Source organism: Nicotiana tabacum, chromosome 1, assembly GCF_000715075.1.
Source record: "Nicotiana tabacum cultivar K326 chromosome 1, ASM71507v2, whole genome shotgun sequence".
Taxonomy (NCBI): Eukaryota; Viridiplantae; Streptophyta; class Magnoliopsida; order Solanales; family Solanaceae; genus Nicotiana; species Nicotiana tabacum.
The window spans coordinates 80,734,144-80,806,232 of record NC_134080.1 but is presented as its reverse complement, the minus strand read 5'-3'; the positions used below and the strand labels follow the sequence as shown (position 1 = coordinate 80,806,232).

Sequence of the window (72,089 nt, the reverse complement as noted above, 5' to 3'; positions counted from 1 at the left end):
CCTTCCAAAGAATTTTAATTATTTTCAAAGGTGTGCATATTGCTCTAATGCCCTGGGACACAACATAAAAAGTGTTGGAATTTAAAAAGAGCAGTCTAGAAGCTAATTGATGCAGGTGACATTATCATGCAAAATCCAAATGTAGTGGATACCAACCAAAGTTCATTGTCTGTTCATAGTGAGACGCATATGGTGGGCATGATTGGTGTTGAAAAGGAATATAAGAACTCTTCTGAGTTTCTTGGCGGGCCACTCGCCACGAAGTTTACAGCGCTATCAATCTCATTTCCAAAATTTGATCTTAAGAACAAATTGGCAAAAGGGACCCAAAAGCAATTTGTTAAGGTTAATGTGATGGAGACTTGTGAAGGTCCTAGTAATTCCGATGAGCGACTTAGTGGCTAAGATGTTGAGCGTGTTAATTGGAAAGACATACCTTTATTGGCTAGCCAGGGAGGCGTCTTGGTGGTTTATTTTGCTGTCATTTCTATATTTCGCGTTAATTTAGGGGTGTAATCCGGATTTTGTCTTGTGACACAGACACTTTTTCCTTTTATTTTGCCTAGTTCGTTTAGTTTTATTAACTCATCTAGTTTTATCTAGGATTGCTCAATGGTTGTAACCCAAGTTTTATTTTGTTTGTTTTATTGTTCAAACCCTTTCACCATATGTCTAATGCAATCTCTTATTTTCTGTTATTTCTAGTCAGTTTTTGTTTAGTTCTCTTTTCTTTTTATAGTTCTTTTCATGATGACTCTGGTGACATGACATGCATGCAAAATTTTCAGTATAGTCTTAAACTTAGTCTAATCATAAAACAATAAAACAAGTTTTGAAGATGACAGAGACAATTGAGGGAAATAAGTAAGGATTTGGACATTTTGGGATCATTTAAAGTCCCAATTATGTGAAACAAGGGCAGATAGTTTAGTAAGTTAAGAGGATGAAAAGAATTTGTCACAAGAGAGTGCGTTCCATACAATTTGAAGCGAGCAACTTTGTATTCAAGTGCATCTAAAGTTACAAGATACAGCCAAGGGAGTTTGCTCCAAACTAGCGGGGGACATCCATTGCGAAGAAGAAATTACCCAACAAGAGTTCTGTACTTAACAAGGCACTAAAAAAAAGTAGAAGTCATATCTCTGATATCAATGTCCATGCTGTAAAAGAAGTGTTGTGCATGATTGTCACACCTCATTTTTCCTACACCCCCGAAAGGTGAGTATAAGGGAGTTTCTCCAATTAAAGTGACAATCGAAACGGGATTATTTATTAAGATTCAGAGTCGCCACTTGGGATAATTTATGGTGTCCCAAGTCACCGGTCAAATCCCGAATCAAGGAAAATACTGACTCTGTATTACAGTTTGCGAACCAAAAATTCGGGTGAGGAATTCTGTTAACCCGGGAGAAGGTGTTAAGCATTTCCGGGATCCGTGGTTCTAGCACGATCGCTCAACTGTCATAAGTGGCCTAATTATCTGATTTTAATACATGTTTTAGCTTATGGTTCAATTTTAACTAATTAACCTCTTTTAATCATTTTTAAGGAAGATTGCAACGTCATTTAAAATACGTCTTGAACCACGTCACATAAATGCACCTGCGGTCCACGACACATTTTATCTAACATTGTTGAGATTTTGGATTTGGGTCACATAAATGTGCACCCGAGTTTAGGAAGGTAAATTATTAAAATAACGCGCCTAGAGAAACTACGCGTTAGCAACTTTGCGAGGGCCATAAAAATTAGCTAAATGGCACGCCTTGTATTCTAAGGACTTTAAAAGAAACAATTAAGCGAGGGCCACGCGTTTCAAGAGTTTTGTTTGGCGTGTCACACCTCAAATCCAATTTTAAAAGGGAATTCAAATTACATTTGGAGGGCCATAAATTAAATCTGGCATTCATCGGTCACCAGTTGGCACATAAACTCTAATATCACAATAATTTCGGTAATGCATTTGTATCACATGCAGATTGTATCCCATGTAATAATTTGTATCACATGGATCAAATGGGTAAAATGGGGATTATTTGAGCGGCGAATTTTGCACATAAAAATGTAGAATATCACATCTGAATTTTCTATTCCATGATTCCCTTTTGATATTATTTTAATTAATGTCAGTAGTACAAATAGGGCAAAGACTTAAAAGCAAGGAAAGCACATTTACATTATTTTTTAAAGCTCGGAGATGAAATCAACGAACACAAGATTACATCCTTTCATTTAACACTCTTGTGGCCTATTCCTGACTAAAGAAACGAAGCAGTAAACATTTTATAGCCCAATTCCTTTCATTTTTTTTTTTCTTAACACTTATGTCCCAATCAAAAATTTCCCGTTTTATAAAAGTCAAAAGCTCATGACCCATCAATACTTAATAATTTGTTTACCAAGTTATACCCATACAATTATAGTCCAAAAAATCACAAAATGGAATAAACCAATGTACTGAACTTTCCACCAAAAAAACACACAGCAAAATCAATTAAAAAAAACTAACTCAACAATTAAAAGGTCAAAGCAGCAAGAAAAATATAAAAAAAAAACTGACAATAAAATGTATTAAGAGCAAATAAACAGTAAAGAAGAATGAACCTCAACAATCTGAACAAACAGAACAGAATAAAACCCAACAATTGTTTCTAAAACGTGATCGCACAATAGAGGTTTAGATACATACCTAATAAATAGGAGCCAATCTAACAAGGTCAAAAGCTAAACAAAAATCACGATAATGCTAATGGAGTTCAGCAGCAGTGGCGAACGAAGCAGCAGCAGAAACAGGGCAGTCCAAAATATCAGCTCAACCGAAAATCCTTTTTATCTATGTCGAAGCTTTTATTTCCAATTTCCGAAGCAAAAACCAATTCCGCAGCCTCGAGCGGAAACCTACTGAATTGGTCGACTCGATTGAAAAGCGGTGGAGTTCGATTATTTTCAGTGTTGGAGGAATACGTGATCTGCAATGTTTTTTTTTTACGTCATGAAACTGTGGGAGTATTTTTTGGGACGGGTTTTAGGATGGAATTAATGGTATTCTTGCGAGAAAGGGATCTATTCCCTTAATGGTGCTCTTGGGCGGTGTTAATGGAGCCAAAAAATGAAAAAAAAAATCAGGGAGGTCCTCCCTTTTTGCTTGCTGCGGTGCTGAATTTTTGATGGGAGTCTATTGTTTTCTTAGAGTCTCCCATTATTTAGGTGTTAGCTATTATTATATATGGGTAGGGATTAGGTTAGGGGCATGGGCCTAGGAATTATGGGCTAGGAAATTGGGACAAACACTAAAAAAATGGACTACGAGATTTATAAAGACGGGATAAACCAACCTAAAACTAATTCCTCCTTCTAAAATTATGTACAATTATAATATAAAAATATAAAACTAATTTTAATTAATTGAACTAAACTATAAAACATGAAACTATTTTTTGTGTTTTCAAGATTATACAAAAATAAAGATAAGGTACTATTTTTGTATATTTTCATTTAAATTTACGAAAGATACGTAAACTAAAATATTTTTTTGTAATTTTCATTTTTTGTGACGAAATAAAGTAAAAGAGTCAAAAATAGCTGACATAGCGATATTAGGCCTAAACTAAATATTTACATGCTAAAATATCAAAAATCTTGGGGAGGGTAAAAAATCACATGTCTACAGCTGCCCCTCTTTGACTGGAAATGCGAAGAGTTTTCAGACAAAGAATGACAAGACAGGTTTTTTGACCCGACCCTTATTTAAGGAGACCAAAAAAAAGGAGAATGTGACCGAGCCCTGGTATTTGAGCTGCCTACATATCCTTGGCTATAAAGAAATCAGGCCACGTGTAGTTCAGAAGTGAGTGAGATGATGGAGTGTGCCAAGGTGTAGAGCCGAGCGACGTGCCGTTCCACTGAGGTTCGGTCTGCGGTCTCGTTATTACATCAAAATAAAAAATAAGGAAGACTAACTAAGTCTATCACCTACGAGTTACAAGATTCCTATCTATGAGTCTTCTGAAGCTTGATCTTGAGTCTTGGTTGGTTCTTCATGCGGACCCTGATCTGAATCTTGATGCTTGTTAGCCGCAGGTGCTGGTTCTTTCCTTTTCAACTTTTCGGATCAAAACCGGACACACCATTCTTGTAACCTCAGTCATGTCTTGAGCATCTCACATCTTTCATCAACTTCTGCATTTTGAGTTCACTTTTTGCCTTTCTTTTTGTTTTTTTTCTTTTATTCTGGATTATGACTAACTTTTGTTGATCATCTCGGACCGCTAACTCGTACTCTTGACACGAGCTTCTTTTGTTGCTAACTTGAATTGCATTCTGAAGTGAATTCCCTTGTTCTCCGGGTGGGCGCCTGATTGCTGAACTTGAACCGCCTTCTCTTGTTACTTGAAACTGTTTTCCCTTACACCTTGAACAATTTTCCCTTAGAAACTTGAACCATCTCCCTTTGAAACTATTTTCCTTTGAAACTTGAGTTGTCTTCCTTCAAAACTGCTTTCCCTTGAAACTTGAGTTGTCTTCCCATGTTCTCCAGGTGGGCGCCTGATTACAACAAAACAGACAAAACAAAAGAAATTTTTTTTTGCCCCAGTTTGCACTAGGAAGATTTGTGAGTTGTTAGCAATATTGTAAACCACTTATACTATTGATGCAATGATGAATAAACTAATGACTAGACTAGGATGTACATCTCCTAAAAAGTGATTGAGCTTGCGAAAAACTATAAACTAAGCTTGAGTAAAGTAAAAACTGACCCTATTCTCCAGGCGGGGCCCCCTGATTTCAAGAAAACTAAACATTGATAATCTTAAGAAAACTAAAAAAATGACTCCCTTCTTCTTATTTTTTCAAATTCAGACTTCCCCTTTTTTTAAAAAATTATTAATCCTATGAGAAAATTTAACGGACTAAGTTTCCTATCTTAGGAGAAAGATTTATCAGACTAAGATTCTAATCCTAGGAGAAAGTTCATCAGACTAGGTCTTCCATCTTAGGAGAAAAATTCATCAGACTAAGATTTTTTGTATCTTAGGAGAAAGATTCATCAGACTAAGATGTTTATCCTATGAGAAAGTTCATCAGACTAGGTCTTCCATCTTAGGAGAAAAATTCATCAGACTAAGATTTTTTGTATCTTAGGAGAAAGATTCATCAGACTAGGATGTTTATCCTAGGAGAAAGTTCATCAGACTAGGTCTTCTATCTTAGGAGAAAAATTCATCAGACTAAGATTTTTTGTATCTTAGGAGAAAGATTCATCAGACTAGGATGTTTATCCTAGAAGAAAGTTCATCAGACTAGGTCTTCTACCTTAGGAGAAAAATTCATCAGATTAAGATTTTTTGTATCTTAGGAGAAAGATTCATCAGACTAAGATGTTTATCCTAGGAGAAAGTTCATCAGACTAGGTCTTCTATCTTAGGAGAAAAATTCATCAGACTAAGATTTATATTGGGAGGAAAATCCACCAGACTAGGACTTTTATCCTATGAGGAAAAATATGAAGATCAATGGAAAGATTTTATGTATAATAGCAAGACAAATAAAGACAAAGATTTGAGAAACTTCCCTTTGTCGGCTCCTCTCGTCTTCCCTTTTTCTTCTCTTTTTTTTTTCTTTTTCATTTTTTTTCTTTTTGAATAACTTTTCTTGCACCGCTTTGTTCCTGTTTCATACAAAGAAAAATTTGTCAGTTTTGAAAATGGTGGTCAGTTTGTGGGCTTGAGTCTTGGGCAACTTGACTTATGCTCAATCAGCTTGAGTCGGGCTCAAGAGACTTTTGTTCTGCACCAATTATGATTGTTTCCCCACCTAGTACCATTTGTATTTGCAACTCAAACAACCTTATCCCAACTGGAGATCTTTGCTTAGGTGACCTTTTCTGATATCTTGAATGACTTCCTGCTTTTGAGTAATTTGTTTGTCAGAGAGAATCACCAGTTATCTTTGCTTGCGGCAAGCAGGCTGACAAGAGTCTTTTGGGGGGAAGCCTTTGCACGAATCCTCAAATCATGTTGAAAGTAACGACTGAGTGCGCTGGCCAAATTTACTTTGTGCAACTGAAAAGCTGGTAACAGATTTTGAAATCTTTTCTTGCTTGTTTTGACAAGGACTGACTCAGAGTGAAGGACACAATGATGCAAAGAAACAAGTATTAATAAGAAATGCCCCTTTCAGAAGGATAGAAGGAGGAGTTTTTTTTTCTTTTCTTCTTTTTTTTCTTTTTTGTTTTTCAATAACTAGCCTTAATGGTCATGACATGCATTTTGGACTCAACGGCCTGATCTATCAAACTAATCCAATTTTCCCTTTTGTCATTCTTATGATCTTTGAAGTCGGGCTTTTTCATGCCAATTCTTTGCATCAGCTTCATGACTCACTTTCGACTAGTGGTGCCCCGGGGGGTTTTCACCAACAAGCCTTTCTCATTTATTTATCTCTACTTACCATCTCCTTATTGTGCCCATGAGGGTTTTCACTAGTAAAACTCTCTCATTTCTTTTATTTTTTTTTTTCTTTATTTTCTTATATGAGCAACTTGACAGTGTTCTATGTAGCGTGGCAACCATTGCTCATTGCATGCATCTCTTGGCATTCTTGAAGATCGATCGGGAGGTCTTTATTTGGAAGGCTTTTGGATATGGGTAGGAAGAAAGGCCGGCATGAGGCTCAAGATAGACTCAAAATGAGGGGTTATGGACTTATAACTCTTGGAATCGACTCTTTCAAAAGTGAAACAAAATCTTTGCCCCAGCTTCAGGTACTGGGGATTTTTGGATTTTTCTATTTTTCTCTTTTCTTCTAAATTCTTATTTGGTTGGACCGAACCGTAAGGCTGCCTACGTATCCTTATTTTAAAGGAATCAGGTCAAACGTAGTTCAAACATCTGACCTAACTATTTTTCATCTTTCTTTCTATTTCTCTGTTTTTTCTTTTTCTATTTTTTTCCTTTTCTTTTTTTTCTTTTTTTTATTTGCCCCAGCTTCTATTTTTGAGGGCATGGACCTTTGATAATTCTTTTCTTCTTCATTTTTTCACTTGAACTTTCTAAGAATTGCCCCAGTTTGTACTCTTGGGACATGAACTTTTTTTTTATTTTTTTTGACTCTTGATTCTAAACTTAATTCCAAAAGAGGGTGGTCAAAGAAAATAACGTAGGCTCAAAGGGGTGACAAAGGGTATAAAGTGTTTGGGTAGCAGAAAAAGGGCCTCCCAACCTCGAGAACACCAAACATAGTATCTTTTCGCGATCACAGCATTGACGAACATGTCTGTCTTCTTGGTGTGTCCTGGTCACAAGACATTTTTCATCTCTTAATGTCAAACTTTCCAACAAATTTCAATTGATTAAACATCCTCAAGCCCGATCTTCACAATGATTTGAAGGTGAATTTTACTCGACCTTAGTTCCAAAGTATTCCAACTCTTTATTTATCCTCAAAAGTATTTTTTTTAGTTATCGAATTCCAGATTAAATCAGTTCCTAAGATCTGGCCAAAATTTCCGCATGCATGTCATGTCATTAGAACTAGCGATAAAAGAACTAGGAACAGAATGACACAAAAGGACAAACTGTATTTTATTGAGTAAAGGATGAAAGGGTTTTACAACTAAACAAGCAACCTAAAATACGAGTTACAACCCTAAAATAACCCGAATAATGAAAATAGCAATAGAATAGACAAACAAGACTCACACAAACAGAATGGAGGGATAGAAGAGTTTGACTCAATAAAACAAATAAAATCTGGATCACAACCCTGAAATAACCCAGATAATAGAAAAAACATCAAAACAAACTACCAAGATTCCTTCCTAGTGATGAGGGAATGACTTTTCAATTGCTAGGCTTGGCATTTAGCCACAAATTTGCTCATCAGAATCAGCAGAGCCTTCTCCAATTTCAACATCATTAACTTCAGTTAGCAAGTTCCCGAGAGGATTCTCATACTCCATGTCATTAGGTATCATCCCCACAAAGTGTGCATCATGATGTGCAGGTAAAGGATTCTGCGCGATATTCTGGATGTCACTGTCTTGGATCACAATCAGGTTTTCCTGGATCATCCTTTCTATTTCTCTTTTTGAATCCGGACAACTTTTAACATTGTGCCCCTGGGCATTGGAATGGTATTCACACCTTTTAGATGGGTCAAAGCTCCTTGCACGTGGGTCCACACGATTTGGAGGAATGGGTGCAATCATGTCATGATTATTTAACTTCTCAAATAAGCTTGCATAGGACTCTCCTATTGGTGTAAAATTATCTTTCAATGTTTGTCCTCTTCTATACCCCTGGCAGGGATGTGGGTTATAGGGCACTTGAAAATTTTGTGGAGGCTGGTAGAGATTTTGTGATGCTCGTGCTCGCCTTCTGGGTATTTTGGTGGCTGGGCAACATACTGAGATGGAACAACAGAGTGTTGTGGGTTCTGAGGGGGATAGTAATGCTTAGGGGAGTTATCGGAAAATAGACGAGGTTGGTCATACCTTCGAGGCACTCTCCTAGGACCTCTTCTCGACCCTAATGTCATCATAATTTCTTCAACCTTCTTATTCGTGTCACTAAAATTATCAGATTTGATCTGGACAGCCTGAGTTGCGGCTTTGAGAACTGCTTGACTTCTAATTTTGCATGTCTTAAAACCATTCTCAACCATTTCCCCCATTTTGATTGCTTCCGAGAAGGATTTACCCACTGCGGACATCATATTTTGAAAATAATCTGGCTCTTGAACTTGAAGAAAGACAGTGATTAGCTCGTGGTCATCCATGGGTGGCTTAACTCTGGCTGCTTGTTCTCTCCATTTGATGGCATATTCCCTGAAACGTTCAGTTGGTTTCTTCTTCAGAATTGAAAGGGAAATGCGGTTTGGGGCGATGTCGATGTTGTATTGGAACTGTTTGACAAAGGCATGTGCCATGTCATCCCAGACATACCAGCGAGACGTGTCTTGATCCATAAACCATTCGGAGGCTACTCCCGTAAGGCTTTCCCCAAAATAAGCCATCAACAATTCTTCATTTCTTCTCACACCTCGTAGTTGATTGCAATACCTTTTCAGGTGGGCTATGGGATCTCCATGTCCACCATACTTTTCAAATTTGGGAGTCTTGAAACCAGGCGGCAAGTGGACATCGGGGAACATACATAGATCTTTGAAGGCAACACTTTTTTGACCTGCCAACCCTTGTATGTTTTTCAACCGTTGTTCTAAGCTTTTCACTTTTTGGGTCATTTCTTCCTGTACCATTTTCCGGGCAGGCTTCTTAATGTTTGTAGGAAGATCAAACGAGTACGAGTGGTACTCAGGAGAGTGGTACTGCTCTTGCTGTGTAGCAAATTGAGACTCATGACGAGACTGTCCTTGACCACTGGCCCATGCTTGACATATTTCGGTCATTTGCTATTTCAGTATTCTATTTTTCTCAAACACGGTAGACTCTTATTGAAACCTCTGACCCTGAGTCTCTTGAGCACTTGTAACAGCTTCGATGTCAGTTATCATTTTTCCTTGGATCTTGTGTTTCTAGCTTACCACAAACCGACCACCTCAACTTTCTTCACAATTCAAAACAAAATATATTAGAATGGACTCAGTCGGTCCTTATTATTATCAATATTTTTCATTTTGTTTTTCATTTTTTTCCTTTTTTTTCATTTTTCTTTTCAATGGTTGATCGAACCTGATGTGGGTTGCCTACGTATCATATGGGAACATGAATCAGATCTTGCGTAGTTCGGGAAGATCATGAATAAAGTAAATAAACTAACTTTTCTTGAATTTTTTATTTTATTTTTTCAAAAGAAAGACTTATAAAGAAGAAAGGGAATATTTTTAGATTTTGATTTTTCTTCAGCATTTTTGCAAAGAAAGACTTTTAAAGAAGAAAGATTTTTTTTTCTTCTGGAATTTCAAAAGAAAAACTTCTAAAGAAGAAAGAAAATATTTTTTGGAATTTTATTTTGAATTTATGAAAGAAATGCTTCTAAAAAAAGAAATTTTTGAATTTTGAATTTTCTTTTCAATTTTGAAAGAAGAATTAAAATATGTTTGGATTTTTGGAAGAAATTAAAAGAAAATATTTTTTTATTTTTTTTAAAAAACAATTAGGGTCTAAAAGAAAGGCTTTTTAAAGAAGCAAGTAATGAAAAATATTTTTGGATTTTTTAAAAATTGGGGGTCTAAAAAAAGACTTTTCTAGAGAGGAAGTAAAGGAAATTATTTTTGGATTTTTTTTGAAAATTATGGGCCGGAACCGATGAGGTTTGCCTACGTATCTCACATCCGGTGAGAATCAGACCCGCGTAGTTCGCCCAGTTTTGACGAAACAAAAGAAAATATGACTTATTTTGACACGACTTTTCTTTTTTTATTTCAAAATTTCAACAGAATTTTAGGGTAATTCAAATACCTACCTCTCACTCTCTTTTCTTTTTTCTTCTTTCTCCTTTTTTTTTATTTTTTCTCTTTTTTCATTTTATTTCCTTATTCTAGAAGCCAGTCAACATGCAAGCCGAAATAGACAGATACGCAAGTAGCACGTAAGATGCATCAAGATGGTCTTTTAATTTGGGTACACCTGTCCTAGACGGACCCAACCCCTGTGTTGAGTCCCCAAAGTCAAATGCACATGATACAAACAAACGTTCCTACTAGGGATCTGGCATGAGGCTGAGTTATTCTAAGCTAAAAACCTGGGTATATTGTTCTAGACTTGTGTACCCGAGCGGACAACTTGAGCCGAGGAGGGGGCTACGTACCGGGAACCAAAAGGTCATCCGGCTTAGTAACTTGTCCGAGCCTCTTTCTTATTTCAAGGTATGACACTAACAGAATAGGGAGTCACGACCAGCGAGCACATTCCCAAGATGAGAAGAGAAGGGTTTCGTAGCAGTTTATATACAGTTCAGATAATATCAAAGCGGTAAAAAGCGGCATTTAGCACATTAGGCTCAAACATGCAATAAAATCAGATAACAGATAAAGACAAATGCAACAATTCATCTAAGCTCGAATTCTGAACCCTGAACCAGAGATTCTGGGTTCTTTTCCCCAGCAGAGTCGCCAGAGCTGTCACACCTCCTTTTTCCTACACCCCCGAAAGGTGAGTATAAGGGAGTTTCTCCAATTAAAGTGACAATTGAAACAGGATTATTTATTAAGATTCAGAGTCGCCACTTGGGATAATTTATGGTGTTCCAAGTCACCGGTCAAATCCCGAATCGAGGAAAATACTGACTCTGTATTACAGTCCGCGAACCAGAAATCCAGGTAAGGAATTCTGTTAACCCGGGAGAAGGTGTTAAGCATTTTCGGGATCCGTGGTTCTAGCATGGTCGCTCAACTGTCATAAGTGGCCTAATTATCTGATTTTAATACATGTTTTAGCCTATGGTTCAATTTTAACTAATTAACCTCTTTTAATCATTTTTAAGGAAGATTGCAACGTCATTTAAAATACGTCTTGAACCACGTCACATAAATGCACCCGCGGTCCACGACACATTTTATCTAACATTGTTGAGATTTTGGATTTGGGTCACATAAATGCGCACCTAAGTTTAGGAAAGTAAATTATTAAAATAACGCGCCTAGAGCAACTACGCGTTAGCAACTTTGCGAGGGCCATAAAAATTAGCTAAATGACACGCCTTGAATTCTAAGGACTTTAAAAGAAATAATTAAGCGAGGGACACACGTTTCAAGAGTTTTGTTTGGCGTGGCACACCTCAAATTCAATTTTAAAAGGGAATTCAAATTACATTTGGAGGGCCATAAATTAAATCTGGCATTCATCGGTCGCCAGTTGGCACATAAACTCTAATATCACAATAATTTCGGTAATAAATTTGTATCTAAAGCTGTTAAACGGGTGGGCCGGAGTGGGCCGGGCCGGGATGGGTCCATTTTTTTTTACCAGTCCAGGTTTCGGGTCGGGCCGGTTCCGGGTTGGTACAGTAACGGGTTTAGCGGGCTGGGTTAATTCGGGTAAAAATTGAACCATAAGGGTTACGGGTTGAGGGGGCCGGGCCGCGTCGGGTTTATTGTATTTTTAATTTTTTTTTGGAATTTTGTATAACTATTGTAAGTTATATTAATACTTTGTATTAATTAAAAGAATACAAGTAAGATGGGAAAAAATTGCACTTATTGCAAGTGCTACTTTATTTCTTAATTTCAAGTTTCAACTTTTAAACTTACAAAATGAAATGTTTACATTTTTTTCAACAAGTAAACTAGTAAAGTAGTAATTTCAAATGTTTTGCATCGCCCTAGCAAGTTCATCATAATCAATATGAACCGATTGACCTTCTTCTGGCATGTTAAATTCGGATGGGTTTCCATGTGTTAATATATCTCCAAGTTCCTCGTCTTCTAGGCTATCAACATCTTCCTTTCCTTGATTTCTTCGTTCCGATCTAATCAAATCTCTGAAACATACTAAAAATTCCAAAGCATTGCTTCCCAATGAGTGGCGGGTGTCTCCAGGTTGTTGTCTTGCTTGGCTAAATGCACTCTCCGATATAACAGTAGAAATTGGCACATTCAGCACGTCCTGAGCCATAGCGAAAAGAACAGGAAATTGCTTTCCATTTTCATGCCACCATCCCAACGGTGAAAATTCCTTTGTGCGAGGCTCCTTTTGCTTCTGCAAGTAGAATTGAAGTTCATCAATATTCCTGTTACTGGTTTGAGTGTTAGAAAATGTAGAAAAAATACTAAAACTATCAAGGCCTTCTTCATCATCCACAGTAGCAGAAGTGCTACATTGCATAGCGGGATTAACATTGCCAGAAGCACGAGCAGCATTATCACATTCATTTGCATAATAATTATATAGTTGTTGTAAATATTCATTTAGCTTGTTCATAGAAACATATAAATTTGGGGTTTCAGTTTCTTCAATCTCCATGTAAGTATATAAAGCATTCATTAGTTGGTGACAATCAGACATTTTAATAGAAGGATTTAAAACTGCACCAATTAAGTAAATCGGAGGAATTAGAAAGAAATATTTTTTGAATTTTGCTTGCATTTTTTCAACAACATCCTTATATTTTTCTTTCTTCTTAAATTCAGATAGTAGAAAAGAAATTTCAGCTATATGTACTAAATCCATAGTAATAGTGGGGTAATATGCTCCAGAAAACAAAAAACAGTAGTTGTATAAAATTTATGTAAAAATTTAACAACATCATTAAAGACCTCCCAAGTATCACTTGTTAACATACGCCTTGGATCAGTACAATGTGCATTAGCAACTTCAGTTATTGGGAATCTATATTTGTAGAAACATTTTAAAAATATATATGTATAATTCCATCTAGTAACAATTTCGTTTGGCATGAATCTAGGTTTAAGGTTATACTGGATACACTTAGTCTTAAATTCTTTTATTCTAGATTGTCTATTATTTCCTTTAATAACACCAACTGCTCTTCTAACATGAGTAATCTCAACGGAAAATAAATCAAGGCCACTTTTAACAATTAAATTATAAACATGACATGCACAACTAACATGAAAAATATCATCAAGAGGTGGTTGCAAATGCGTTTTTAAAATTGAAATTGCGGCATTATTGTTAGAAGCATTATCAAAAGACATACACAATACTTTTTTGTTTACATTATAAAATTCAACAACTTCAACAATAGTACTACTTATAAACGCAGCAGTATGACTCTGATCTTCATCATATTTAAAAGCGATAATACGTTTTTGCATACAAGTACTATCATCTATCCAATGGCATGTAATTGTCAAATAATCATTTCCATTAACAGCATGGCCAATATCAGAAGTTAGACATACTCTAGAAGGAAGGTGGCTAAACAAATAACGTATGTATGTTTGATATTGTCCATGAAGTCTAAAGATATCTGCTCTACAAGTACTTCTAGGGATACCTTTAAATAAAGGATTGTAAATCCTTTGAATATACATAATAAGATACGATGAAGAAGCAAAAGAAAAAGGTAGACAGCCCAAAGCAATCATTTTTGCTAATTCCTCACGATCCCTCATTTTATCATATTTTACTAGACCTCCAGTAGTAGGGTTAATAGTTGTTTGATTTCCATCCCCATCAATGCCCCATTCTATGGGATGGTCAACTCTCATATGTCTACTAAGCGTCCCAGTCCCACCTAAATTTCCTCCAGTCAAATGTTTAAAAGTATCGTTACAAATTGTGCACCTAACTATATCAGTACCTTCTACTATTTCAAAAAAATTCCAAACCTTACTTCTTTTTCTACGAGTAGAAGTCGGAGCCACAGGTGGTCTACTAGGAGTGGTGCCATGACCACCACCCCTTGTAGCACTAGCAACTCCAACTTCAATACTACCAACTCCACCACTAGTAGGTGTAGGTGGTATCTCATCTTCTATTTCAATTTCATTATCTTCTATTCCAAAATCTTCTTGTAATTGTTCATAATCTATATCTACATTATCATTAGGCGATGATTCAGAAACATGTGTTAATGAGTCATTACTATTACTATCAGAAGCTCCAGGACTACCTCTTTTTTTATTTCCACCCCTACCAGTAACTTTTCTACACGCTCTTTTAGCAGCACTAAACATATTGTAAAAATTAAAGTATAAGCTAAAATTAAATATGCAATTAAAATATTAAATAAGAGAAAGAGTTGGAGGGAGTGCACCGAATTCGACAATAAATTGAGCACATGATTACGCAATTCTGGTGTTACCACGAACAAACGTCAAGCAAGTATATCAATTTTGAACTTAAAACTTCAAATTTCCGAATGACAACTTCCGATAAATTAAATTCAAGAAAAGAGAGCCAAATAAAAATTAAAAAATTAGAAGATGAAATCTTGCAAATTGAAGGGAAGAGAAAAATTGAGAATTTGAGAATTGAGATTGAGATAAGAATTTTGAGTGAAAAAATAAAGTAGAGGGGGGTGGGGGTATTTATAGATTTTTAAAAGGGTTAATTTTGTAAAGTATTAAATACAAAAAATTAAAAAAATGGCCATTTATGCAACAAATCCGTTGGCCAACGGATATGTGATGAAAAATCTGATTTTCCAATGGATACTGGGCCCCACGCTGCAGGAAAGTACAAAAAAAAAATCTGACAGTTAATCGGTTCGGGCACTGTTCATGCCAACCGGGTTACCCGGGCCCGGTTAACCGCTTGCCCAAACGAACCCCTCCGTCCCCGGCCTAACCCCCCTAACCAGCCCACCCGGCCCCCTCTGAACCGGGCCGGTCCGGTTCCGGTTTAAACCGGTCTGGGCCGGTCCGGTTCCGGTCCAACCCGGCCCGTTAGCCACCTTTATTTGTATCACATGCAGATTGTATCCCATGTAATAATTTGTATCACATGGATCAAATGGGTAAAATGGGGATTATTTGAGCGGCGAATTTTGCACATAAAAATGTAGAATATCACATCTAAATTTTCTATTCCATGATTCCCTTTTGATATTAATTTAATTAATGTCAGTAGTACAAATGGGGCAAAGACTTAAAAGCAAGGAAAGCACATTTCCATTATTTTTTAAAGCTCGGAGATGAAATCAACGAACACAAGATTACATTATTTCATTTAACACTCTTGTGGCCTATTCCTGACTAAAGAAACGAAGCAGTAAACATTTTATAGCCCAATTCCTTTCATTTTTTTTTTCTTAACACTTATGTCCCAATCAAAACTTTCCCGTTTTATAAAAGTCAAAAGCTCATGACCCATCAATACTTAATAATTTGTGTACCAAGTCATACCCATACAATTATAGTCCAAAAAATCACAAAATGAAATAAACCAATGTACTGAACTTTCCACCAAAAAAAAACACACAGCAAAATCAATTAAAAAAAAACTAACTCAACAATTAAAAGGTCAAAGCAGCAAGAAAAATATAAAAAAAAAACTGACAATAAAATGTATTAAGAGCAAATAAACAGTAAAGAAGAATGAACCTCAATAATCTGAACAAACAGAACAGAATAAAACCCAACAATTGTTTCTAAAACGGGATCGCACAATAGAGGTTTAGATACATACCTAATAAATAGGAGCCAATCTAACAAGGTCAAAAGCTAAACAAAAATCACGATAATGCTAATGGAGTTCAGCAGCAGTGGCGAACGAAGCAGCAGCAAAAACAGGGCAGTCCAAAATATCAGCTCAACCGAAAATCCTTTTTATCTATGTCGAAGCTTTTATTTCCAATTTCCGAAGCAAAAACCAATTCCGCAGCCTCGAGCGGAAACCTACTGAATTGGTCGACTCGATTGAAAAGCGGTGGAGTTCGATTATTTTCAGTGTTGGAGGAATACGTGATCTGCAATGTTTTTTTTTACGTCATGAAACTATGGGAGTATTTTTTGGGACGGGTTTTAGGATGGAATTAATGGTATTCTTGCGAGAAAGGGATCTATTCCCTTAATGGTGCTCTTGGGCGGTGTTAATGGAGCCAAAAAACGAAAAAAAAAAAATCAGGGAGGTCCTCCCTTTTTGCTTGCTGCGGCGCTGAATTTTTGATGGGAGTCTATTGTTTTCTTAGAGTCTCCCATTATTTAGGTGTTAGCTATTATTATATATGGGTAGGGATTAAGTTAGTGACATTGTCCTAGGAATTATGGGCTAGGGAATTGGGCCAAACACTAAAAAAAATGGACTACGAGATTTATAAAGACGGGATAAACCAACCTAAAACTAATTCCTCCTTCTAAAATTATGTACAATTATAATATAAAAATATAAAACTAATTTTAATTAATTGAACTAAACTATAAAACATGAAACTATTTTTTGTGTTTTCAAGATTATACAAAAATAAAGATAAGGTACTATTTTTGTATATTTTCATTTAAATTTACGAAAGATACGTAAACTAAAATATTTTTTTGTAATTTTCATTTTTTGTGACGAAATAAAGTAAAAGAGTCAAAAATAGCTGAAATAGCGATATTAGGCCTAAACTAAATATTTACATGCTAAAATATAAAAAATCTTGGGGATGGTCAAAAATCACATGTCTACAATGATCTTCATTTTTCATCCTCAAGTTGTATGTGTTGTACCTGGCATTTTTAGAGATCGGGAGGCCCTCTTTCAGCTACCCAGACACTTTATACCATTCGATACCCCTTTTGAGCCTATGCTAATTTCTTTGACCTCTCCTCTTTTGGAATCAAACTAGAGTAAAAAAAGTCAAAAGTTTTATGTCCATATAAGGTAAAATTTGTGCAATTTTTTTTAGAAAGTTCATTTCAAAAGAAAAGAAAAGAGAGAATAAAAAAGGAAAAAGAAAAAGAAAAAAAAAAAGAGGAGAAGAAAAGAAAGAAATAAAAAGGAAAAAACAACAAAATAAAACAACTTTAGTTTTGAACTATGTTCGACCTGATTCTTGTGTCAACAAGATACGTAGGCAACCTTATTTTAGGGTTCGGTCACACAAATCAAAAATCTAAAATTCCTCACTTCAAAAGAAATTGGGCAAAAGTTTTGTTTTCTGTAAAAGATGATTCCTAAAGTTGTAAAGTCATACCCCATTTTTTCTTAGTTTGAATTTGAGCCTTTATGCCTTTTTTCTAATCCTATCCTAAAGCCACATTACAGTCCACCTTTCAGATAATCTCCGAGAGTGCCGAGTTAGACATGCCAGGAGCATATGATATTTTTACCATGGTTAATGCTCTGACATCTGCAAAATCAAAGGAAATAAGAAGAAAAGAACAATATGAGAGAGTCTTATTGGTGAAAACTCTCACGAGCACCATAAGGCGATGGTGAGTTGAGAGAAAGAACAAGAATAGGAGAGGCTTGATGGTGAAAACCATTGGGGAACCACAAGATGAATAATGATTGTGAATCTAATAGAACAATTGGATCATTGTAGCCCAGTTCCAAAGGTTAAAGGCATGACAAGATTGAAAACTACACTTACTGGACAGATTAGGCCACTTAATCCAAGATGCATATCATGGTCATTGGAGTTGGTATCCATATCAGATAAGTTTCTACTTTGTAATTTTCTTGTTAGATGTCATCTTTTTCAATATTCCCCTTACTATGCTCATCTTGCTCTGTTTAAGTCCTCTTTTTGAGTCTGTTTTGTCAAAACAAGTGAGAAATGACTTCAAAATTTGCTACTAACTTTCCAATTGCACAAAGCGGGGTCTAGCTAGCACATCAAAGTGGCATAAGACAGGAAAGAGTAGTATGCGTACTGAGTTGTTAACAATTCACGTGCTTTGGGATTCATGTGAAATGCAAAGGTTCGGTAAATGTCAATTCATAAGCACAATGCAAAAAATAGAGGGTATTGGGCTTGAACGGACCATAGGTGTTTTCTGTGATAAGGGTTGACAGAAAAAGTGGTTAGCTAATAACAAGAAAGGTCCTCCAAGTTGAAATCAAAGTTATCATGGTAAGTGTAGGAGAAATTTCCCTCAAGTTCAAGGCCACAAACCAACTACCATGTTTTAAACTCACAAGTTTTCTTTGTTTGAAACAGGGATGAAGACTACGTCCAAATCAAAGCTTGGAAGCTTGAATTTTTCAGGTGTTGTGCCCAAATTTTATCAGCACAAAGGTTGTTTGAGAAGATTTTTACCTCCTAGACATTCCTCTAGTTGAGAAGATCATTACCTCCTAAAATTTTCTCTATTTGAGAAGACCATTACCTCATAGGCGTTTCTCCTAGTTGAGAAGAACCGTACCTCCTAGGCATTCTCCTTAGTCGGAAGAGTCTTTAGCTTTCCTTAAGTTCAGGGTCCCGCATGGAAAATAGGGCCACTTCTTAGTTTCTCCTAAGTTGTCAGTTTTTGTCTCCTTAAGTTATTAACCTTTAACTTTCTTTAAGTTCAAGGCTCCGCCTGAAAAATAGGGTCACTTCTTAGTTTCTCCTAATTTGTATGTTTTTAGTTTACTTTAGTTGTTAATATTTATCTTTCCTGGAGTTTAGGGATCCCGCCTAGAGAGTAGGGTCAGCTTTTAATTTTCTTAAGTTGTTAATCTTTTGCATTCATTTAGTTCAGGGGTCCCGCCTAGAGAATAGGGTCAATTTTAGTTTTCTTAAGTTGTTAATCTTTAGCTTTCCTTAAGTTTAGGGGTCCCGCCTAGAGAATAGGGTTAGTTTTTAGTTTTCTTAAGTAGTTAGTCTTAAATTTTTCTTTAATTTAGGAGTCCCGCCTGGAGAATAGGGTCAGTTTTTTTATTTTAGTCAAGCTCAATTTATAGTTTTCCTCAAGCTCAATCTCACATGTAGGAGACGCTTTTCCTAGTTTAAGTCTTTCAGGTTACATTTTTAGGAGAATCCCATCCTAATGTGAGTCATTGAAGTTTCACCCCTAAGAGACGTGCTTCCAAGTCTGGGTCTCTCAGGTTATACTTTAGAGGAGACGCACTTCCTAAATTGAGATTACACCCCTAGGAGACGCACTTCCTAGTTTGGGTCATTTAAGTTCATCCCTAGGAGAAGCACTTCCCATTTAAGTCATTCTAGTTTCACCCTTAGGAGACGCACTTCCTAGTCTGGGTCTTTCAGGTTATACTTTTTAGGAGTCGCACTTCCTAAATTGAGATTTCACCCCTAGGAGACGCACTTTCTAGTTTGGGTGATTTAATTTCATCCCAAGGAGAAGCACTTCCTAGTTTGAATCATACCCCTAGGAGACGCACTTCCTAGTCTGGGTCTTTCAGGTTATACTTTTAGGAGACACACTTTCTAAATTGAGATTTCTCCCTTTGGAGACGCACTTCCTAGTTTGGGTCATTTAAGTTCATCCCTAGGAGACGCACTTTCTAGTTTGAGTCAAGTTTCACCCAAAGGAGATGCACCTCCTAGTCTGTCTCTTTCAGGTTATACTTTTAGGAGATGCACTTCCTAAATTGAGATTTCATCCCTAGGAGACGCACTTCCTAGTTTGATCATTCAAATTTCACCTCTAGTAAACGTACTTCCTAGTTTGAGTCATTAAGGTTATACTTTTTAGGAGACGCACTTCCTAGTCCAAGTATGACAGTTTTGCTCTTAGGAGATGCACTTCCTAGTCTAAGTTTCTTGATTTTACTCACAGGAGACGCACATCCTACTCGAGTCTTTAATTTTACTCTCATCAGTGCATCCTTTATCAATAGCATATGTGATTTATAGTTTTGCTATCAACTCACAAATCTTCCTAGTGCAAACTTGGGCAGTAAATTTTGTTCGCTTTGCTTGTTTTGATTGTAGGCACCACCTGGAGAATGAGGGTCAATATTTCAGAAATTGGTTTTAAGTTAAAATCAGAAAAGCACCCGGAGCCCGCCTGAAGAACAAGGTCAACTTTTAGTTTCTTTCAAGTTCAAGCACCAGGATCCCGCCTGAAAAATAGGGTCAACTATCAATTTCTAATTCAATTCAGAAGTACCGGGAGCTTACCTGATGTTGGGCCCCCTTTTTTTTCTCGCAAAATAGGGTTTATGACATTGACAACTCTTTTAACGGGTATTAAAAGAGAAGAGTCTCCACCTAATGATTAAAGTGCATTAGGACACTAAGAAGAGTTTTATTTAGGAAAACCAGAGATCGAGTAAGGGCTTGAATTATCCCGAAGGGAAGGTATTAGGCACCCCTCAGGATCCACTAGTATGGTTTTCGACCATACTATAATTGTGACTTTAAGTAAGCAAATAAGAGTTTCAAATATGAGGGGGTTTTCACATAAGGGTTGCAAATAGATAAAATTAAAAGAAGTGAAAGGCAATTAAGAAAGAAAACTGGTGCATGCTATTACCTGCCCCAATTCTAAAGCGCAGAATAGACTCGTTTACTTATTGCATGCTATTACCCGCCCCAATTCTATCAGCCCCGTAGGTGCTTGGAAGTACTAATCCTATAATGGTGGAAAAGTTGGCTTATTTGTGGTTTAAAAAATGTAAAAATACTAAGGCGACAAACAAAACATGTATAGCAAGTATTGGGAAAACACATAAATAGGTATGGCTCAAATAAACCTCCTCAAATCAAAGAAAAACATCTAGTTTAGCATGTCTTGCATGTACTGATTAGGGTCTAATTAAAACTTAAAAGGGGAAAGCAGGCTGATTTATCACATATTTTCAGATAAGAATTTCGAATTAGACCTACCCACTGGTCATAATTAACAAAGAAAATCGGTGCAGTCATAACTTTTATCCTAAGGCTTGCCTAAGTGTTAGACGAAACCTATAGGCATGATATCTACTGGTTTCAGAAAAGATGAAGTGTACTAATTTTAGAAAAGGTCGTCAGTTATTCAGGGAAGACGAGTTTTGACAAAAGATTTTGTAGATGTTGGACAATGATATTGCCGATTTTAGACTTATAGGTGAACGAAAACGTTTCATACTAGGTTGTTAATTCCTATCGGCATGCTTTCTAGGCGTTGTTGACTTTAAAAACATTGTTATTGACATGCAGAACTCTTATAGGCATGTCATCTATATGCAGTTAGTTATTTAACTCCTATAAACAGGTTTTCCTAATGACAGATGCACATGCAAATTGCAGGAAGTCCTATAGGCATATTATCTATATGATATGCAGAATTTCAGAAATGACTTATGGACATGATCTCTATATAATACAGAAGTGCAGAAACCTGTAGACATGATATCTATATAATGCAGAAGTGCAGAAACCTATAGACATAGTATCTATATGAAATGCAAAAGTGCAGAAGTATAATAATCCCCTATGAACATAATATCTACCCCTTTGCAGGCATGATTCCCTCCATTTTCACTAGCCATCCCCAATAGTTATTACAAGTTATTACAGCCCGAAATGAAATAAGAAAAGCAAAATTTAAAGTACAACCAAGGGGAGCCTAATTCAGACTCCATGTCTGAAATATGAGATGAACCAACACTAAAGATCATGATCCAAAGCCTTTCTCTCATCTTTGGATGTGTCAGAGTTCCCTAAGAGCCTCATATGGACTCCGGACAGTGCTCACACCCAAATGTTACCAGATTAAGAACATAGTGTAGTGTGGAAGGGCCAGCCCTCAAGTGTCCAAGTTCAGAGGGAACTCAAGGTCCCAAGGCAAGGCTCACACGAGGGGGGTAGAACCTAGAAGCTAGGAGAGAGTGCAAGTGCAGGAGTGAAATTCCGAAAAGGGAAAAGGAGGAAAAGGGAACAACTTAAAAATCAGTGCATATAGGGGTATAGAGGAGTAGGGAATTTGCAAGAACACAAGAGAAGTAGGCTGATGGGCATACTCAGCAATGGGATATGCTGGCACACCCTCCAGCCTGTTAGAGGTTAGGACCTCACTGGTTCAGAACTCAAGTCATGGGCAACAACTCATGTTGCCATGCCCTAAGTCACCACTTACAAACACATAGGGGTAATGGGGTAGGGAACAAAGATTCACAGTAGAAACAGGCAGTAGAACATAGGCATATTAAGTTAAATATTGAACTCTACATAAGCAGTAAGGTAGCATGGATATAAAAACTTTAAGTAAATACATTGGGGTGATGCTGAAACTAAAATTAGGACATACCAGTTTCAGATAAAACAAACAAAGAGAAAGCAGTAGTCTTGTAAGGCCAAAGTACAAACGAGCAATCAAAATGCTATGAGTTTAGAAGAGAATTGTGAAGTGTGAATGATCACCTCTTGGTGATTCCACTCAAACTTCACTGCTTGATGTAGGGATGATGCTACAGCCCCAGCGGCATGAATCTAAGGCCATCCCAAAAGCAAGTTGTAAGATGTCGGCACGTTTATTACTTGAAATTCAGCATCAAACCAAGTAGGCCCCATCTGCAAACACAAGATAATTTCCCCAATAGTGAACCTTTGGGGAACCGTCGAAATCTTTGACATTGATGACCCCGTCCTTGATCTCATGCAGCCCCATTCCCAATGTCCTGAGTGTTACCAATGGACAAATGTTGAGGCTGGACCTTCCGTCAATCAGGATTCTGGTGATGAAATAATCCTCGCATTGCACAGTGATGTGCAGCGCCTTATTGTGACTCAACCCTCCCGGTGGCAACTCATCTTCATGTAAAGTGATCTTGTGACTCTCCAATACCTGCCCTACCATGTTTGCCATTTCTCCTCCAGTGATGTTGCTTGGTACATATGCCTCACTCAGCACCTTCAACAAGGCATTCTTATGTGCATCGAAGCTTTGCAGTAAGGCTAGGATAGAGAACTGTGCCGATGTTTTGTTCAACTGATCAATGACTGAGTACTCCTTTGCTTGTATTTTTCTCCAGATATCATCGAGGCCAACTTTAGTGATGGTCGGCCGTCCAGAGGCCTGCTTGCTTGATTCAGCCAAAGGTTCCAGGGTGTATACTCTGCCGGTTCTTATCATACCCTGTGCCACGACTACTTCTCCGGATTTGGCTTTTCCTTTCCTTCTTGCCTCGGCTGTGTAGTCCCAAGGGATGGCCTTTGTATGGAATGGTGTTATAGCCTACATTGCTACTGGAATGGGCGCCTTTACCCCAAATGGAGTATGTATTTTGGATGTTAAAACCGTAACTTCAAATGGCGCGGGTGTGTTTGCTGGAGACCCAAACTCAACCTCAATTGGTGTTGGCATCTTTGTGGGGGAAGGCGCTTCAAACTCAAGTGGTATGGACATATTCACCTCGGTGTCCCCAGAAGGCTGGATCTGGACTACAGTTGGATTAAGGGTGACTGTCGGTTTCTTTGGATTGTCACATTCCGTGATCAAACCGATCAATCCCTTGGGGTCCCAATCATCTTCCATCTCAATCATGTGAACGCCTCCACCCTTGTGGTCGGGAAGAGGGTTGTTGTGGACATTCGAAGCAGGCTCCTTTGCTACAATAATCTTGTTATCAATCAGTGCCTGGATCTTATCTTTCAGAGAATGGCATTCATCAATGGCATGTCCTTTCATGCCGGAATGGTATGCACAGGATTTATTTGTATTGACCCATTGGGAAGGGTTTGTAGGGGTTATAGCAGAGATAGGGGTGACATAACCAGCAGTTTTGAGCCTTTCATATAGCTGGTCAATTGGTTCAACAATGGCGGTATATTGTTTGGGAGGTCTGTGGTCGAAATTCGGTCGGGGTCTAAGAAAGTTTTGGCAAGTGGGAGGTGATTGATAGTGAGAGGGTTGACCATTGTAGGCTTAGTAAACATGTACGGGTTGGGAATATCTGGGTGAAGTAGGCTGATATGTGGGAGGTGGAGGTGATTGGTAAGTAGGTGGTGGAGTTTGGTAAGAGGGCGAGGGTGCTTGGTAATTTGGAGTAGGTTGATTTGTGAGTAGAGGCATCGGGTAGGTTTGGTATTTGATAGGGGATTTGGTTCTCTATGCAACCATTATGACACTCACGTCCTTTTTCTTGGACGTGCCACCAGACTGTAAAGCCTTGTTGGTAGCCTGTAAGGTTTCAAAGTTTGTGACCATACCACTTTTGATGCCTTCCTCGATCCTCTCACCTAGCTTGATGATGTCGGAAAATTTCTAGCTTTCAATCAGCATCAACCTTTCATAGTACTGTGGGTCTTGGGGTCGGACAAAAAAACTGTTCATTTGTTCTTCTTCTAAAGCCGGTCTAACCTTAGCAGCTTCTGATCTCCAGCAAGTAGCATACTCGCAGAATGTCTCCGCGGGTTTCTTCTTTAGGTTCTGGATGTAGAACACAACTGGCGCATTTTCTGTGTTGAACCTGAACTTGTCCATGAAATCGGACACCATACTTACCCAGTTCGACCACTTCTTCGGATCTTGGTTAATGTACTAAGACAGAGCATCTTCCTTCAAACTCCTCATGAAAAGTTTCATGCGGATCCTTTCGTCCTTTCCTACTCCAACCAGCTTGTCGCAGTATGTTCTCAAATGAACTCTCGGATCTCCTGTACCATCGAACATCTCAAACTTCAGAGGTTTGTACCCCTCGGGCAGTTCAACATCGGGTTGTATGTAGAGATCTTCATAGTTTAGCCCCTCAATTCCTTTGCTTCCTTCGACGCCCTGAATTCGGCTAGTCAACTTCTTAAGCTCTTTAGCCAGACTCCTAATGAGTGAGTCTTTATCATCAAACTCGGGTGTGCTTGAAATGGGTTGGGTGGAGTGTGGCATGGTTTCCACATAGATGAGGGTGTTATGAGTGTGGAAATGGTCATTTGTGGAGTTCACCAGTTCTGGGATGAGCAGTGGAATATTGTTGGAAGTATGACAGGTGTTGTAGTGGTGGTGAGGAGCGGGATGGTTTTGTGGTTTTGGGATATTTTGTGGAGGTGTGGGGTTCTGAGCGTTAGGAAAATTTACATCTGGGGTGATGAGGGAAAATGATAAGATCGCCAAGTTCCGGACCTGATCAAGTTCCTCCTGAAATTTCGACAGTTTTTGCTCGAGTTGGGACGCATTTTCTTTGGAGACCTGAGTACCATGAGTGACCTCTACCCGTTCAGTTGAGTTATTCAGATCCTCCATCTTTTCTTTGTTCTTGTTTTTGAAAGAACTTGGAGGAGGAGTGGGTGGAGGGCCCTTTGATCTTGTGGAATATAATGACGATGTCAGAGTGCACGAACTAACCTTGGGGGAGGGGAATAAATAAACAAAAATAAAAACAAAAGGGTAACAAGTCAGTGAGGATTATAAGAAAATTGCGATATTTAAACACATAGTCCAAGAATGTAAATCGTGTCCTAATTTGGGGAACCTCTTTGTTCCCGAGGTAGGCCTAGCAACAAGTCGATTTGGAGATCTTATAATGCTAAATGCCTCATTTTATTGATAAAAAGTAGACGAATCCCAAAACAATGTTAAATAATAGGAAATAAAATGTCACTAATGGCCATGGGCCTTATTACATTCATAAAACGAAAAGTAAAGACTCCTATCTACTTGGTCCCAGAAGGACCTTCCCCAGACTCGGCATTTTTTGCTCCATCGAACAGCTTCACCAGCTCGCGAAGTCCCAGCAGCAAGTAGGCTCTAGCCAGGTGTTCACCTTCATTTCCCTCAGCATTCTAGCAGTCCTCGATCCTCTTGATGAATTTCCTTTCCAGCTCCACTAGACCCTGTTCCAAGTATCCTAGTCGCTTGTTGGCGCTGACAGCCATGTCTATCCATTCTTCAATCAGCTTTTGGTAGGCTTTTTGAATCTCGCGGTGTTCTCTTTCACATTCCCAAATCCTCTTGTGCAGTTGGTTGTATTTGACCTGTGTTCAGCCCTTTCATCGATGATTCTGTGACCTCGAACAAACCCAGGTTGGCCCAGACCATTGTGATTGTCCTCCAACCATCCTGAATAGTATGGGGTGCATCCAGTATGGTATATGTATGGCTCGATAGTATCTCTCCCCATGATGATCTTGCAATGCTACATATGCTGAGCTTGGCACTTATAAGGACTGTCATCAGCTTGGAAGTCGGCCCAGAAGTGACTCAACTTGTCGACCCTTGGTATAACCTATTTCCTACCAGCCTGTCTCATAACCCGGAGAGGGACATAAGGGTAGGTTCCTCTCAAACTGATCAGTATCAGAAATGGTGCATCCCTGGATCAGGCGATGAACTCTTCAGTAGGGAACCACTCGAACATCCATTGTATTTGATCCTCAGTCAAATTTTCAAATAGCTCCACCCATCCCTTGGCATCTTCTAGCTGAGCAAAGATGTTGGGCATGTAGTTCATTCGCCTTGGTTGATGGAAGGCTATATGATCGTCCCAGTCTCTATGCTGAATCTCTTGCTGATATTCACCCCTTTGGAGATGCTCCATGAGCCAGAGTTGGAGTAGCAAGTTGCAGCCTTCGAAGTGTGGGGCTCCTTGTTGACACTTTTCCAGGGCTCGGTATAACTCTGCGATTATCATGGGCACTATGCTAAATGGTTGTCCCCCAATTTCCTCCATCAAAGTTTTGGTGACCATGGCTAGCCTGGTGTGGATCCTTGCTTTTTTATTGGAAACACTATCATCCCCAAGAAACAGAACATGAAAACAAAGACCCTTCGATGAATATGCCCCAACGATGTAAGGGCAAACTCAACCGAATAAGTACGGTAGGATTTGCTGTGACCGTACCTTTCGAACAAATAATCAAAGGGAATGTAAGACTTCTTCAAACATGTCAAGTCTGGATTCTTCTTTAGGCCCATCATTTTGAGGAAACCTCTACCCTTGCGATTTTCCGGCATTAACAAACCCGGAGTCTCCCATGGTATACCAGTCCATCCTCCTATTTCCTCTAGGAGGGGTGTCATCTCAATCTCCCCGAAGCGAAACACAAACCTATCACAGTCCCAGAATAGAGTAGCATCTTCTATGATTTTGTTGTTGGGTTGGACCTCCAAGAGAAGGTTGATTTCCTAGGTATTTTCGGACAAGAGTCTGATCACTGCAATGAAGATCCTCCCACCAGCTTAGCAACCTTGGATGGATGTTTGTGACCATACCGAATCTGGGGACTTCGTGCCTCATGTTTCTGCAAGACAAAAGGGTCAGACCCTTACCCCCACCAGAATCGACTATTAAATACCAATAACTGGCATAAAAGCATTTAATTCTCCAAATAAATGCACAGAATGTGGTAGTGTCCGTTTGGGTTTTTTGAAAAACCCAATGGACTTTGGACGAGGCTGTCTTAAAGAGTCATTATGCGGACAACATAACTGACTCAGCTAAGTTTGACCATGATGTATGCACAATTAAACAGAGTAAGGTTTCTATGGGGTATTAGATTGGTACCCTTGAGCGGATAACTCAATAAGGAAAGGCACGGAACCATCGACTACACCGTTGATTGACTGGTTTTACCGCAAATACGCCTTTGCCAGATTTAAAGGGTGAAAATATCGGAAGAGCGCAACCACTCATTATAAGCGTTGCTATGGTATTTGTTTGGCACGAGTGGAATATGATGTTGAAAACATGTTTATGCAATGATTAAACAAGTTGTCACATATTTACACGTTCATAAAGTAATAATTACAATAATTTAAAATAGTCATAAAGGAGTGCAGTAGAGGAAAGAAGTAAAGGAGACAAGGGAAAGAAACAAGAGACGAGTCAGTTTCACAATCGAAAAGAAAATTGAATGCTTAAAAGAAATAAACAAATAATTGCGCATAAAGAAGCATAAATCACAATAATAGTCTGAAATGGTAAAAGCCTAAATGTCCCCAGCAGAGTCGCCATGCTGTCGCGCCCCCTTTTTTTCCTCACGAAATAGGGTTTATGACATTGACAACTCTTTTAACGGGTATTAAAAGAGAAGAGTCGCCACCTAATGATTAAAGTGCATTATGACACTAAGAAGAGTTTGATTTAGGAAAACCAGAGATCGAGTAAGGGATTGAAATTATCCCAAAGGGAAGGTGTTAGGCACCCCTTAGGATTTACTATTGTGGTTCCCGGCCATACTATAATTGTGACTTTAAGTAAGCAAATAAGAGTTTCAAATATGATGGGGTTTTCACATAAGGGTTGCAAATAGATAAAATTAAAAGAAGTGAAAGGCAAGCTGAAATTTGAGAAAAACGGTTTAAAATTTTGAAAGATAAATAACGAAATAAACAAGTAAAGGAAAGGGGGGTCCGAAGTTTATAAATAATATGGATCACCCCACACAATGTCCGGTAATCGCTCCTCGACGAGGGGTTACACGTGACATTATCGTGTGGTCATCACATCCATATCTACCCTTTCCCACCCCGTTAAGGTGTTAAAGCGTAGAATAGTCTCGTTTACTTATTACATGTTATTACCCACCCCAATTCTATCAGCCCCGGAGGTGCTTGGGACTAGTAATCCTATAATGGTGGAAAAGTTGGCTTATTTGTGGTTTCAAAAAGGTAAAAATACTAAGGCGACAAACAAAACATGTATAGCAAGTATTGGGAAAACACATAAACAGGTGTGGCTCAAATAAACCTCCTCAAATCAAAGAAAAGCATCTAGTTTAGCATGTCTTGCATGTACTGATTAGGGTCTGATTAAACTTAAAAAGGGAAAGCAGGCTGATTTATCACATATTTTCAGATAAGAAGTCCGAATTAGACCTGCCCGCTGGTCGTAATTAACAAAGAAAACTGGTGCAGTCATAACCTTTATCCTAAGGCTTGCCTAAGTGTTAGACAAAACCTATAGGCATGGTATCTACTGGTTTCAGAAAAGATGAAGTGTACTGCTTTTAGAAAAGGTCATCAGTTATTCAGGGAAGACGAGTTTTGACAAAAGATTCTGCAGATGTTGGACAATGATATTGCCGATTTTAGACTTATAGGTGAACGAAAACATTTCATACTAGGTTGTTAATTCCTATCGGCATGCTTTCTAGGCGTTGTTGACTTTAAAAACATTGTTATTGACATGCAGAAATCTTATAGGCAGGTCATCTATATACAGCTAGCTATTTAACTCCTATAAACAGGTTTGCCTAATGACAGATGCACATGCAAATTGCAGGAAGTCCTATAGGCATATTATCTATATGATATGCAGAATTTCAGAAATGACTTATGGACATGATCTCTATATAATACAGAAGTGCAGAAACCTGTAGACATGGTCTCTATATAATACAGAAGTGCATAAACCTATAGACATAGTATCTATATAAAATGCAAAAGTGCAGAAGTATAATAATTCCCTATGAACATGATATCTATATGAAATGCAGAAGTGCACAAGTATAATAATTCCCTATGAATATGATATCTATATGAAATGCAGAAGTGCAGAAGTATAATAATTCCCTATGAACATGATATCTATATGAAATGCAGAAGTATGATGATTCCCTATGAACATGATATCTACCCCTTTGCAGGCATGATTCCCTCCCTTTTCACTAGCCATCCCCAATAGTTATTACAAGTTATTATAGCCCGGAATGAAATAAGAAAAGCAAAATTAAAAGTACAACCAAGGGAGCCTAATTCAGACTCCATGTCTGAAATATGAGATGAACCAACTCTAAAGATCATGATCCAAAGCCTTTCTCTCATCTTTGGATGTGTCAGAGTTCCCTGAGAGCCTTATATGGATTTCGGGCAGTGCTCACACCCAAATGTTACCAGATTAAGAACATAGTGCAGCGTGGAAGGGTCAGCCCTCAAGTGTCCAAGTTTAGAGGGAACTCAAGGTCCCAAGGCAAGGCTCACACGAGGGGGGGCAGAACCTAGAAGCTATGAGAGAGTACAAGTGCAGAAGTGAAATTCTGAAAGGGGAAAGGGGGGAAAAGGGAACAACTTAAAAATCAGTGCATATAGGGGTATAGAGGAGTAGGGAATTTTCAAGAACATAAGAGAAGCAGGCTAATGGGCATACTCAGCAATGGGATATACTGGCACACCCTCCAACCTGTTAGAGGTTAGGACCTCACTGGTTCAGAACTCAAGTCCTGGGCAACAACTCATGTTGCCATGCCCTAAATCACCACTTGCAAACACATAGGGGTAATGGGGTAGGAAACAAAGATTCACAGTAGAAACAGGCAGTAGAACATAGGCATATTAAGTTAAATATTGAACTTTACATAAATAGTAAGGTAACATAGATATAAAAACTTTAAGTAAACACATTGGGGTGATGCTGAAACTAAAATTAGGACATATCAGTTTCAGAGAAAACAAATAAAGAGAAAGTAGTAGTCTTGTAAAGCCAAAGTGCAAACGAGCAATCCGAATGCTATGAGTTTAGAAGAGAATTGTGAAGTGTGAAGTGTAGAAGTATTGAATTGAAGGTGTCCTAAAGTGCAAAAGGGTCGTGCCCTTTTGTAGTGCAGAAAGTAAGTAGAAATAGGTAAGAAAAATAGTTTGGAAATCAATTACATAAGGTCTCCCTTTAATTAAGGGATTCTAATTTCAAACGGGCAAAATAATTAAGGAACGGGGTCAATCAAACACTTTTCCAGAGCAGTACAAGAGGGTAAATACATAGAGGTTTATTTAATTACAAATTCTTGATAGTACACGGTTTGTGCAAATAAGGAAAGAAAATCAGTTAACAGCTAGTAAATCAGAAATTGAGGATTTCGTATGAATGAACTAGGTCAGAAAGATGGGAAGGATTTCGACTTAAGGAAAATCAGTACCAATCAATTAAACTTATTAAAAGGAATTCTGAATCAATCACAAGTTGGAAAACCATTTTGAAGAAAGATTCCTCATATATAAAAGCACACAGACACGTTAAACATGAAGAAATTTGTCATGCTATTAAATAGAAGAGTCTAGTGTAGGAGAATCAGAATTGTGTGCAAAAAAAAAGAAGTTCACACTTAGTTCATAGACCCAGAAATAAGCCTGAAAGAGTCAAGGGTCCTCAAACAAAACCCTAGTTTGATCATATGACCAAACTCGGAGGAAACCTCCAAATTCTAGGGTTTCCGACTCGAGTCAAACAAAGAGATGAGGAGGCAACAGGCTTAGAGATTTCCTTTCAGAATCTCATGAGAAGACAAGCAAATACAAACAATATTCAAAGTAGACAGAACGTAGGAGCATAATGAGAGAATAGTCACGATAGTAAAAAAACGTGTTTAAAAAAACCTTTTAGAAGGGACCTAAACAGAGTTCAGTAGAAGGCAAAGAAAACTTAAGAACTCAGTAGGAAATACATACAGTAGAAGAACACAAAAATACCGGAAAAGCATAGCAAAAGATCATATAGGAAAATAAAGCAAGATAAACATGCGAGCATGGTACAAAACACAGTAGAAAAACAAAGCACATAAGAACATGCATGATAAAGAAAAACATAAGAACATAGTAGAAGAACATGCGTGGTAGAAAAGAAAACATAAGAACAAAGTATAGACAAATACACACAAAGAAAAGAAGAAGAAAAGTTAGAGAAACATTTTAAGCTTTTCAGAAAAAACCCTAAATCGGAAAGAAGTAAATTTTGAAAGAAAAATTAGGGAAAACATTTAAAAACTCAAGCAGAGCACAGATATAGAACAGATTTAAGAAAACAATCAGAGAAAACCTTGAATAGCTAGGGTTTCAGAGGAACCCTAAAGCGAGAAAGGCTTGGAAAAGGTTCGATCTGAGTCGGATAAGTCAGAAATAGGCTCATAATGCTTGTATATGCCGGAGCAAGGCCGGAGAGGCCATAGAACCTTGAATCGAAGAGGATCTGAATGGACACCATTGAGGTCAGATCTCGAAACTTCGAACACCAAGTGTTTAAGAGCAGAGGGAGATGAGTTTAAGTCATCCATGGCCTGAGAGGCCATGGATTCCGGTGAGCTGAAGGTAGAAGACAGTAGGAGATGATTAGGGTTTCAAGAACCTTCGAGAGAGTTTGACAGAGGGGGTATTCAGAGGCGACTGATAGAATGAAATGAGTTAGGGTTAGGAGTGTGGACGGATTAAAAAATGAAAGGGAAAATCGTGGTCGTTGATCAGATTGATCAACGACCTGATTTAAAAGGGGTTTGGGTCGGGTAGTTTTAAATGGGTTAAGGGTTCGGTTAAATGGAATTGGGCTAGTCCGAAATTGGGTTTGAAATTGGGTCAATTAGGGGAACCAATTTTGGCTATAATTGAAACAAACTGGGCCAGATTTTAAATAGCCACTTTCCCTTTTTATTTTTGTACAAATAGTAAAATGACTTCTGAAAATAAATTAAAGGTACTAAGTCAATTAATGATATATAAATATTAATTTAAAAATATTGGAACCAATTTCATAATTATAAAATGCTATTAATCTTAAAATAGGCTAAAATTACAATTATATGCAATTTAGCTTTTAAAATACCAAATAAATTTGTAAAAAATGTATAAAAATTACCCTAGATATATTTTGGTATAAATATGAGAATAAAGTAAGTTATTCACCAAAATGATAATTTTGGGAATAATTATTGGTTTTTGTACTGCTAAAATGGGCAATAAATCAGTTTAAAAATCTTTTAGAAATTAGGAAAAATATTGAAACACTTGGACATACCTATATATGTATATATATGCTATTTTGAAAGTATTTGCATGTAAAAATACATAGGAAAAATTGGGTATCAACACCTGAAGAACATGGTCAGCTTTCAATTTCTAGTTCAAGCCAGAACTATCAGGAGCCCGCCCGAAAAACAGGGTCAACTTTTAGTTTTCAAGTTCAAGTCAGAGACAGCAGGATCTCGCTTGAAGAACAAGGTCAACCTCTAGATTTTTTAGTTCAAATAAGAAGTAGCACGAGCCCGCCTGAACAACAAGGTTAGTCTACTCCAATTTCAAGTTTATTTCAAGTCCAAGCAGCAGGATGTCCGTCTGAAGAAAAGGGTCAACTTCTAGTTTTCTTTAAGTTCAAGTCAATAGGATGCCCACTTGAAGAATAGGGGTTGATTTTCTGTTTCACATTGAAGATTCAAGTAGAGATTCAAGGAAGATTTGAGACAAGAAGTAGATATGATTTTGTGTTTTTCTTTTATTTTTGCTATAATTTTTGCTTTTATTTTTTATGTAATGGCAGGGACCGCGGACCGGAACCTTGATCGGTACCTCACTCGACTCTCTCATCATCTCCACATACTCCATCACTTCCACTTTTGAATTACACGTGACCTGATTCCCTTATAATCCGGGATATGTAGGTTGTCTAAAACCAGGACTCGGTCACATTCTCCTTTCTTTTGGTTCTGTTCTTTTTCAAATAAGGGTAGGGTCAAAAAACGTGTCTCATCGTTCTTTGTCTGAAAATTATTCGTGTTTCCAGTCAAAGAAGGGCAGCTGTAGACATGTAATTTTTTACCCTCCCTGAAATTTTACACCATTTAGTGATTAGATATTTATTGTTGGTCTAATATCGCTATTTTGGCTATTTGAATATTTTTGCTTTCTTTTATCTTAAAACTTAAAAACTACAAAAGTAGTTTTTCTTTATTTCAGCTTATTGGAATTTTGTCTAGTTAGTTTTATTTTATTTTTCATAAAAAGAAAATTTTCTAAAAATAGTGTTCACTTGGTTTACTATAATTTCTTAAGTTGTAGTCTTAGTTAATATTGAAGTAGTATTCAGGTTCTTTAATATAGTTAATTTGTTCCTCCTTTAAATATTGTCTATTTATTTTTAATAATTAGCATTTTTGGTCTAAATCATTTTAGTTTATTATGAGAGGGAAAGGAAAGTAGACAAAGAAGAAAAGGACATCACGTTATTTTCATAAAACAAAGCACACTGTGCACATTTGCAAATTTTAAATTTTATTCTCTCTCACTGTCACGTGATACATGACCCACAAGGCACATTCCATTTTGTCACTTTATATAATTTAATTTACACAACACTACAATTTTAATGCTGGCATTTAATTCCAAGGGGGTCCACACGGTTTGGGGATTTTCTTCCTCTCCAAGCTAAGCACTCAATTGAATATCTAACTCTGTTTGAATCATTGTTCACCATCGTTCTATAATGTATTATATTATATTGTTTTATTAATATAATGTTTAAATAGATTGTATTATTTGTTATTGCTAAATAGTATTTTGCTGTTTGATTTAACTGTATCGTATTGTATTGTAACTGATAAGTTTATTAAAATACCTTCAATTGTTTAAATATTAAATTTATCAAAAATTATGCATAAAATAATTTTAGAAAACAAAACAGAAGGAGGCAAAACACCTTAAGAAAGCAGAACAAAGGAGTGAGACAGAAGAAGTCAAAACAAAGGAGCACAACTAATTAGAATTGAGTTAAAAGCAAATTAGGAGAAAAAATAAAACAGAAGGCGACAAAACACCTTTAACGTTGGTGGCAATTTTGGAAAAAAACAAAGTAGGTTATAGGTTTGAGATTTAGAGTTAAAAAAGAAAAAGATGTAAAGATTAAAATAGAATTGTGGAGTAATAAGTTAGGGCATAATTGGAAAGAAAAATAGGAAACAATCTCATCATACCAAATCGATTGTTTCAAAAAAGGGGACTTTTCATTGTTCCGGAATAATAGATTAACAATATAGTACAACCAATTTTAATGAAATAATCAAAACAAACATTATTTTGAGATAATAATATAATATGATACAACGAGGAACAACCATCCAAACAAGCCGCAAGAGATAACCCCACACATGGTAAAAAAGAAAAAAAGGAGACATTAGGGCGAAATGACTCACGTTTTTTGGGGAGAGTCACAGACAAAAAGGAGGCAACGGAAACAAAGTCCAAAAACGAGAGGAATAGCGGAAAGGAACGTCATCCACAATTACACAAGAGCAGACACTCACCCAGAGACGAGGAACCATTAATCTTCATCTGTTTTCATCAATTCTTCAAACCAGAGAACTTATTCCCTCCCCAATCTTTAGACATGGATAGACGCGCATAGAATTAGAGTCCAAAAACATCTCGCCTTCTAACTTCTACTTCTTTTGATGTGAAAGGTCGCCCCTTTTAGTCAATTAATTCATCCGGAGATATGAGGTAGAGTTTGCATATATTTTTATATTTTTTTATTCGAAAAATGCCTCGAAGTGAATGTAAATGGAGGCCAAGGCTACGTGGTGGATGAAGCAATATAGGATAGATTAGAACTTTTAGTATATTTTCTTTTAGTACTTTCTTTTCCTTTCTTTTATTAGGTGTCGAGCCTCTTTTGTGTTTATTTTTATTTTTGTGTGTTTCTATCTTAATTTGAGTATTCTTTAAAGCCAATTAAATTAAATATGCAACAGTGACCTTCATTGGACTTGGAGAATGTCTAACACCTTCTTTCCGAGTCAAATGAACTCCCTTGCTCGAAATTTCTGGTGCAAACTATGTTTTAGAGTCCAAATGTGTTTTGAAGAAAACTTGTTATTTAAAAAAAATGGTGATCTGACACACCGAAGCCAAATGTCAGGTGGCGACTCTGAAAAATCCTTTGAAACACAATCTTTTGTCAATTTATAATTTAAAACCCTTTTGATCTTTAAAAACCACTTTATCTTTTTTTTTTGAAGAGGGTTAATGAGGTAAAAAGGGGTGCGACAAATCAAAGTTTTACAAACCTACTCATATTTCAGTGATTTCGGTAAAAGAATTAGATTTCACTGATATACTTGAAAAACATGCCATTTTTTCGGAACTGTGAACGAGTTGACCATCTTATATCTGAGTATGTTTCCTGTACCATAATTATTATTTTGTTATGAACTGTTGTTGGCTATTGGTGTTGTATTCCGACCTCTGTTCCAGCTCGTCACAACTTTCAACCTAAGACTAGGTTTGTTACTTATTGAGTACATGGGGTCACTCATACTAGACTTCTGCACCTTGCGTGCAAATTTGGATTCTGACGCTGCTGTGTATGACGAGAGCTAGTATTGAAGATGTACCTTCGTTCCGGTTATAGGTGCCTCTCGTTCATGGTAGCTCTAGACGTATGAAAAATTTGTTTATCTATAATTAAGACAAATAATATATTTATTTTACACTAGCTTTGTAAACTCTAAATCTTAGAAACTCGTGATTTGTACTACTAGTCCTTGGGAAATTCTTGCAGAAAGACAGTTGTATTATCATTTCTTTTCTTGATAAACCGCATTAAATTGGATATTTGTTAATTAGCTTATCTAGCGGGTTGGTTTAGGTGCCATCACGACTAGTTGGATTTTGGGTCGTGACATGAATTTAGTTAAATTAGTTATACATTATTTGGTAATTATACATATCTTATAATATGATTTACAAATATATTAAATTGTATCTCATCTGACATATCTTTATGAATATATTATGACTTCTACTATTTCATATTTATTTCTTAAAGTTTGCATTTAATAAATTTAATTATTAATACTATAATTAAATTTTATTTTAATTCTGATTTTTTCTATCACCAATGGTCTTTTCTGAAAAATAATTTATGTACTCTAAGATTTGTGTAAACTTGAATAATAATTTTACCTATATGTATTTGAAAAGGAATAAAATTGGATTATTTTTCTATTTAGTTAATTCAAACCCGAAAAAAGATCAATTCAAATATTTTATTATCTTTTTTAATCACTGATATAAATAGTTTATTTTGAGTATTTAAACTATTAGTATTAGTTCATAGCATAAAATAAATATTTAATTATAACAATATTTTTATCCACAAAAATTTTTTGGTCGAATAATAAAAATGAACTTTTGTACTTTGTGTTTGCCGTAGCTTAAGTAAATGATTTTTGTCAATCACTTTTCTTTTTCTCTTTCTCTTGCTATTATTAAATATTTTTGTAATTATTTTTCTAATAATATTTTAAAATCTATATTAATATTTACATCTTAGCAAATTATTGATCGAAAAATAAAATTAATAGTCAATGGACCAATCTAACATAGAATACTCATAGCATTTATAGGTTAACTACTGATTTTGAATAAAGGACAAAACAAACTACCTCCTCTTTCTTTATTTTTTATTTATTTATTTTTTGTTTCCATCATAATTGCTCACCTAAATTTAGCATGATTATACAAATGTTTTTTAGATAAAAAATGTTCAATTGTATAAAATTCTTATATAAAGTAAAAGATATAAATATTTGGTGTTATTTAATTATACTTTAATTTTAAATTCATATAAGATAAAACTTTAATAATTTTAAAGTTCTTAATATAAGGATCTCTTACTCAATTCAAATAAGGAAAGGTATAATAAGTAATAATTCTTATTTAATTTTAAACTCCTATATATTAGACGAATAATCCAATTACTATGTTGTCTAGTGTGAACTCTATTTTAAAAGGGTAAAAAAGGCGAACGATATTTCACTAAATGCTTTCGTGCTTTTAATATAGTACCAGTTTTAGTATATGTGCATTGCACGTGTATACTGTATCAAATATATAAATTTTATAGTATTTATTATATGCAAGCACGACAAAATAATAGAAGAAATAGCTTGATAAATGGTTGAAGCATAAAGTCTAATGTAATATGGCGATTGTCATGTTCAACAAAAGTTTACAATCAAGAACACCAAATTAAGGATTAATTGAACATTAATACAAATTTTAACAACTAATAAAAATAAAAAAATAAAAAACCCTAAAAACCTTAATTTTGTTGATGTGACTCAAACAACAAAGTTATGATGAAAACATGGAATAGTAGCTACATTTTTAGAAGTACTCATATATAATTCGAAACAAAAAGAAGAAATTATATAATGTTAAATTGTGCATGGTTCAAATAAACCAAAAAAATTAATTATTGAAAAATAAAGACTCATAAATCGAAAAGGAGTTCAAAATTACCTAATATAAAATTATAAAGAATGATCTGTCAAATCTTATTAACTAAAAAAAACTACAGATTTTATTAACTAAAATACCCCTCCTAAACTTAATAGGAGAAATTTCATACTCCTAAATATAAATGAAGTTAGAAAGTAAACGAAACCTAGTCTATGTTTATACTATATTAAAAGCAAGGCCCTTAACGAAATATTATTCGTCTTTTTTACCCTTTAAAATAGAGTTCACAATGAACAAAAAGGTCATTTAATTACTTTACTAATATTTAAGAAGAATTTATTTTGATTAGTTTTTTATTATTTAGGAATAATCACCTTTTAGGTTTAGGAGAATTCTTTTAGTTGATAAACTAGGAAACTTCGTGTTTACCTCAAAAAATGGGTGTAACAATTAAAGATGAATTGTGGTTTTAAAGATATGTGATTTATTCCAATACTAGTGAATATACAAGTAATACTAAGCTTAAGTAAGAAAAATTGATGAACCAAACCAGTATAATTAGAGCAATAGGGGCCTCGAGCTCGACTGTGTCAGGGGCCTCGAGGTGGGCTAAGAAACAATAGAATATGAACAATAAAGTAAAAATGATAAAGTTGAAGAACAATTGTTGAGCACGGTAAACAAGAAAAGTAGAGTACAATATTCTATTGCAGTGAATAATAATAATGTGTCTTTTACAAATGATTGGGGTCCCCTTTATATAGGAGGAGAAAACCCCAATATAGTACATTCCTAATTGTGGTAAAGAATTCTATTGGTACAGGTGTATAACAACCTAGTACGGACCTGTACCATTTCGTACAAATCTTATCTTTTAATTTATGCCTTGATCCATGTGTCCCTGAGAAATTCTCGCTCTTTTTTGAGTGTCTTCGAGATTGTACTGCCCTCGATGTAGGTTGTGTCGGGCCCTTGAATTGCTCCCTCGAGGTGTATGTCCTTCAGCCGGGTCCGACCCCCATTTCGGGTTGCCCGGACTCGGACTCATAGCCTAATTTAAGATTTCGAAATCGAGCTCCTTGATTTTGACCATATACAGATAGTCCCCGCATTTCTTAGAATGAAATGATATGAAACTATTTGGATTTCCGAAGTCCTTAGTGATGACGTCATCCCCGTGATGCAAGCATTCAAAGTGACCGAAACATCCCCTCGGTCCATTTTACCAAAAACATTGAATGCAAACCAGCATTGGTCGGTCACTAGTGCCGCCGAACCGTCATTGCCCTCCTATAAATATGAGGTAATTCCTCCAAGTTAAGAACTTTACTCTTTCTTCAACCTTTTGCCATCTTCATCTCTTTCTCCAATCGTCCATTTCCTCCGCCTCTTCAAGCACCGAAAAACGCCAAGCTCTCGCCTGAAACACCACATCCCTGTGCGACCCGTATCATTTAGCTTACAATTATGGCAAAAACTTCCAAAAGAGTCCCCTAAAAATATAAAGCATCATCTTCTTCTACCTCCCGGCCGGCCAAACCAGTGGTGCCGCCGACGCTGGAGGAAATCACCCCCGGTAATTGCATTATTAAGAAATACTTCAGTATCGAGAACCCTCCTGATGTCCTAGGCCGATGCAAGCATGCATCTCGATATATTAGCTTGATAACAAAGAATCTTATCAAGGATATCAAGAGGGATTGCCGCTGGGGAGATGAGGTTGAGGTTCAGATCCCAAGCCCTGATGAAAACACTACTACCTACAAGGAGGGGTTCTTGAGTGTTTACACTTACCCCTTCACATTGGGTCCCCTTGATCCGGTGGTGATCGACTTCTGCAAAACGTACGAAGTCACCCTTGGCCAGATTCACCCTTCCTTTTTCCCTATCGTGATCATGCTGCGGTATTGCTCTGGGAAGGCCAAGGGTTTGAAATTCACCCATAGCCACCTGATTCGGTTGTATCAGCCTTAGTTATTTCGAGGGCTCATCAAGCTGCAACGCTAAACAACGAAATGTTTCTTTGCCAGTACTGACGAACCCAAAGATTGGGGTTGGATGAGTCAGTTCGTCAGCGTAAAGACTTCGGACATCATCCTAAAGGACAAAATGCCGTTCCCGGAGAGGTGGAACTTTAACTGTAAGTGGAGTTCGTATTCCCTATACTTATTCATATTCTGTTTCCATACTTCATAATGTTGTTATCCTTCTTTTGGCAACCATTGCTTGGGCGCCCCCAGCGGTGCTCAACCTTAAAGATTGGGTCCAAAAATTAGCTGCCACTTCCTCCTACGATAAGCACAAGTGATGAGAATTATCGAGGGGCCAGTTAAAGGCCAAGAACCACAGTAAATGTTTTTCAACAGTTTCAAATGCCTTTCATACACTAGCATCATTTTATTCACGCTTACCTGTGTAGGCCTCGGCAATGCATCTGAAATGAGGCCGGCCCCGATCGAGGAAAAAGCCAAGCCTTCAAATCCAAGGTCCGAGAAGGACAACAAGAAAAGGGTTTCGAAGCCCGAAGATCCTCAAAACAAGAAAATCTCCGCTCGAAGGCTGCAGAAAAGATTTGCTCAAACAGGCATAGACTCGGCCCACGACTCTTCGAATGATAAAGAAAATGATGATGAAGAGTCGATGTTGGTGACTCGGACCAAGAAGCCAGCCGAGGTCGCCAAGCCTTCCGAACCGGAAACCTTATCCCGTAGTGAGGATTGTCACACCTCCTTTTTCCGGCACCCGCAGGGGCGCAGAGGGAGTTTTTCCAATTAAAGGACAATCGAAACGGGTTTATTTATTTCAGAGTCGCCACTTGGGAGATTTAGGGTGTCCCAAGTCACCAATTTAATCCCGAATCGAGGAAAATAATGACTCTATTTAACAGTATGCGCACCAGAAATCCGGATAAGGAATTCTGTTAACCCGGGAGAAGGTGTTAGGCATTCCCGAGTTCCGTGGTTCTAGCACGGTCGCTCAACTGTCATATTCGACTTGATTATCTGATTTTATACAATTATGAACTTATGTGCAAATTTTAACCCTTAGCCGCTTTTATTATTATTATTTATTATTATTATTTTACGGAGAATTGCAACATTGTGAAAACGTATTTCAGACCACGTTGCAATCAATGCACCCATGGTTATCGACACATTTCGACTCTGTTGAGATTTGGAGTTGGGTTACATAAATGCACACCCATATTTAAGAAAATGATTTGTTAAAGACGCGCCTAGGACGACTAGCGTATTGTTGTTTTGGGAAAGGCCGTAAAATTTCTCTAGACGGCCAACTCCGATGTTCTAAGTATTTAATGCATATATTTGCGAGGGCCCCGCAATCTATACATTTTACTAGGCGAGGCTCATCTCATTTATTTTAAGTGGGCAAATCCTAAAGCGACTACATTTTTCTATTAAAATTAGTCTCTAAAATAAAGAAAGAAAATCCTAATTAATTACGAGCTTAAAAATAATAACACATAACATACTAATTGCTAGATTAAGATAAATATTAATAGAAAGGAATATTACTAAAAATAAATAAAAAAATTCGAAATTGTAAAAAATTTACGAAGTTCGACAATTAAAAATCAAAAGATCCTGATTATAGCTAACTTAAAGCTTACATTGTTATAAAAAAAACTATTGAAATTAGTTATTCAAAACCATTTAAAACTAGATTTAACCATAATTACTAAAGCTTATTAAAAAGTTTATTAAACTTAAATGTTGACTCATCTTGCTCAAACTCGCACCTAATGGATTAATGCTCTTAGCCTTGCAAGGTTGAATCACCCATTAAACATCATTTCAGTTTTTTTTCTTAATTTTTTTTTTTTACAAATTTCTTTTTTTATGTTTTTTTTTTTAAAAAAACTGAATAAATGACGAAAAAAAATAATAATAAAAAATAAAAAAAAAATAAAAAAACGAAAATATTTTGTAAGCCTGCAGATTCTACAAAATTATTGGCCTATTATGTTTGTCTAATATTTGCGTTCCTTTGTTATTAACAAAATTTAAAGATAGAAAAAAAAACTCAAATTGCTTTTATTTCAAAATTTGCAAATTCAAATCTAGAGTTTACTAACCTTCCCTCAAATTAAGTCGGTTTTCCGTATTGAATAATTACTAACGATTTGAATGCGATTTTAAGCTAAAAAATTTAACAAAGCCGAAACTAATACTTATGGTGTTCATACTGACACCCATCCACTAGTCCCGCAGTTTAATACTTCACATAATAAATACTTCTACCATTTACATAACATGAGAGACATAATGAATATTTAACTAAAATGCGAATATTCTATAATTAAAAAAAAACTTAAATCTTCCGGCCATTTCATTTCATCTTCAATACATATGTTGAAATGATTCAGAGTAGTGTACCTGGTATTTGAATACAAAGAAAGGAAGAATAGGATCAGCAGCGTAACAACAACACGGCAACAACAAACAATCAACAGTCAGAAAACCCAGTAGTAGACTTGAAAATCGGACAAAAATTCCAGCAACCACCCAATAAAGCAATAACAAAGAACCAACAGTTAACTCAAGAAACCAATTGAAAATCCCGGAAGCAAACAGTAGGCAGAAATCACACTCAGGAATATACGGAAAATAGTATTCAGATATTTTAGAAATCCTCTTCTTCAAGATTAAAAGTATGTTCTTATCTCCTCTTTAGTTCTGAAATTTTTTATCTCTCCCCAAAAATTCTCCTCCTATTAAGTATCAAATGAGTCTCTTATATATCCAAGCAAGACCCAATCCTTCCACTATGTGCACCTTTTAACTTTTATTATTACTCATACTTTTACTTTAGTAAAAGTAGTCAACGTGGGCCCTCCGTGTTCCCTCTTTTTGAAAAGTAGTCAAAGTGGGCCCCCATATTCCCTCTTTTTGCAAAGTAGACATCATTACGCGCCTTTTCCTTTTTGCTTTTATCATTATGTCTGGTCCCCACCATAATTAAATAATCCGTAATTGGTTAATTCCCGTTTTACCCCTAAAACTACTGTTACGCCCCGATTCAAAATCTGTTTAACTTCAAAATTATCTAAGAACCTAAAATTAAATTACCAGCTATAACCAATCCTTAATCCAGTTCAATCAACGAATTCCAACTTAAACTATGAACAACGAATCAATAATCGGAATTATTTTGACTGAACGATATTTTTTAACAACACATATATTTGCATATTCAACAATATTAACAAACAAATATATTCAAATAAAACAAAATAAATGAACAGATTCAAATCACTAAAACTCAACTAATCAATTAATCTTCAAATTAAATCCAACAATATTATAACAAAGATTCATGATTCAAACAAAATCAAAAATTACAAACCAAAACATAAACTCACATTAATTCACTAGATTAAAACGAACTTCAACAATCAATAAACACGAATTAAATCTAAATTAAACAACAAAGAACGGATTCAAGCGATTAAACTAACATATTTCTATATTACAACTTAATTCTTTTAAACGAATAAAATAAACCGAAGAAGAAATAATTGATTGAATTTCAACTTGAATCTAACCATATTAAAATTAAACTAACAATTTCTTTTACAAAAATAAATAAAAACACATGAAACAAACCAAAATAAGTAATTAAATTTCAATTGATTATAACAACATTAAAAATTAAACTAACAATTTCTTTTACAAAAACAAATAAAACACATGAAATAAACTGAAAAACAATTAATTAAATTTCAATTCGAATCTAACAACATTAAAATCAAACTAAGAATCTCTTTTTACAAAAATAAATAAAAGCACATGAAATAAACTGAAAAACTAATTAATCAAAGTTCCATTTAAATCTGAAAATTAAATCAACAAAACATATGAACAAACTAGAAAATTAATTCAACAATAGACACGAACAAAACAAGAATCGAATATTTATCGATTTTAGATACGAGAATATCAAAACAAAAATACGGGCAACATGAAACTCAAATCTACTAACCGGATCGAAGCGGCGACGAACTCGAACGGAAAGTAGTTTGTTTGTTTGGAAAAGGACGGAGAAGGAAGCATGGCAGCAGCGCGAACAATGAAGAAACGCAACAGCAACAATGACATGATCTTGGAGAAGAAGAATACAACGTGATCTTGGAAGATAAGGAGCGCGGGCAGAAGCAAATGGACAGTGAAGAACGCAGCAGCAGTCCGAAGCTAGATGGTCGTCTTGTTCAGGTGTCGTTTGGTGGTTGTCCATGGCAGCGTGGCAGCAGCCATGGCTGGAGCAACTCGCCGGATGAAGAAGGAGAAGCAGCAGTAGTGACGAGCGAAGAAGAAGAAACAACGGGCAACAATACGACGGGATCTCATGCTCGTTTGAAGAGCTTGGAGTCGCAGCCATGGCGGACAGCAATGATGAGATCTTTTGATCATTTTGAAGAGCTGTAGATGCAGTCATGGAGGGCAGCATGTGTCGAGGAAGACGAAACAACAAGCGACATGAACTTGAAGAAGAAGAAACCATCGCGATCTTGAAGAAGAAGAAACACGGGTAGCGGGTGTGTGTGTGTTACGTCGCCGTGGTTGTGTGTGTGTGTGTTGTCGACGTGGTTGTGTGTGTGGCGTGGGGATGAAGGGAACGGGAGAGGGGCAGCCATGGGAGGGGCTTTGAGCTCTTTGGAGAAGAAGAGAGAAAGAGAGGAAGAAGAAGAGGGGGGTGCGGGTAGTCTTAGGTTTTTTGGTTTATTTTTTTTTGTTTTGTTTTGTTTTGTTTTTTTTATGAAAAATGAAAGAAAAGGGGGTTTGGGGTCTTTTGGTATGGATTGGGTCGACCCAGTTCGAAATGAACTGGGTCGTTTGGGAAGATTGGGCCATTTTTTGGGCCTGTGGCTTGAAATCGAAGAAGAGGCCCAATTCCGACTTTCTTTATATTTTCGCTCTCTTTTCTTCTTTTATATCTCTAAAACTAAATTATAAAAATACTTAAATTATTATTAAGAACTAAATTAAGTTATAAAAGCGCAAATTAACTCCCAATAACAATTAACGCACAATTAAGTAATAATTAAGCATAAAATTGTATATTTGGACATTAAATGCAAAAAATGCAAACGATGCCTATTTTTGTAATTTTTAATTTTTTGTAAAACAAATTTAATTACTAACAATTGTATAATTAAATCCTACATGCAAAATGCGACATATTTTTGTATTTTTAATAATTTAACAAATAAACATGCACAGACAAACATACAAATAGTTACAAAAATATCACAAAAATTGCACACCAAGGAAGATTATTTTATTTTTGAATTTTTTGGGAGTAATTCTCATATAGGGCAAAAATCACGTGCTTACAGCTGCCCCTCTTTGCCCGAAGACTCGAAGGGTTTTCGTGCAAAGATAAAGCGAGCGATTTTTGCCCATCCGAGTACTCCGTGTGAAGCATTTTTTTTTTGAAAAAAGATTTGACCGAACCTTTGCTTCAAAGGTTTCCTACATATCCTGGGCTAAACAGGAATCAGGTCAATGTAGTTCGGGAAGTTTTGGTAGCTGGGACTACCATGTGACTGCAATGTTACTGCTGTTGCACGCTATTACCACTGCTTATCGATCTCCTTGTTACACCGTGATTAAAAGAAAACAAGAGGCTAGGCTAGACTACGGATCATAAAATCTCATCTATCTTTAAATCGTTCTTGTTTCCCTGCTTTCTTGTCGGCTTGTGCTTCTTCTGGTGCCTTTCTTCCGAGAACTTGGAGATGAAACTGGCCTCTTGCTTTTCTGAATACCAGTTTTCATCATTTTGTTTGGTCCGCTGGGGATATGGCCTCCTTCATTAAGCTTTTCGGTGATTCCTCTGGGGATACGACTTTTTCCATCAGATTTGTTATGCTGGGCATAATTTGATGTTCATAGGCCGCTTCTTTCAAGACGTGTCTTTCTTCCTTTTGACTCATGCGCTTGAATTTGTGCTGGGACCTCTTGTTGCAACCTTCTGCTTTCCGGTGCTGGGGATTTTTTATTATTTTCTGCTGGAAATTCCTGTTGTAACCTTCTACATTCCGGTGGATTACTGATTTCAAGATCTGCAGTATAAGACTGAAAAGTATTCCTCTCGTTATACAGGTGGGTGCCTGAGTGAAAAATATGAAATGTATGCCCGCATTATACTGGTAGGCGCCTAGGACATGAAATGAAAAACTGAAAGGTATGCCCGCATTATACTAGTGGACGACCGAGGACGTGAAATGAGAAAGATAGAAATGTATTCCTGCATTATACTGGTGGGCGCCTTTGACATGGAAATGAAAAACTGAAAGGTATGCCTGCATTATACTGGTGGGCGACCGAGAACAGAAAATGAAAAACTGAAAGGTATGCCCGCGTTATACTAGTGGGCGACCGAGGACAGGAAATGAAAAACTGAAAGGTATGCCCGCATTATATTGGTGGGCGACCGAGGACAGGAAATGAAAAACTGAAAGGTATGCCCGCATTATACTGGAGGGCGACCGAGGACATGAAATGAAAAACTGAAAGGTATGCCCGCATTATACTGGTGGGCGACTGAGGACAGGAAATGAAAAACTGAATAGTATGCCCGCATTATACTGGTGGGCGACCGAGGACATGAAATGAAAAACTGAAAGGTATGCCCGCATTATACTGGTGGGCGACCGAGGACAGGAAATGAAAAACTGAAAGGTATGCCCGCATTATACTGGTGGGCGACCGAGGAAAGGAAATGAGAAAGATAGAAATGTATTCCCGCATTATGTACTGGTGGGCGCCTAGGACATGGAAATGAAAAACTGAAAGGTATGCCCGCATTATACTGGTGGGCGACCGAGAACAGGAAATGAAAAACTGAAAGGTATGCCCGCATTATACTAGTGGGCGACCGAGGACAGGAAATGAAAAACTGAAAGGTATGCCCGCATTATACTGGTGGGCGACCGAGGACAGGAAATGAAAAACTGAAAGGTATGCCCGCATTATACTGGTGGGCGACCGAGGACATGAAATGAAAAACTGAAAGGTATGCCCGCATTATACTGGTGGGCGACCGAGGACATGAAATGAAAAGACAGAAATGTATTCCCGCATTATACTGGTGGGCGACCGAGGACATGAAATGAAAAACTGAAAGGTATGCCCGCATTATACTGGTGGGCGACCGAGGACATGAAATGAAAAACTGAAAGGTATGCCCGCATTATACTGGTGGGCGACCGAGGACAGGAAATGAAAAACTGAAAGGTATGCCCGCATTATACTGGTGGGCGACCGAGGACATGAAATGAAAAACTGAAAGTTATGCCTACATTATACTGGTGGGCGACCGAGGACAGGAAATGAAAAGACATAAATGTATTCCCGCATTATACTGGTGGGCGCCTAGAACAGGAAATGAAAAACTGAAAGGTATGCCCGCATTATACTGGTGGGCGACTAATTCTAAGTAATAACATGAATTTGTTTCCTCGTGTCTCCGAGAAAATTTTCAACGGTGGCAGAAAATTTTCTGCCCCAGTTCTGGTGCCTTTCCTTGTGACATGTTTTTCGCCATTAATAAGATTTCCTTTTCCTGCTTCAAATCAAAGAAAATTTGTTAGTTTTAAAACATGGTGAGTGGTCGTGCCGCTCCTGCTGGGGATGGTTCTTCCCTTTCTCCCTTATTCCTGTTTGGCATTCCCAAAACTTGTTGGGGATGCTGTTATTTGCTGGGGATAACATTCTATTAGGGATGGTTCTTCCATTTATTACTTCTCCGTTCTGTGTCTTGAAACTTGCTGGGGGTTATTTTGCTGAAAATGCATTTTCCTTTCCTCCCTTCCCACTCTGTGTTGTTCGACTACCTCGGAACTTTGGTCGATAATCGGTCGGAGTTCTACTGGGGATCCTCTTGGAACTTAGCCCACGATTTCTTCAACATGCTGTTTTTCCGGTTCTTTCCCGTACTTTCCTTGCCATTTTAGACAAATATTATTCGGCCTTGCAACCAACGTCTTTTGTCTTATCGCCTTGTCTCTGGCCTGTCCTCTTCTTATTTTGCATTGTACTATTTTGGCAACTGGTAGTCAGCTTTGAAAGACCTTTCTAAAAAATAAATTTTTAGAGAAAGTCTTTTAAACAAAGAAATGAAAGGATAGAAAAAGAGAAAATCTTTCTGAACAAATGCTGGAGAAAAGAAAAGAAATGAACTTATCTGGGTGGTATAACCGATTCCAACGATCATGTCGTGCATTCCGGATTAATCAACCCAGTCTATTTGTGTCGATCAATCTTTCTGATATCCTCACTTGCTAGGGATAAATAGGTGTCCCAATTCTTCGCAAAATGCGGATTCCTTCCGCCAATCTATCTTGTCGCCTCATAGTGCCCTTCGAGGGGTTTCAACTGATAAGACTCTCTTAGTTCTCACAGCTCATGTCGCCTTATGGTGCCTGTGAAGGTTTTCACCGATAACACTCTCTCATTTTGCTTCTCTAAGCCGGGGATTGGAGTATTGCCGGTAAGATTCTCTCTGCTGGGAATTCCCATGGCTATCAACTCTTTCAGCTCATGATCCTTATTGGGTCGGGGACCAACGTGTTATCCTCGACTTTCACTTGACTGTCTTGGCACCTCTCGGATACTGATCGGGAGGTCTTTTTTGGATATCAGTATGGGTTTTATGTGGGACTTAAAAGAAAGGATATAAAAATTCAAAATAACTTTGATGGGTGAAACATTACAACTCTTGGAATCAAAACCTTCTCTTTTTTTTCAAAATTTTAAACATAACTTCTGCCCCAGTTTTTCTCGGGGAATTTTTTTTGACTTTTGTTACATTACGACCGAGCCGTGAGACGCCTACGTATCCTCTTTAAGGAATCAGGCCGAACGTAGTTCACTCGGTTCCATTATTTTTCTTTTGCGAACTTCCTTTTTTTTGTTATTATTTTCCTTCTTTTTTTTCATTATTTTTTATTTTTTGTTAATGATTTCAAGAGAGGGGTATGAAAGAATAAGTAAGGCTCAAAGGGGTAAAGCAAGGGTAACAGTGTTTGGATAGAAGAAAGAATTGCCTCTGTCATTTCATTATCCGATAAACACCAAGTACAGACAGACAAATAAACAACAAAAGAGAATTACACGTAATATCTCTTGACTGCATCAGAATTGATAGCCATGTCGATGCATCTTCCTTCGACATCTGTCAGACATAAAGTGCCGTTGGATAATACTCTGGTCACGACATACGGCCCTTGCCAATTCGGGGCGAACTTGCCTTTTGCCTCAATCTGATGTGGGAGGATCCGTTTCAATACCTGCTGCCCCACTTCAAATTTCCTGGGGCGCACCTTCTTATTGTATGCTCTTGCCATTCTCTTCTGATATAATTGGCCATGGCATACTGCTGCCAATCTTTTTTCATCAATTAAGCTCAACTGCTCTAGTCGGGCTTTGACCCATTCATCATCATCAATCCCGGCCTCAGCGACAATTCGAAGGGATGGAATTTCAACTTCTGCTGGTATTACTGCTTCAGTTCCGTATACCAACAAATAAGGAGTCGCACCTATTGAAGTACGAACAGTAGTGCGGTATCCCAACAATGCAAATGGTAGCTTTTCATGCCATTGTCTGGATCCTTCAACCATTTTCCTCAATATCTTCTTTATGTTTTTGTTGGCTGCCTCAACCGCTCCATTCGCCTTGGGCCTATACGGGGTGGAATTACGGTGTGTAATCTTAAACTGTTCACATACTTCTCTCATCAAGTTGCTGTTAAGATTAGCACCATTGTCCGTGATTATCACTTTCGGGATCCCAAATCTACAGATGATATGGGAATGGACAAAATCCACCACTGCCTTCTTGGTTACTGACTTGAAAGTTTTGGCTTCAACCCACTTAGTGAAATAATCGATGGTTACCAGAATGAACCTATGACCGTTCGAAGCTGCCGACTCAATAGGCCCAATGACATCCATGCCCCATGCCACAAATGGCCATGGTGTTGACATTGTGTGCAATTCCGTTGGTGGAGAATGAATCAGATCTCCGTGGATTTGACACTGATGGCACTTTCGCACGAAACTGATACAATCATGCTCCATAGTGAGCCAATAATATCCCGCTCGCAGAATCTTCTTTGCCAATACATATCCGCTCATATGGGGCCTACAGACTCCAGAATGTACATCTGTCATCACTATCGTGGCTTGACCCGCATCAATACATCTCAGCAATCCCAGATCTGGGGTTCTTTTGTACAACATTCCTCCACTGAGGAAAAATCCATTTGCCAGTCGTCGAATGGCTCTCTTTTGATCTCCGGTTGCCTGCTCCGGATATATCCCCATCCTGAGATATTCCTTAACATCATAAAACCATGGTTCGCCATCCATTTCTTCTTCTATCACGTTGCAGTAGGCATGCTGATCACAAACCTGAATATGCAACTGGTCAACATGGATTTTGTCTGGATGGTGCAACATCGATGCCAAAGTGGCTAAAGCATCGGCCACCTCATTGTGAACTCTCGGGATGTGTCTGAACTCCACTGATCGAAATTGCTTGCTCAGATCGTGCAAACATTGTCGATAAGGTATAAGCTTTAAATCACGTGTTTCCCATTCACCCTGAATCTGATGTACTAGGAGGTCCGAGTCTCCCAAGACCAAGACGTCCTGAACATCCATGTCTGCAGCCAATCGTAGGCCCAAAATGCATGCCTCGTATTCAGCCATGTTGTTGGTACAATAGAAACGTAGCCGAGCTGTAGCAGGATAGTGATGTCCTGTTTCAGAAATAAGTACCGCTCCTATTCGAACCCCTTTCGCATTCGCAGCCCCATCAGAAATACGTCCTTAAAGGCTCGTATTCTTCATCAATAGGATTCTCAGCCAAGTGATCAGCCAATGCTTGGGCTTTCATGGCCGTCCTAGTCACATAGACAATGTCGAACTCTGTGAGTAATATCTGCCATTTTGCCAATCTCCCTGTGGGCATAGGCTTCAATGCTTGAACTTCTGTGCTACCCAAGTTAGGGCACAACATGTCTTCTCAAGCTGAGTGTACTTGACCTCATAGACTGTAAACTTCTTGCTGAGATAATAAATGGCTTGATCTTTCCTTCCTGTGATGTCATGTTGCCCCAGTACGCACCCAAATGAATTCTCCAGTACCGTTAGATAGAGAATCAACGGTCTTCTTGGTTCAGGTGGAACCAACACAGGTGGGTTTGACAGATACCCCTTGATTTGGTCGAAGGCTTCCTGACATTCTGTCGTCCACTCTATTGCAGCATCTTTCCTCAGTAGCCGAAAAATGGGTTCACAAGTCGCTGTGAGCTGAGCGATGAACCTGCTGATATAGTTCAACCTTCCCAACAGACTCATTACTTCTGTTTTATTCCTCGGGGGCGGCAATTCCTGGATGGATTTGATCTTTGACGGGTCCAACTCAATGCCTCGCCGACTGACGATGAATCCCAACAGCTTTCCAGATGGAACATCAAACGCACATTTGGCTGGGTTGAGCTTAATGTCGTACCTTCGAATTCTTTCAAAAAACTTCCTAAGGTCTGTTACGTGGTCTTCCTGGCGCTTGGATTTGATGATCACATCATCTACGTACACCTCAATCTCTTTGTGCATCATATCATGGAACACAGTAGTCATTGCTCTCATGTATGTTGCCCCAGTGTTCTTTAAACCAAATGGCATTACTCGATAGCAATAAGTCCCCCATGGCATAATGAAAGCTGTCTTCTCTGCATCTTCTTCATCCATCAGAATCTGATGATACCCGGCATAGCAATCCACAAAAAATCCGATTTCTCGTCCGGCGCAATTGTTGATCAAGATATGGATATTGGGTAAGGGAAAGTTATCTTTTGGGCTGGCCCTGTTCAGATTGCGGTAGCCGACGCATACCCTGATCTTCCCATCTTTCTTTGGTACTGGAACCACATTAGCTAACCAATCAGGATATCGAGTGACCCGAATAACCTTTGCTTGCAGCTGCTTGGTTACTTCTTCTTTAATCTTCACACTCATATCTGTCTTGAACTTTCTCAATTTCTGCTTGATGGAAGGGCATGTCGGGTCAGTGGGTAATTTGTGAACCACTAGCTTGGTGCTTAAACCCGGTACGTCATCATACGACCACGCAAAAATATCTTTAAACTCAATGAGTGCTTTGATTAGTTGTTCCCTGATGCTAGGCTCAATGTGGTTGCTGATTTTGGTTTCCCTGACATTGTCGACATCCCCCAAATTGACTGCTTCAGTGTCACTCAAATTGGGCTTAGGTTTCTCTTCGAACTGGCTCAACTCTCTGTTTATCTCTTCGAAGGCATCATCCTCCTCGTATTCCGATTCATCATCGTAATCAATCTCTTGTGCGATTAATTCAGAATCAGATTGATTATTTAGACTGGGTTGAAGATCAGTTGTGCATGCCACATCGTTAGTACCAATGCAAAGAGAATTGTTCAGAAATAAAAGAAGAAGAAATAAAATTAAAACAAAACAAGAAAAGGAAACTTTCACTCTTTATTAAAATGCAGGATAACAGAGTTTCACACTTTTACTGAATAAAAATCAAAACTGGATTACAACTCTGGAATAATCCAGGAAACAAGAAAGAAAATCCAAAGCCTACTACCAAGACTCCCTCCGGGTAGGAAGAGGAGAGGCTGTCCAATTGTTGATCTTGGCCCTAGGCCCCACAAATTGTATATCCACCCTACTGGAACCTTCTCCAGCTTCTATCATGTTGACACCGGCGAACAACCTTTCAAAGCCCTCATCTAAATCTCCATCTGGCCCAATCATTGGTCCGAGAACTTTCGGGACCGACAACTTTCTGGTACCTGCTCTAACAAAGGATCTGGACAGGCACGGGATTGGCTTGGGAAGAACCCAAACTTTCTTCTTCATCTTACGGGCATGTCTGACATCTGCTGATGTGGGCTTGAATCCCAGCCCAAAGGTCTCTACATTCTTGGGTAAAGAGACAGATTGGACAATACCTTGAAGTTCATCCCCCAGACCTTTTCCTGGCATGAACCCGTTACTCAGCATCTCTGAAACTATCATGACGGTGGCAGAAGCTATTCTGGGGTGTGGAATGCTTGTACTCTTGGGGATCTTGTTTGCTGACACTGAATCAAAAATCTGGTAAACCCAAGGGCCTTTGTCATCGTTGGTTTCTATGAATGGCACAATGGCACCTCCTATAGTGCATGCAACATCTTCACCATGCAGCACCACATCTTGTCTGTCCCATTCAAACTTGACCATTTGATGCAATGTGGATGGCACTGCTTTGGCTGCGTGGATCCACGGTCGTCCCAACAAAAGGTTATAAGATACTGCGACATCCAATACCTGGAACTCCATAGTAAACTCGACTGGACCGATGGTCAACTCAAGTACAATATCCCCCACGGTGGCTGTTCCATTTCCGTCAAATCCTCGGACGCAAATGCTATTCTTGTGGATTCTTCCGTGGTCGATCTTCAACTGGTTCAGGGTGGATAATGGACAAATATTGGCGCTTTAGCCATTATCCACCAATGCCCGAGTAACTGCCGAATCTTCACATTTGACAGTTAGGTAGAGAGCTTTATTATGCTCCGTGCCCTCCACTGGCAGATCAACATCTGAAAATGTTACCCTGTTCACCTCGAAAATTTTGTTGGCAATCGTTTCCAGGTGATTTACAGAAATCTCGTTTGGCACATGAGCTTCATTTAGTATCTTCATCAGGGCCCGACGATGTTCATCCGAATGGATGAGTAATGATAGCAGCGAGATCTGGGCCGGTGTTTTCTTCAACTGTTCGACCACGGAGTAATCCTGCACTTTCATCTTCTTTAAGAATTCCTCAGCTTCTTCTTCTGACACAGGTTTCTTTGTTGCAGCTGGATTGGGTCTTCTCAACTCCGCCAGAGCAAAACACCGTCCTGATCGAGTCAGTCCCTGCACCTCACAACTATTCTCCTCCACTTGTTGTCCCTTGTACATCACCACTGCCTTCTCGTACTTCCAAGGCACGGCCTTGCTATCAATCACTGGTGTTTGGACTACTGGCTTTATGATGACCGGTTCCCTGCAGACCCCTTTCACAACAACCACGGGTGTAGATGATGCTCCCGTTATTACCAACTTGGCTGGTTCTGGTTTCCTTGTAGCGGCAGATGGATTCTTCCCCAATATTACCACTGGCTTGACATCTTCCTCCTTCAACTGTACCCCTGCTTCCTCATCGATCGATTTTTCTTTCGGAGTGGCACGGATCATCATCACTGTCTGTGAGGGTTTTTTCAGCTCCCCTCCTTCGTGCAAAAGCTCGATCATGTGGGCTTCGGGGTGCTTTGGCAATGGGTTCTGGTTAATGTTGGGTGCCTCCGGGGCCTGTACCTCGATCTTGTTGGTATCAATAAGATCTTGTATCGCATGTTTCAGCCTCCAACATTTCTCGGTATCATGTCCGGGAGCTCCCGAACAATATTCATTTCTTACCGAGTGATCCATATTTTGGGGTAAGGGATTTGGCAATCTAGGCTCCACAGGATTTAATAAACCCAACTGCCTCAATTTGTGGAACAAGGCAATATAAGTTTCCCCCAACTCAGTAAAAGTTCTTTGCCTCTGCAATCTTTCATTTCTGGAGGCCGGATTTCCCCTGAAACCCATCCCTGGAGGGTTCCTGTAGGCTCTTGGCGGTGGATAGGGGTTTTGTGGTGGGGGTAGGTGTTATGTGGAGGTGGGTATGTATTGTGGGGAGCCGGCGCGCGCCATTGTGGGCGAACCGGAAGTTGGGTGTATGTCTGGGCTTGATGGACGGAGAAGTGTTGTTCTTGTGGTGGGTAGTAGGGTTGTGGTGGGTAATTTGGAATGTGTGGGTAGTTTACATGATGGGGTATGGGTTGGTAATGAGGGGAAGGACCTCTAGATCTGGACCAATTGCCGACTTCTGTTGTCGTTACCTCTTCTCTCCTTTTCTTTCCGAGCGCACCTCCCGTGCAGCTCTGAATGGCCTGAGTCGTTGCCTTAATTGCCGAGTAACTTAGGATCTTATTGGACTTAAGTCCCCCTTCTATCATGCTTCCCATTTTCACCACTTCGTTGAAGGATTTGCCAACTGACGTCACCAAGTGACCGAAGTAAGTTGGCTCTAGAGTTTGTAGAAAGTAATCTACCATTTCCCCCTCTCTCATCGGAGGATCAACTCTGGCTACCTGTTCCCTCCATCGGAAACCAAATTCCCGGATGCTCTCCCCAGATTTCTTTTCGAGCTTTAGCAATGTGAGACGGTCTGGGACTATCTCAAGGTTGTACTGGAAATGTCCTGCGAAAGCCTGTGCCAAGTCATCCCAGGTGTACCACCTGCTCGGATCTTGTCTCGTGTACCACTCCAGTGCCGACCCACTCAAACTCTGGCCAAAGTAAGCTATCAGTAACTCATCTTTTCCCCCTGCTCCCCTCATTTTGCTGCAAAAACCCCGCAGATGTGCCATAGGATCACCATGCCCTTCGTACAAATCGAACTTGGGCATCTTGAACCCTGCTGGTAATTGGACGTTAGGGAAAGGGCATAGATCCTTGTAGGCCACGCTGACCTGGTTGCCTAACCCGTGTATGTTTCTGAAGGACTGCTCCAAGCTTTTAAATTTCCGCATCACCTCATCCTGCTCTGGGCTCTTTGTCGGCTTTTCAATCTCCGCCGGGACCTCAAAGTGGGGATTATAGGTATGTGGCTCGGGTGCTTTGAATGTGAGTTCATGAGGGTAATATTGTTTGTCGTGAGCCTGAAATATCGACTCGCTTGATGATCTGTGCAATGGGGCTGGGGGAGGTGCTACAAAGACGGGAACATTTGGTGGAGGAGGGTTTTGACTGGGTGGTGGGGCTTGGTGATCATAGGCCTCTCTTCCCTGATAGTAGTGATGGCTTGGGAAACTCGTTGAAGGGTCGGTGGAAAGGTATTCCGGCGAGTTTATTGGTTGGAGGGTAGGAGTAACGGGTAGTTCCTTCCCCTTCTGAGCCCTAGCTAAGGCTATCCGCATTTCATTCATTTCTAGCCTCATTTTTTCCATTTTCTCCAAGGCATCCTTCAGCATCTGATTGGCCGTCTTTTCTGACTCAACGCTGTTGTCTGACCTAGTCATGCTTTCTGGTATAGGACCTTTCGATCTTGTTTGATAATGGTACTGTGCCAGCACGCCCTAACAAACTAACTGGTATTGGATTGAAAAACAACAAACTTGTCAGTGTTAGCGTCTTAACAAATATTGTTATTGCACATTGGGATGCAATGTTCCTAGGCAGTTAACCATTTCTAACATGCTTTTGCTCTGACCGCACGCATCATCCCGGATTATTTTATTTACCTCTTTCGAGTGTTCCAGAATCTCCTTTTTCTTCTTCTCCCTCTCTCTCTCCTCTTTTTTATTTTATTTTTTTATTATTTAACAACTACGGTGGAATCCTATAGAGATTGCCTACGCATCGTGACCCTGCATAAATCAGACCAAGCTTAGTTCATGCAGAAAGATTTTCAATTTTTCATTACTTAAAACAAACATTACAAACTAAAATCCTTTTTGCAGAAAGAAAATGACAAACGTAAACTAAGGTCAGATACAAGTTCCAAGACTACGGAAACACTTTGATGTGAAAAGACAATGGACAGACAAACCATAGGCTAAAAAAATATATAAAGAAATACAGACACGAACTACGCATACTCTAAAGCTTCAAATATGGGTGCCCGCGGGGCATCGTTCGGCCTCGCCGCGGGCCTAGGTTCCAAGTCCCTTTTGAGTTGCTCTAATTCATTCATGGTCCGTTTCACATAGATCAGCACTGCTGAGACAAAAGTAGCATGGGTCATGTCTTCACAAGCGCGACATCTTCTAAAAATGGCGCGGGCAATGGCTCTAATCCTGTCCCTTGCTTGCTTCTTTTCTAGAATCAGGCGTTTTATTTGATCACTGCATGTTTTCAATGCCTGAGAATCCTGCATATGCTGATTTTTCAGTTGCCGCACTTCTACCTCCATTTGGGCCAACAAGTCGTAACAGTGTCCGTTTTCAATTTGGAAATCCTCAGCCTGCTTAATTGCTTTACCCTCAAGTGTAGCCATCTTTCTCTTCATGTTGGCAAGAGCTTTCTCGTGGTCGCGTTTCAATTGATTCAAGTATCGGCGATGCTTATCTGCTCTTGTACCCCACTGTGCTTTGAGTTTTGCCATGATGTTCTCAGATTTTTCTAAACCATCCCGCCATTCCCTGACTTCATTTTTCAGCCTTTTTATCAACTGCTCATCTGATCGACTCTTTGGTTGTTTATCAGGATTCATTCTCAATTTCTGGATTTGGGCCCTAAGTTCTTCATTTTCTTGGGCCAATCTATTCCTTTCACCTCGATCTGTATCAACTTGCACACTGTTATTGAATTTCAGACTTTCAACCTGTTGCTTCAACTCCCCGATCTCCGCCCGATAACCCCTTTCCTTTGCTAACCAGTTCCATTGCTCCTGGGATGACTCAGCAAAATCTATGAGATGAGGTCTTTTAGCTGGTCTCTCACAGGACGTGTCACCTCTGAACCAAGCGTGATACCCCGGGGAAACTTCTCCTTTAGCCGTATCCAACACGCAAGTATTTGCCGTCAAATGTTGACACTCACTCCAGATCTGGCGAACTTCTTTTTCGGGGAACCGACCGTCAGGACTGATTTCAACCACCTGGGTACTCAAGTCTTCATCTTTCGGAACTACTTGATACCTCCCAAGTTGCCTCAAAACCCGATACGGTGCATAGGGTTGGATACTTTTGAGTCTCATTAACAAAAAGTGGGGCCTGGTTTGCTGGCATGTATAGGATTTCCTCAACAAGCAACCATCCGAGCGTCCACTGGATTTGGTTGGCAGTGAGAGTTCGGAAGAATGACGTCCAAGCTGTGACTCCCTCGGGTAGACTAACCCCTTTGATTCTTGTGTAAAATTCTCCAATGCAAGTCTTCTCGGGTGAACCGTAACCCAAGAGCTGGGAGCGGTGGCATAAATGATCGGTCATCCACATTTGCAACAATAGGTTACATCCCTCGAAAAAGTTGCCCCCGGCTCGGCAAGCAGTGAGAGCCCGGAAGATGTCAGCCATAATCATAGGCGCCAGAGTGCTTTTATCTTGGGTGAGCAAGGTACTGACGACCCCAGCTACTTTCAAATCAATGTTTCCGTCTTTCCTTGGGAATACTATAAGACCCAAAAAAGCTATCATAAAAGCTACCAGCCTGTGTTCATCCCACTTCTGTCGGTTATCTCTACTGCATAGTTTGAAGTCTGGCTTATTGAACCCGCCCACGTGGCCGTATCTAGCATATATGAGGCGGAGACTGCAGAAACATTTTGCAAAATCTGGATGGTGAAATGTTCGGGGTATTTTTAGGGAATCCAGAAAACGGTGTACAGTGACGGCCTTGGGTGCAATCAAGTACTTGAACCTTAACGAAGCTTCATCATTTCCGATGTATCCCGCTATTTCTTCCAATGTCGGGGTGAGCTCAAAGTCCGAGAAGTGGAATACATTATGTGCTGAATCCCAGCAAGTGACCAATGATCTGATAATATCACCCCGAGGCTGGATGTTTAGCAAATCCGGGAGATCTTTCAGATACTTCTTTACTTTGTCTTGCCCTTCCTTGCCTAGGTCATTCCACCATAATCGCAACTCAAAAGGGATCTTGGTCATTATTGAAAAGGGTTCATTTTGTATTGTGCTCATCCTGCACATTTATTAAGGGGATTATGCCAACGAAAAACTTTTATTTGACTCAAAATAAAACTATCTATATTCTTTTCCAAGATTATTTTTTCAAAACGATGGGCTCGGTTTTCAAATGCGGTCTTTTAGCACTTCGAGAACGAAGCATTTAAGGTTGCGAGAGTCAACTGGTCAAAAATCAAAAATGATGACCAAAGATGGCCGTTTATGCAATGTCAGCCTTCCGGCGTCCTATTTAGGAACATTCGGCTATTTTTGCAAAAAACGGCATCATCCGACTTATTTATAACAAAAATTAAAATAGACTTTTTGGATATTTTTTACAAAAAGGGAGGTTGGACCCGATGAGGGTTGCCTACGTATCTCACACCCAGTGAGAATCAAACCAGCGTAGTTCGAGCCAATAAACCAATTAATTTTGAAAACAAATATATTTTCCATTTTTTAGCAAAAGACACTATTTTTCCTTCATGTTTTTATTTTTTGAAAACAAAGCAAACTAAAATAAAGGATTCTTTCCTACACTAAATGCTTTTTATTTCTCTCTATTTTTTTTATTATGGGTAAATACAAAAAAATTAAAAAGTAAAATATTTTTTAAAAAAATTCGGCAGAGTTCTGATAGTACTTGGACACTCGATTTTCTAAAAGAATCAATTAACTCCCTATTTGTTATTTCTCTCTTTTTCTCCCTTTTTTTTCAATTTTCCAACGTTCCCGAGATTAAAGCCGGTCAACATGCGGGTTTGGAACAAATAAATGCACAGCATAAATAGGATGCATCAGGATGGTCTTTTCATTTCAGGTTGCTAGTCCTAGACAGACCCAACCCCTGTGTTGAGTCCCCTAAGTCAAATGCAACATGATGCAAATAATCGTTCCTACTAGGGATCCGGCATGAAGTTTTGTTATATTAAGTTTCAAACCTGGGTTTTTTGTTCTAGACCTGGCTTACCCGAGCGGACAACTCGAGTCGAGGAGGGGGCAACTTTCCGGGAACCAAAAGGCCATCCGGCTTAGTAACTTGTCCGAGCCTCTTTTTTATTTTAGGGTATGACACTAACAGAATAGGGAGTCTCAACCAGTAAGCACATCCCCAGAGGTGAGGAGAGAAGGGTTCGGCACAGTTTATATATACAGTCAGATAATATCAAAGCGGTAACAAGATATCATTTTGCACATTAAGCATGTATCATATGAAAATATCAGATAATAAAGCAACATTATAACAGTTTATCAAAGGCTCGAATTTCTAACCCTGAACCAGTGGTTCTGGGTATTTCCCCAGTAGAGTCGCCAGAGCTGTCACACCTCCTTTTTCCGGCACCCGCAAGGGCGCAGAGGGAGTTTTTCCAATTAAAGGACAATCGAAACGGGATTTGTTTATTTATTTCAGAGTCGCCACTTGGGAGATTTAGGGTGTCCCAAGTCACCAATTTAATCCCGAATCGAGGAAAATAATGACTCTATTTAACAGTCTGCGCACCAGAAATCCGGATAAGGAATTCTGTTAACCCGGGAGAAGGTGTTAGGCATTCCCGAGTTCCGTGGTTCTAGCACGGTCGCTCAACTGTCATATTCGACTTGATTATCTGATTTTATACAATTATGAACTTATGTGCAAATTTTAACCCTTAGCCGCTTTTATTATTATTATTTATTATTATTATTTTACGGAGAATTGCAACATTGTGAAAATGTATTTCAGACCACGTCGCAATCAATGCACCCATGGTTATCGACACATTTCGACTCCGTTGAGATTTGGATTTGGGTTACATAAATGCACACCCATATTTAAGAAAATGATTTGTTAAAGACGCGCCTAGGACGACTAGCGTATTGTTGTTTTGGGAAAGGCCGTAAAATTTCTCTAGACGGCCAACTCCGATGTTCTAAGTATTTAATGCATATATTTGCGAGGGCCCCGCAATCTATACATTTTACTAGGCGAGGCTCATCTCATTTATTTTAAGTGGGCAAATCCTAAAGCGACTACATTTTTCTATTAAAATTAGTCTCTAAAATAAAGAAAGAAAATCGTAATTAATTACGAGCTTAAAAATAATAACACATAACATACTAATTGCTAGATTAAGACAAATATTAATAGAAATGAATTTTACTAAAAATAAATAAATAAATTCGAAATTGTAAAAAATTTACGAAGTTCGACAATTAAAAATCAAAAGATCCTGATTATAGCTAACTTAAAGCTTACATTGTTATAAGAAAAACTATTGAAATTAGTTATTCAAAACCATTTAAAACTAGACTTAACCATAATTACTAAAGCTTATTAAAAAGTTTATTAAACTTAAATGTTGACTCATCTTGCTCAAACTCGCACCTAATGGATTAATGCTCTTAGCCTTGCAACGTTGAATCACCCATTAAACATCATTTCAGTTTTTTTTCTTAAATTTTTTTTTTTTTTACAAATTTCTTTTTTTAAGTTCTTTTTTTTTTTAAAAAAAAAAACTGAATAAATGACGAAAAAAATAATAATAAAAAATAAAAAAAAATAAAAAAACGAAAATATTTGTAAGCCTGCAGATTCTACAAAATTATTGGCCTATTATGTTTGTCTAATATTTGCGTTCCTTTGTTATTACCAAAATTTAAAGATAGAAAAAAAAAAACTCAAATTGCTTTTATTTCAAAATTTGCAAATTCAAATCTAGAGTTTACTAACCTTCCCTCAAATTAAGTCGGTTTTCCGTATTGAATAATTACTAACGATTTGAATGCGATTTTAAGCTAAAAAATTTAACAAAGCCGAAACTAATACTTATGGTGTTCATGCTGACACCCATCCACTAGTCCCGCAGTTTAATACTTCACATAATAAATACTTCTACCATTTACATAACATGAGACACATAATGAATATTTAACTAAAATGCGAATATTCTATAATTAAAAAAAACTTAAATCTTCCGGCCATTTCATTTCATCTTCAATACATATGTTGAAATGATTCAGAGTAGTGTACCTGGTATTTGAATACAAAGAAAGGAAGAATAGGATCAGCAGCAGTAGCAACAACGCGGCAACAACAAACAATCAACAGTCAGAAAACCTAGTAGTAGACTTGAAAACCGGACAAAAATTCCAGCAACCACCCAATAAAGCAATAACAAAGAACCAATAGTTAACTCAAGAAACCAATTGAAAATCCCGGAAGCAAACAGTAGGCAGAAATCACACTCAGGAATATACGGAAAATAGTATTCAGATATTTTAGAAATCCTCTTCTTCAAGATTAAAAGTATGTTCTTATCTCCTCTTTAGTTCTGAAATTTTTTATCTCCCCAAAAATTCTCCTCCTATTAAGTATCAAATGAGTCTCTTATATATCCAAGCAAGACCCAATCCTTCCACTATGTGCACCCTTTAACTTTTATTATTACTCATACTTTTACTTTAGTAAAAGTAGTCAACGTGGGCCCTCCGTGTTCCCTCTTTTTGAAAAGTAGTCAAAGTGGGCCCCCATGTTCCCTCTTTTTGCAAAGTAGACATCATTACGCGCCTTTTCCTTTTTGCTTTTATAATTATGTCTGGTCCCCACCATAATTAAATAATTCGTAATTGGTTAATTCCCGGTTTACCCCTAAAACTACTGTTACGCCCCGATTCAAAATCTGTTTAACTTCAAAATTATCTAAGAACCTAAAATTAAATTACCAGCTATAACCAATCCTTAATCCAGTTCAATCAACGAATTCCAACTTAAACTATGAACAACGAATCAATAATCGGAATTATTTTAACTGAACGATATTTTTTAACAACACATATATTTGCATATTCAACAATATTAACAAACAAATATATTCAAATTAAACAAAATAAATGAACAGATTCAAATCACTAAAACTCAACTAATCAATTAATCTTCAAATTAAATCCAACAATATTATAACAAAGATTCATGATTCAAACAAAATCAAAAATTACAAACCAAAACATAAACTCACATTAATTCACTAGATTAAAACGAACTTCAAACAATCAATAAACACGAATTAAATCTAAATTAAACAACAAAGAACGGATTCAAGCGATTAAACTAACATATTTCTATATTACAACTTAATTCTTTTAAACGAATAAAATAAACCGAAGAAGAAATAATTGATTGAATTTCAACTTGAATCTAACCATATTAAAATTAAACTAACAATTTCTTTTACAAAAATAAATAAAAACACATGAAACAAACCAAAATAAGTAATTAAATTTCAATTGATTATAACAACATTAAAAATTAAACTAACAATTTCTTTTACAAAAACAAATAAAACACATGAAATAAACTGAAAAACAATTAATTAAATTTAAATTCGAATCTAACAACATTAAAATCAAACTAAGAATCTCTTTTTACAAAAATAAATAAAAGCACGTGAAATAAACTGAAAAATTAATTAATCAAAGTTCCATTTAAATCTGAAAATTAAACCAACAAAACATATGAACAAACTAGAAAATTAATTCAACAATAGACACGAACAAAACAAGAATCGAATATTTATCGATTTTAGATCCGAGAATATCAAAACAAAAATACGGGCAACATGAAACTCAAATCTACTAACCGGATCGAAGCGACGATGAACTCGAACGGAAAGTAGTTTGTTTGTTTGGAAAAGGACGGAGAAGGAAGCATGGCAGCAGTGCGAACAATGAAGAAACGCAACAACAACAATGACATGATCTTGGAGAAGAAGAATCCAACGTGATCTTGGAGGATAAGGAGCGCGGGCAGCAGCAAATGGACAGTGAAGAACGCAGCAGCAGTCCGAAGCTAGATGGTCGTCTTGTTCAGGTGTCGTTTGGTGGTTGTCCATGGCAGCGTGGCAGCAGCCATGGCTGGAGCAACTCGCCGGATGAAGAAGGAGAAGCAGCAGTAGCGACGAGCGAAGAAGAAGAAACAACGGGCAACAATACGACGGGATCTCGTGCTCGTTTGAAGAGCTTGGAGTCGCAGCCATGGCGGACAGTAATGATGAGATCTTTTGATCATTTTGAAGAGCTGTAGACGCAGTCATGGCGGGCAGCATGTGTCGAGGAAGAAGAAACTACAAGCGACATGAACTTGAAGAAGAAGAAACCATCGCGATCTTGAAGAAGAAGAAACACGGGTAGCGGGTGTGTGTGTGTGTTACGTCGCCATGGTTGTGTGTGTGTGTTGTCGACGTGGTTGTGTGTGTGGCGTGAGGATGTAGGGAACGGGAGAGGGGCATCCATGGGAGGGGCTTTGAGCTCTTTGGAGAAGAAGAGAGAAAGAGAGGAAGAAGAAGAGGGGGGTGCGGGTAGTCTTAGGTTTTTTGGTTTATTTTTTTTTGTTTTGTTTTGTTTTGTTTTTTTTATGAAAAATGAAAGAAAAGGGGGTTTGGGGTCTTTTGGTATGGATTGGGTCGACCCAGTTCGAAATGAACTGGGTCGTTTGGGAAGATTGGGCCATTTTTTGGGCCTGTGGCTTGAAATCGAAGAAGAGGCCCAATTCCGACTTTCTTTATATTTTCGCTCTCTTTTCTTCTTTTATATCTCTAAAACTAAATTATAAAAATACTTAAATTATTATTAAGAACTAAATTAAGTTATAAAAGCGCAAATTAACTCCCAATAACAATTAACGCACAATTAAGTAATAATTAAGCATAAAATTGTATATTTGGACATTAAATGCAAAAAATGCAAACGATGCCTATTTTTGTAATTTTTAATTTTTTGTAAAACAAATTTAATTACTAACAATTGTATAATTAAATCCTACATGCAAAATGCGACATATTTTTGTATTTTTAATAATTTAACAAATAAACATGCACAGACAAACATACAAATAGTTACAAAAATATCACAAAAATTGCACACCAAGGAAAATTATTTTATTTTTGAATTTTTTGGGAGTAATTCTCATATAGGGCAAAAATCACGTGCTTACAAGGATGCCCCAAAGGAAGGAACAGGCCAGGTCTTTGCGTCCCCGGAGGTTGAGATTGTCCCTCCGTTTTCAAAACCTATACCGGGGGGGGGGGGGTAAATGCTGAGACCCCAATGCTAATGAGAATGCCCCAAGTGAAGAGCTCGGGGCTGCGACAACAGGTCACTCCCTTTCTTTGCCAACCTTTTCCAAGGGGGAAATCGATGAAGCCAATGCTCTGCGCATGCCCGATCCGAATAAGGTCATCGAGGACGATCTTTTTTAGGGTTGCTATGCTGGGATTGAGGATGCCGACTACCTGAATGATGCTTCCACTATCTTTGAGGAGGCTCAACATCTCCTTTCTCAGGCAAGTATATACCTTTAGTATTGCAACTTTTTCTTTCTTTTCTTTTGACTAATATGTCTCCATTTCATGTATAGGCCATCGCAAAGTTTAAAGCTGAGCTGAGCCAATGTGAGGCAGAGCTCAAGAAAGTTTCGGGCGAGGAGAAAGCCCTGAGGCTCCTCTGTAACCAGAAGGAAGAGGAGCTTAAGGATCTCCGAGTCGCATTGTCTAAAGCTCAAAAGAGCGAGTCCTAGCTAGATGAGTAGGTAACTTTGATTTTAACAGAGTAAGGCCTTCTTGGACCTGCTTTGGAGGCTAGTACTTTGATATCATAGCTGCAGCAAAAGCTAGATATGATTAGGCAGCTTCGGGGCGAGGTAGATCAAGTTCAGGCTAATTGTCATCAATAGAAGAAGAACATGGATCTACTTGCTGCCGATAAGGAAGCTATTGCGGCCTAACTGGCCTTTGCTGAGGCTCAGCTCCGAGGTGTTGAAGCGAATGGTCTGGCTCAGGCCAGAAAAATTGAAGGGTTGGAGGCCGAACTGGCTAAGGCCCGGGCCGAAGCTGCACAGGCCAACGCCCTGAAGCTGTTCAGGCAAAGGCCAAAGCTTAGAAGACGAAGGCTGCGACTGATAAATCCATTTCTATATACTCGAGAAAAGACGCGGCCATTCAAGCTGAGTTGAGGGAGGCCTCTGACCGGGGGATACGGAGCAATAAATTGGCTGAGTGCCAAGCCTAGAGGGAGACTCTCAAAGAAATCCATTCCCGAGGGTTCAACCTCGCCGAGGAGATAGCTGAAGCAAAGGCGCGGGAAACTGATGCTAGGTTTCTTGTCTCCTCTGATGACAAGGATGTGGTGAGTGGCTCCAGGGATGAGGAAGGTGAAGAAGATGTTCCCGAAGGGGAAGAGACTCTCGCAGATAGAGCCGCTAAAAAATGAAGACGACACTCTTGGGGGTGTAACCCCGAAAATAGATTAGGTTTTCCTTTTTCGTGCAAGGGCCCCTTGCGGGCGTTGTAATATGTTTTGTAAACTTCCCTAATGAATATAAAGTATCTTTTTGCTCTATCCTCGATTGGTGTTGAATTTTATTTTATCCCCGTTTGTGGAAAATTCCGATGATTCAAACACTAAGCTCGAGTATCAGTTTAGACTCGTAATCAACCCTTAGGTTTTTATCGCTCAAGATCACACCCTTTAAGGTTTTAGATAATTCTTGAGCCAAGCTTAAAGTTACTTTGGTGAGAGCTCGCAACAATGGGGCCTTTGGGTCCGAGCCAAATGAGAACAAAGTCTCGGACTCCTATAAGCTTTTATCCCTATATCTCTTTTAGGCTGGCCCTTAGGCTCTTGTATATTGGCCCTTAGGCTCCTTTTTAAAATTGGCCTTTAGGCCCTTTTTTAAAACTGGCCCTTAGGCTCTTTAAATTGGATCGTTTCGGCCTCTAAAAATGGCTATATAATTTTCCCCTCATTTCGGCTAAAAGACTTAGTAAAATTTTAGTTATGCCTTAGCATGTGTTTTTGTACCCGTTGGATTTTTTGAAGGCTCGACGTATCGGAACCTTATTAGTCATTTCGCTTGTGTAGGCATGATCGAATACCTCTTAAAGTTTTTCCGAAGGCTGGTGTTATCGAAGCCTTTGGATTATTCGAGGGTTGAATTTATCGAAGCCCCTTATATTTTGCTTTTGTCGAGGGTAGCCTGACTTAATCGATTTTTTAATGTTTGAAGGCCTTAATTTTATAGCGGGAGTCGGACGTCTCCGAGTCCCGTTATTTTGGCCGTAGCCTTTATATAACTGTAGTCTTTAGTGTGGACATAGCCTTCGGGTACGTCACTTGGACTTGTTTCCCGATAACTTTTCCGAACTTGTTTAGAAAGTTAATCCCCGAGTAAATTGTCCTTGGCCTTTGCTTCGAGGGGGTGCCTCCTTGAGGTCTTATGAATCTGAGTTTTCAATGACTTGGATGTATTGGTTGTCAGTGACAGTCCCCGGGTATTTTGGGGTGCTTTGACCCTTGAGCCGCTTCTATTAGGATTGTAAGTATAGAGCTCGTATGAGATACAAAGCATTTTTAATATAACCAGAATGATTCTTTAAATAGTTGATACATGCGTACATGTTTTGCCGTCGGGGTTCGACTATTCTATACGGACACAGTTCATTTGACTGTTTGTCCCATTACAATGTTCTCCTACCGAGGCCCTCTTAGGAATGAAACATCTTTCTCAAAAATATAACCTCCGAGGGTGATGCCCCCCACTATTTGAGTTTGATCTAAAAGAAGCCCTGAATACTTGTTGAATGTTCCTTAGGTAGCATATAGGTGTTGCCTCGTTAAAAATCTCGCCGGTAAAATCCATTTGAGATAAAACCCGATCCAAGGTAAAAAGAGAGTAACGCATGCTTTCAAACCCAAGGTCTTCGAGTTGAAAGATGCCTCGATATCTCCAATCAAACATCTGCAAGGAGTTAGTTTCAAATACAAATGAAAAAGGGGAGAAGGCCATACCTCAACAGTAATATCGTTTGAGCAACGATGCATTCCAATTATTTGGTAGTTGCTCGCCTTCCATTGTGCTAAGTTTGTAAGATCCTTTCCCTACGACTCCGAGGACACGGTACGGTCCTTTCCAATTGGGACCTAGTTTCCCTTCATTTGGGTCTCGAGTGTTGAGAGTGACTTTCCTTAGGACTAAGTCCCCAACTCTGAAGTATCAAAGGTTCATCCTTCTGTTGTAATACCTTTCGATCCTGTATTTTTGCGCGGCCATTCGAATTAATGCGGCCTCACATTTTTCATCGAGGAGTTCGAGAGAAGTGTTCATAGCTTCACGATTTGAGTCCTCAGTGGCATGCTGAAACTTGACGCTGGGTTCTTCTACCTCGAATGGGATCAATGCTTTGGACCCGTACACCAAAGAAAATGGGGTCTTCCCCGTGCTTGACTTTGATGTTATTCGATATGCCCATAGTACATCGGACAATACTTCTCTCCATTTCCCCTTTGCATCATCTAACCTTTTCTTCAAGTTCCGAATAATGGTTTTGTTTATGGACTCGGCCTGATCATTTGCACTTGGGTGATAAGGCGCTAATAGAATCCTTTTGATTTTATGGTCCTCAAGGAATTTTGTTACTTTGCTGCCGATGAACTGTTTCCCATTGTCGCATGCTATTTCTGTGGGTATCCCGAACCGACATATGATGTGGTCCCATATGAAATCGATGACTTCTTTCTCTCTTATCTTCTCGAAGGCATGCACTTCAACCCAATTTGAGAAGTAGTCAGTCATAAACAAAATAAATCTAGCTTTACCTGGCGTCGTTGGTAAGGGGCCAACGATGTCCATTCCCCATTTCATGAATGGCCATTGGGATAGGACCGAATGGAGCAGTTCACTGGGTTGATAGATCATCGGAGCAAATTTTTGGCATTTATCACACTTTCGGACAAACTCCTTGGTATCCCTTTCCATGTTGTCCCAATAATACCCCGCTCTCATCATCTTGTGAACCAGAGAGTATGCACTAGAATGGTTCCTTCAAGTGCCCTTGTGGATTTTTCGTAGTACGTAATCGGTATTGTTACACCCCGTAAGCTTAACAGCATTGATACCATTATATATGTACATTTAATATGGTATTTTGAGTGGAAAAAATAATAATAATTTGAAAAATATGATTTTATATAGTTATTAATATTACTACTTTCGAATATGTTTTAAATTATATACATAATATGAGAAACGTTTACGAGATTCTCTTTATTATAAGATAGAAATTATTTTGTCACAAGAAAAGGTTATTTTTTTTTTACCATTTTAAAAAAAAATTAAGCATACGAAACGAAAAGTTGTACTCTTTATGTGAAACTAGGAAAATTAGAATATTGAGAAAATATATTTTTATATGTATGTTTTAATGAAATAATAGTGTATATATTTATTTTATATGGTACCACATGATCATGATAGTAGGAAATGCATAAAGTGTATTAAAAGTGAGTAGTATTTTAAGCAATTTGTGATAATTCTTAATTATGTGGATAATTAATTAATTAATGATTTTAGTGGAAAATTAACATGTAATTAGAAAAGGTGGATAATTATTGGTGGAAAGATCACCCTCGCAACGTGGCAACAAGGGATCATGTTTGCCAAGACCAAACCATGACTCTTTACTTTATATAATATGTGGCATATTTAGAGGAAATTGTGGCTAAGTAGTCACCCTTATCTTTTTCTTTATTTTCTATGTAGTCTTATCATCCTCCCAATTTTTGATTATTCTCTCATCTACCAAATTACTCTAGGACATCTGCACTTTGGATATTTCTCCAAGCTAAATGTATACATTTGCACTTTAGGAAAATCATGTATTTCAAAATGAGAATCTGCTCAAGTATGAATGCTTAAGATTGCTTATTTTTAATGAATTGCACCCAGATTTATACTTCACAAATGATTTTTGGCAATTTCTCCATGTTCTCTGTTATGTGAATGGAAGAGACAACCTACCTTTTTTGTGGAAAATAGATGTTAGCAGGCTATTTATGCTAGGGAGCAATATGCTGGATAGTCCATCTTTTATTTTGAATTTCTTGGAGGGTATGATACTGTTATGATGCGCTTGATCCTCTTTTTGGTAATTCTAAGAGGACACCTACAATATTTCTCAAGAATACTACAAGGAATTTTTCCTATTTCGATCCGCCGTTACGTGTTTGAGAGATTGGCAAGAGAATCGACTCAGGTATGTTAAAGGCTAATCCTTCTTTCTTTTGGCATGATCCAAGTAACGATACGTAAACGTAATGCTATTCCGTAAATGGTTCTACTCTTAGCCCTTAAGGATGTCTATGTTATTCGTTCCCCTACAATCATACATATTAATTTGAGGACATTAATTATGTGTAATAGCTGGTATCCTGTGTTCATGACTTTTTGGAGATTTGTTAAGATCACACTCTAGTCCCTCTACATGTTGGGAACGATATTGTTCCAATTTAATCCTTAATTTTAATACCTTTAATGATATAGAGAAAGCCAGAAAAGGACGGAGACAGATTTGATGTAGTAATATATTAAGATGCTCTGACCATATTCATACTTATTTCCAGCTTACTTGACTGAGTGGGTGAGAGGAAATTGTAGGTCAGTTTGGTAGTGTACTAATTACACAGATTTGGTGCTTCATTTTTGGAGTGTTTCCATAGATATAATTTTCATTTCATGAATATTACTCCAAGCAGAAGGCTTCCACTAAAATGATTTTCATTTCATTTGGTTCTTTTTGTAGTCAGTATCCTAATTAACACATTCTGCCAAATATATAAACGATACAAATTAAGGTTCATTTGTCTTCCTTTTATTTTGCAAAAAAAAAAAAAAAAAAAAAATAACCCAAGCCCCACGTCTTTATTCTTCATATTAAAAAAATACTTACTACTAATACTAAAGTAGTACCATGCTAAAACTACACCATCATCAAGCATTGACATCTCATTATAAAAGTTAAAGTTAGCAGTTTCAAGATGTTTTCTTTAATGACCCAAAAGGTCATTGTCACACCTCCTTTTTTCGCCCCGCGAGGGTACAAGGAGTTTTTTCCAATTAAAGGACAATCGAAACGAGATTTGTTTATTCATTTCAGAGTCGCCACTTGGGAGATTTTAGGGTGTCCCAAGTCACCAATTTTAATCCCGAATCGAGGAAAAGAATGACTCCATATTACAGTCTGCGTACCAGAAATCCGGATAAGGAATTCTGTTAACCCGGGAGAAGGTGTTAGGCATTCCCGAGTTCCGTGGTTCTAGCACGGTCGCTCAACTGTCATATTCGGCTTGATTATCTGATTTAATACATATTGAACTTATGTGCAAATTTTAACTTTTTACCTCTTTCTTAATTATTATTATTTTTTTACAGGGAATTGCAACGTTGTGAAAATGTATCTCAAACCGAGTCACAATCAATGTACCCGTGGTCGTCGACACACTTTGACTCCGTTGAGATTTGGATTTGGGTCACATAAATGTGCACCCGAGTTTAAGAAAATTAAATTATTAAAGACGCGCCTAAAGCGACTAGCGTATCATCTACTTTGGGTAGGGCGGTGGGATTTTGCTAAACGGTCCATCCCGAAGTCTAAGCAATTTTAAAGCAAATATTTACTGAGGGCCCCGCAATTTTGTATTTTTATTCGGCGAGGCTCATCTCATTCTTATTTTTTAAAGGAATTTGCAACGTCGTGGACATGCATCTCAGACCACGTCACAATCAATGTACCCGTGATTAGAGCCACATTTCGACTCCGTTGAGATTTGGATTTGGGTCACATAAATGTGCACCCGAGTTTAAGAAGGTAAGATTTATTAAAATGCGCGCCTAAAGCGATTAGCGTATTATTATTTTGGGTAAGGCCGTGGAGTTCGTTAAGCGGCCTATCCCGAGTTCTAAGTAATTAACACATACATTTTGTGAGGGCCCCGCAATCTGTGCGTTTTATTTGGCGAGGCTCGTCTCATTTTTATTTAAAAGGATAAACCTACAGTGACTACATTTTTTCTATTAAGTTCGTCTCTAAAATAAAAGAAATTCTCTTAATTAATTACATGCTGGAAAACGTAACTTATTAGTTATTAGTTTACGGCTAATGCGAATGGAAAATTGCAATCGAGTTTGTACAAAGAAAAACCGCTTTCATTCTATATTTTATTATTCAAATATACTAGAACATAAGATTGACACACCATAATATCAAAACAGATTAATTATTCTTCGATTAATTTAAAGTAACATTATTAGATGAAGAAGTTATACATATGCAACCTCATTACTCATTAATCAATCC

General features: G+C 38.1%; 1 protein-coding gene and 1 long non-coding RNA gene across 2 annotated transcripts; both read right to left on the bottom strand.

Annotated features, from left to right (window-relative positions):
• Nucleotides 1-12,140: 12,140 nt before the first annotated feature.
• LOC142180321 (uncharacterized) lies at nucleotides 12,141-16,525 on the bottom strand. The gene is made up of 2 exons (XR_012708754.1): nucleotides 16,055-16,525; nucleotides 12,141-12,658 (listed from the first exon to the last, which is right to left on the bottom strand). It is a non-coding gene; the product is annotated as an uncharacterized LOC142180321 (long non-coding RNA).
• A 36,155-nt stretch (nucleotides 16,526-52,680) lies between these two features.
• Nucleotides 52,681-63,535, bottom strand: LOC142180320 (uncharacterized). Its single transcript, XM_075251966.1, has 2 exons — nucleotides 61,937-63,535; nucleotides 52,681-58,942 (listed from the first exon to the last, which is right to left on the bottom strand). The coding sequence occupies exon 2, from the start codon at nucleotides 54,845-54,847 to the stop codon at nucleotides 53,708-53,710; it is 1,140 nt and encodes a 379-aa protein (XP_075108067.1). The 5' UTR covers nucleotides 54,848-58,942; nucleotides 61,937-63,535; the 3' UTR covers nucleotides 52,681-53,707.
• Between the last annotated feature and the right edge of the window lie 8,554 nt (nucleotides 63,536-72,089).

Coding starts and splice junctions, on each gene's coding strand:
- LOC142180320 (XM_075251966.1), bottom strand. CDS start 54,847: ATGGGTTTCAGGGGAAATCCGGCCTCCAGAAATGAAAGATTGCAGAGG.